This window comes from Magallana gigas, chromosome 6, assembly GCF_963853765.1.
Source record: "Magallana gigas chromosome 6, xbMagGiga1.1, whole genome shotgun sequence".
Taxonomy (NCBI): domain Eukaryota; kingdom Metazoa; phylum Mollusca; class Bivalvia; order Ostreida; family Ostreidae; genus Magallana; species Magallana gigas.
The window spans coordinates 16,702,678-16,763,625 of record NC_088858.1 but is presented as its reverse complement, the minus strand read 5'-3'; the positions used below and the strand labels follow the sequence as shown (position 1 = coordinate 16,763,625).

Here is a 60,948-nt window from a genome sequence, read left to right as displayed (position 1 = left end):
GTTGGCCTCTTAATAAGCCAATTCAGTTATTTATAGGAAGTTTCTAACAAAACTACAAGATATATGATCCCTGCGAAATAATACCCCCAGTTTTCTTCCTCTGAGGCATTGAAATCCCTACAAAATTGGTAAACAGCGAAGTTAATTAGCTCCCTTGACATCACTACCAACAGTCACCAGGAGGCTTTTGTAGTTGGTTTGCCGACCTTTAAGAAAGCTACAAAGACAGGGTTTTCTCTTTAAAAAAAACGCAGGTTTTTTTCTTTCGCCTGATAAATTAATGGCTATTGGAATGGTGCACCCTTAAGCCATCAAGTAGTGAAACGATGGAAAGTTAGACAGATTGAAGAGGGGTTTTATCATCAATAGAATATATATTATCGTTTCTTTGATATTCCGTGACAGCTTGTCAAATCTCGATATTTGTTACTCGTGGTTCTGTCGGTATCGGTCAATGACCTCAATTCCAAACACATATACCTGCACCTGTCATGATATATTTGAATCGGTTTATTAGAAAAAAAAATGAAAAAAGCATAGGCCAATTTCTCTATTTTCATAACAAATTATACCAGCATACATGCAGAGAACATGCATTCTTTTTGGTATGATACCATAGCTACTGAGGATGTACGAGATTGCATGGCACAAATCATCCCTGCAATCTACCTAGTCACCGATTATCGTGTATTATATAAGTAATCGATTGTCGTGTGTCGGTCGGCAATTATCGTGGAGGTGATTGTCGATTATCGTGTATCACGTTATCGATTGTCGATCAAGCAAGAGTCATAGATGTACAATCTTCGTTGTTTTTTCCCCAGTATTATGACGACACTCTTATCTTAATAATTAATGGCCAGTGAAAGAAAACCGCAAGGCTTGGTGTAGTCTGTCCCAAGATATTTATGCAGCACATTTGGACGATTTTTAATAAAAATACACATACCTGTGAAAGAAGTGCAATTGAAATAGTTGAAAGGGATAATTTCCAAGATTTCATTGACATATTATCATCTTTCACTCGGAAAAATTCACAGGAACAAAAACAGATTCTTTACGGAGATTTATAATGCGGAATGTTTACATCTTTTCTCCATTCGGAGTACACTCGAACAATTTTTCAACGTTATCATCCGGGCTTGCTGCAATACAAAATTCCCATAGACATCACATTTTTTAGCATTGTATTGAAACCTGATAAGCTAACAGGGACGTTTCGACTGGGAAATCTTGGAAATTTTTCATACTCTTGAATGAACATCGTTTGAACCCTGAGGTATTTATAAATACCAAGCAATTAAGCAAAATGTGAATTCAGGATATCTTGGGACAGACTATAGTTTAAATCTAATTATGTTACATTAAAGTTTTAAAATTCGGATAATTTTAGACTATAACAATTTCGAAATATGTTTATTTAGAGAATAAAGGATTTGTTTTAATTTTACGGAATTATTTCTCTTTTCCATTAGCAACCAGTAGAAAGCCGAGTGGCATCATACCAAGCTATTCCCGAACTTAATCATATTCACAAACAGAGGAAATATTTGTATGAAAATTATACATGCAGCAATCATGTTTCAATCTAAACAAATCCATTTTAGTTTAATTAAACTATCCAAGCAGAGACATGAATAATAATGTTATTTTTGTCTCTGAGTCTGATCCAAGTAACTACATATATTTCAAGTAATATTATGTTGTTTTATTTTGTTTAAAGCCAAAAGAAATATAAATAAATCTAAAATATATTAAATGTTTTTGAAGTTGCGACAAATGCACAATTTCGAAAGCTTCGATGTTAAGAGCAAAATATACATGTACATGTATAACGTTGGGTTTTTGTATGACGCTCACAAACAAACGCGTTATTTTCGCGTAATAAAAACGAATCTTTTTTGTTATACTTTCATACTGAAATCTGATTGGTTAAGACGCAGTTCATAATCCTTTCTATTACCCTCAGCGTTAGCAACGCACTTAGCAACGGGTAACATTAAAAATTGTTACATGCGCGAAAATTATGCGCGTACGGTTCGCTGTAGAATTCACGTTATTCCTATATAAAAGAAGTGAAATTTTCTTAAAAATTAAGACATTCAGTATAACAAAATAAATAGTGCCTGTTTGGGAGGATAACAGTTGAAATTGACAACCCTCGAAAACCATTGTCAACCTCCGCTTCGCGTCGGTTGACAATGGTTTTCTCGGGATGTCAATTTCAACTGTTACCCTCCCAAACAGGCACTATTTATATAGTGTTATAGTGTTTAAATATAATATTGAGAAACATCTTATATAAATGTAGACATGTCAAACAAGAACAATGAAGGATTCTTTTCTATAACTTTTTATCAGTGTCGAACTACTTATATAATGACATGATGCTTTAATAAGCAAAATACGCATTAATTCAAACTCGAAATTAGTAACGCATATGAGCGTAAAAGTTTGAGGTTACTTATAAGATGAATAATATGCGCGTTTCTTTAGTAATTTTAGCCTTTATTCGCGAAAACTTTGTATTAATGCTACAAACAAGAGCTCATAGGGCCTCCGTTAATATCATGATTTAATAAATAACCTATAATAATTTCTGCTCTTGAAATACTAGTAGTCAAATACAATTTTACAATAAAAAAAACGAAAATAAAATTGCAGTTTATATTACATGTACTTTGAATGACAAATGCACGATTTTTTTTCTGTTATGGAGGCTGATAATGAGTCAATTGAATATAAGAAATAATATATGAGGGTTAAATTAGTACTTTTCGCCAGGAGTACTGAAAACTATATAAAGAGTAAATATAAAAAAAAGTAAGCGCTTGCAAATGCTCTGTCTCTCAATTAACACAATCGGTACTCGAGTTATAATCTAGACACAAAATGCTAGCTAGCATGTTAAGAGGTTTTAAAAACCTTCAAATGCTAGCATGAAGCTGAATTTGGATGAGTCCTCCAAAACCATATTATAACCAAAAACTAAGATATAATTGCGCATGCTCACTTGCCACTTCCTTGTTCCCACAAGTACTGACCATCAAGATGTTCCTTGGCTCTGCTCATTTAAATACCATAAGAATAAGTCATAATTGGGGTAAATGCGTTCGATTGATGACTCTTTTATGTTCCCAGAGATTTTATTTCTATTTCTGACAAATGGGAAAAGAAACCGGAAGTAGCCAATGAGGTGATTATCAATCAGTTTGGTTCCCGTGTCGCCAGCTACCCACATAAAACTCGTGACGTAACGCCCGAGTGCTGAGACCTCACCCTTTTATGGTTTTGTCGACTCTAAATAGGGACAGCCTGTGTCATCTTTATACTGTGAATACCATGAAAGTGTTTGGCAAATGGAACCGCTTTAGCACTGCTACGTAGAGTATTTATGACATTTTGTGTCATTTTGATTTTAAGTGCAGAAAAGTTCTCTCTATCAGTTATGTTATGTAATAAGGGTACTATTGACGATCGAAATGTTTTAAAATAAACCGCAAATGATTTTATGGCGTAAATGACTGCACTTTCTATAAATGTTGATATACATGTATCAAAGGTTGTAAAACCGTTACTTTCTACCTCATATTCAGATGTGTTGAAACCTCTTTACCTTTTTAGCGAAGAGACCTCACTATGTACAAACCATCTTCGCTAGCCAAGGGTGACGATCCACTCTGCTACTCTTTTCACCCTTGCTTGAGTGGATCGTCACCCTTGGCTAGCGAAGATGTGTACAAACGTAATATGAAGAATTTCTATATGGTAAATTTTTGTCCACATACATAGAAACGTCAAATACCGTGTATAATTTTTAGTGTGTGTGTGTGTATTGCTATTAATTCACATGTATGTAAGATTAACATGTAAACCCCCGAAGGTAATTTTTTTTTTAATCTAGCACCAAAAAATCTTCTTTAGAAAATAAATGTTTGAATGAGAAATAAGAGATATTTTTAGAATATACGATCTATCATAACTCCTCACAGGTATTTTGTACCACCTTAAAGGTTCATTTTTTATAATTTATCAAGCAGTCCAGAAATTTTATATCGTCAAAATCCACGACTTTTCTAGTAATTTCCGTGAGTGCATTGTAACGGAAACTCGATTTTTCTTGATCGTAAAGCATAAACATTGCTGCAATTATGATATACGATATAGATGATACCGATAATACAATATAAAACAGCGGATCAGCTAACAAGCAAAACAGAGTCGGGTTCATCTATAGTTTATTATGGGAATCCTAATATCCAGGTATCAACAGGGATGTAAGCCGCTGATATGCAGTCGGCTACATATACCAATTAATAGTGATACATGTATTTTCTTTTTTCAAATCGTTTCCAGTTTCATACTATTCATGATGTATCTCTCCTTCATTTACATGTAATTTTAAGTAATTCCAAATTCAAATACAAATTTTTGTCTGTTATTGTAATTTATGAATATTGAGTATTTTGTAAAAGAAATACATACGATTCAATTAGTATGGTTTAAAATACGGTCGGGTGATCAAATGCGATACGACTCGAAGGGCTTTAAGGTATTCCACTCCTCAATGTTCTTGTATCGAGAATTTCTTTAGAAGTATACCATTGAAATCAATAGACAAAACATATGTAAAAAATACAAAGATAATGGGGGCTTAGAGTTCATCCCTCTGAGTTATGTCTACTCTTATTTGACCTTTTTGCACCTAAAGTGCAATTTCAGCCTGATTAGGATTTGATGTCAGTATTTTTGATTAAGCAAAATTATTTCTTGAAATATTTTTTTTAATTATGCAAAATGGTCACACTGAATAGAAGAATTATAAAAAAAAATGTGTACGAAACTGCATAAATTTTTATGTGACCCTTTTGCACTTAAAAGAGACAATTTCTATAATAGTTACAATTTGATTTGAAAGAAAACCTTTTTGAATAGCAAGAATTTTAAAAGATTAATCCAGTTTGCCTAGATATGTATTCAGTATCATTTTGACATAATAAGAAAATGGGGGTCAGTGATGTCAAATTTTAGATATTTGGCTTCAAAGGTAAAATTATCGCAAAATTTGGCTTTACAAAATTCAGACATTTTCTATATATTTGCATGATTTTATGCTAAACGTCTATCACTCTCCCAAATTTAACTTTGTATATGTCACACAGAACCTATAGAATAAGTTGCAAGAAAGAGAATAATGAATAAAGTAAAATAAAAAGAAAAGTTTGAAAATTCATATTTGCGTATTCCTGTCATTTTCGTCTAAAAAAAAACCTTTCGCACGAAAAAATAGTTCCCCCTAAAACTTGTTTGTTTCTTGAATTAAAATAGATTTTCTTTATGAATGTTGTGAAATTATGAAATAATAATCTTTCTATGGTGATTTAATAAATAAAATCATACTCATTTAGAACATAATGATTATCTGCGCAATTAAATCAAAACGTGAGGAGTGAGATACATTAAGATAGACTAATATTGGTGAAATCCCATAATGTATTGTATAATATCTTCATTTCATATTATTTGGACTTGTAACATGTAATTTTTTCATGGGTTTTTTAAGCTTTATATCAACAAAACAGTGTGTGTGTGTGTGTGTGTGTGTGTGTGTGTGTGTGTATATATATATATATATATATATATATATATATATATATATATATATATATATATATATATATATATATATATATCTCTATATATATATCTATATATATATCTATATATATATATGATCTTTCGTATCCTTAGTGAGTTGAAGACGACTGGTCGCTATAAATGGTACATGCTACAACGTTAACAGTTATCTTTGTACATTTGCTCTTTGTATTTCGGCTATGCTATTCTATCTTTAGGATAATATTCATAAAATTACATATAACACAATTTAAGGAAAACAGCAGTTCTTGTATCTCTTTCTAGATATGAAACTCTTCTAAAATGAGGATGCTTGCACACTTTAATCATAAATTGTAGCATTAAAGTTCTTAAGAAGATATTTGTTAACATTTTCGCAAATACATGTATATTTCTATATTGTACTCTGAAACCCTCCTGGGACCTTAGGGTTGACCAGGGAGATATTGTTTGTATGATTTAGAATCTACACCATTTGATAATGCTTGTACAGAAACATCACAAATTTTATCATCGTAATTCTTGAGAATATTTTTAACATTAATTCTATATATATCTATGATGAAATTTGAACCCCTCCTGGGACCCACGTATTGATACGGGGGTCAGTTTTAATATAATACATGCGTCTTAACTATACATAGGAGATTTGATGTACATATTGGTATATTTTGTGCTGTGGTTCTAAAGAAGATTTTTAAAGACACACATCCTATATTTACTGTTTCCTGAAAAGGTTTAGCCTTTTTAACAGCTTAGAGGATGCTTTATATCAAGTTTGGCTAAGCTTGGCCAAGCGGTTCTAGAAAACCCTGAAAATTTACAATTTTAACATTTGTTTAATTTAAATCTAGATTTGTTTTCTTTCAGTTCATCCTTTTCAGGAATCAACTTCGTTTGATCAGTTTCGTTTACCAGTTCTGAGGATATTCAATTCATTTATAGTTCAAATCGTAGTTACTGTGTATGAGGGAGTGCACTTCAACGACGTTTACGTGGTGATTTCTCAGGATGATGGTGGAGTCTTCCCATAATGTGATAAAGAGTAGGAAATTTTTCATTGAGACATTTACTAACCAAGACCAATTTACATATCCCCCTATCGTTTAGGCTTTATAGGCTAACTGTAATTTGATGCAAAAAGCTGTCCACCATTCACAAACAATAATTAACTTAACATCTTCGAGACCAAGTGAAAGAAAATAGTTTTTAAAGAGCATAATATTGCTCTCTAATTGGTAAATAAACCAGTGTAAACGTCATCTTTTTTGTGTCGTCTGCTTTCGTCAAGATTGGGTCAACGGGAATGTCGTAGTTCGGAGATTAACTTTGGATTTATTTAACGACAGTGTGTACTATTGTCATGTTGCGCGCTTCATTGGCAAAATATTGTCTATTAAAACTATAAAACAGTTTCCTACCTCAGAAAATGGCAATAACCCGCCATTGTAAGCTGTAAAATTCGTCTCTCGGATACATAAAATATGATCAATGCTCGTTTCAGATTAGGATCATATTTGAAGTGCATATTCAGAATTTCCAGAATGACAGCATTATTAGGACCATTTATAAAACTAACTCACGTTCGCGTTAATTATAACCGGTATTTCCCTACTTTTAAAACTCGAGAAATATCTCTAGAATAAAATTCTCACAAAAATATCACGACCGTTTTTCATCTAGTCGATTTTTTTTCTTTCTTTGTCAACACTTTATTCCGATATTTTAATCTAACATTGTTCTAATCTACTTTGCGGCGCAAAGATTTCATTTAAACATTTTGTACTCTTCACCGAAAAGGGGGACGGTAACAAATTAGTTACTACGGTTTAATTTTAAAACATAAACGTTCTGAACAAAAATAACCCTATCTGATCTGTTTCTCCCGTTTTTGTGTCTGGACCATTAACTTTGTCGTAATGGGAACAAATGAAAGTTAGGTGTACTCTTCATCCATGTTCATGTCTCTGGTGATATAGTTATGATCTCATAAAAATTGCGTTTGATTCCAGTTACACGCCTGAAACCCACGGCCATCTTTTTTTCAAACCAAAACGGTCATATGCTAATTAGGTACCCGTTTGGTGTGCCAATGAAAATATTTGAAAACGTTCTTTACCACATTATTGTACATTTGACATTATAAGACACCTTTCCTACAGCCTGCATTTGAGATAATAAAGCTCCTTGTTTTTTAGTTTTCCGTGTCAGTTCATGGAACTTTGTGTATTCTGTAGTAGGCTAAAAAAAACATCATGTAGAATATAACATGGAACCAACTTAGGACAAAAATGTACGGTTTTCTTCAGAACACATTCTAACCACAGCAAAAAGCTCATACATTGGAAAATGAAATAACCCGATCAAACTGGAGGCATACAATTGGTAATGTCCCGTGTATACGTATATACGTAACAAAGTATCTGTTTGAAACAGTCGAATCAGGGCAGATAATTTATGGGTTTAACAAAAGTCCCATAGGCCACATCGCTCACAGGTACAACGCTGTCCATCTTAATTTGGTCCATGTGGCGAACTAGCTTAACTATACCAATGAAAATGGTATTTCATTGCTCAAACAAACGTGGAGCTTTTGTGTATTAGTTTGCTTCCATATCAATTTGCACATATTATTCTTATGTTCTTAGGAAGATAATCTCTATCATTACGACCCCTTCTTGACCCCTACAGATCATGGTAAGAAAGAACTTGAAAGATCTGTCTAAAGGTTTTTTCCTAAATCATATTCTCTATAATCATCAAAAGACTGTAAAATAGGGCCTTGCACATGAACTCTCTCTGGCACAAAAGATTAAGGTGGTATATAGGACACTTTCATATTTTGATGCACTTCTTATCAAAATAAACAATAATATCAAGTATAATTTTTAAAGTTTTCTTTCCAAATATAGTCACCGAACAGAGTAGCGCAGTGGGTTTGACTGTTAACTACAATGAACTGTAAGTCACGAGTTCGAATCTTTCTTTGGCTTTTATTTTGTTTTACCTTCTACAAATTGTTTAAATGCACTTGGTCAAATGTTGTAAAAATTTTAAATTCGAAATTGGTTAAGGTATTTTGATTATAATGTACATTTATCCACATTAATATCGACAGTTGTCCCATATCACCTTGACGTATGATTGAATTCACAAATACATAAAGTTCCCATTTTCCTCTGAAGATCTTTTTTCTCAATTTGTCAAGCTGTAAGTTTTGACACTCCTACCTATTTTGCAATTCCTCTCTGGCTATAAATGGTTGTGGTATGGATCAATTAAAACACCCATCAAATATAAGCATGCTTCCATTTAAATTTCACAAATTATAGCCTTTTTTTCTTCAAATAATATATCTTATCTAAAATTGGACACCCTCTCCAGCTGTGATCCCTTTCTGCCCCCCCCCCCTCCCACACGCTGTGATGTTACACTGTGTTTTTTTATTCTAGCATAATTGGATTCTCCTCTCTCTCTCTCATTGCAACAAGGTGAACTAAAATTATGTAGTTATTATGGGCATACCTGCTTTTGATAGTTTTGACCATATGCATATATTTGATTGGTTAAAGTAATGGATATAATGTATACAAATAGAGTTTACAACAAATTTTTCCAACTAAAATTTTTTCATATAACATCTAAAGAACAGTCCTTGGTAATTACAGTGATAATTTCAGTGAGGTCAATGACTAGTAAAGTCTGAATACAAAGTACTCTTGTCTTAATGAGAGCTTTAGGAGATTATACCAGTATTTGTAGATAAACAAGCCAAAAAGATAAACTTCAAAATCTCTGATTTATTTACAGGCATGATGCACATATGAATAATGATGTTTTATATGCATGATTTGACAAAATTATGATGATGATATTAAAATCAAACATTTTCAATACCATGTATCTTTGCTCATTTGGTCTTTTAGAACAATACTTATTTTACAGAAATAAACTCCAAGGTGCATCAGAAGATTTTCTATACATACTAAATATTCTGAACCTTCAACTCGTTTCTAAACATATTGTTAGAAAATTTTTGAACTTATTACACCTTATATAATTTTTTTTTTGGATTTTTTTTAAAGTTAGGTCTATGTTTATGGTGCAAGAAAGAAAAAAACAAAATCCAAAGAATAAAATATGGCTTCCAACGAAAAATGTTATTGCACCATTTTGACAGAATCCTCCAGGAGTTCTTTTTCAATAGAGCTCCTTCAATCTTCATCAGAGCTGCTGGCCGACCCGAAGATCTCCTCCTCGTCCTTCTTCCCTCGGTCACTGTCACTGCCGTGTTCGCTCTCACTTCTTGCTGGTGAAGGACTCCGGCTTCCACTGGCACTTCTGCTGCGACTACGAGATGATCGACTGCTGCTTCTGCTGCGACTCCTGCTTCTACTGCGCGATGGACTGCGACTACCGCTACGTGACCTTGACCGGCTGTGACGACTTCCAGCCGATTTGACACTTCCTGCTTCACTACCACTGCGGAATTCTTCATCTGAACATTACATGTAAAATTTACTTAAAATGTTTGCATTATGGTCAAACACTGACTAAATTAACTTACATTGTTGATTTCATCATTTTTTAAATAGATACAGGTATATGAAAATCTTATTTAAATAGATATATGAAAATTTAATTGATAAATTATTTTTAAAAAAAAATGACCTGATCCAGCCAGCTGCTCCTCTTGTGCTTCTTCTTCTTCCTCCTCCTCTTGTTGGGGCTCCAACATCATCAATCGGGCATTCTGCAGCAAAATATTTTAACTAGTATCAACATTTATTGAGTGCATATCAGACATTTCACATATGACAAAGGTACTTCTAGAGTGTTTTCACATGACTGAGAGTGAAATGTTTACCTGTGCTGCTACCTCTCTCTCGTTCACTTCTCGGTGTTTGACGATAAGTCGAGATTTGGCCATCTGTGCTCCTCCTGTCTTTCTCCTCTTGCTCAATCTCACCCTAAAACAACAACACTCATAAAAATTACTAAATTATACAGTAATAAAAAACAATTTTTATTATACAACAGAAAACCTGCCCCTTAGCTAACAGAAGAAAGCTATCATTTATTTCAACCGAAAAATCAAGAGTTGTTCACACAGAACTAGTTTCCTCCACAAGGCCTTTATCAATAAATGCTGTGATTGTTGATGATAAAGTGACCTTGAGTCAAAGTCAAGTCATATCCGCATGTCATAAGCAACTTTTGTTCAAAATATGAGCTTCTGATGTTTCTTTCAAGTACCAAACATGAAAGTTAGATAGACAGAGGGAGAGACAAACAGACAGATGAACATGAGGATTCCTTTATATTCCCTTAAACGTTGTTGGCGAATGTAAAATGCACAAAACATGCCCAGAAAAAAGCATCAACTGACCTGGTTTCCAGCTCGTTGTAAAACATTCCGTCCTCTCTGAACACAAAGAAATATGTCTCCTCGTAACCTCTGGAGAGTTTGTTCTTGACATTCCAGTTGTATTCTCTGGCTAGTGTGTAATCATACCTGGGAAAGATTACAAGTCCTCATGAGTGTAGTCTCTTTGGTTTCAAATAGATATTGATTTACAGGAAATAATGTATGTTTTGTTGCCAACATTTTCTTAATGAAAAAAAATATGATGTTTTCAGAAAACATTCATGTATGTTCCAAAAAATGTAAGTAAATATTGTATGCATTTGAACATAACAGTGAAAACTTTATGGTTATACCAATTTATACTTGGCATACCCATGCTAGTAAAATCAAAAGAGATTTCTCATACATAAATGTAATACATGTACATATTTTTATAATGTCATGTTATTGTTTTTCGATTTATGGCTTCACTCTCAGTGATGAGACCTGTCAGTATGTACATACTCATCCTCAGCATTATAATCCACCCCCTCCTCCGAATCTCGCTTTCTCTTTGTTAGCGTTTCCTCGGTTGGCAGGAAGTATGCAACAAACTGCTCATTGTTTTCATCAACAGCACCTCTGTAAATCAAACAAAACATGCTTATAAGAAGCTTCAATTCATTGTCATCATCATCAAAAAACTAAATTCACTTGTATCTAATTTACCCCTAATTTTGATGGAAATATAAAAACTGTAAATCAGAAATAATCTTTCATTTAAACTTGTTGATAAAAACAAAATACAAAATCAATCAAATTTTCAATGCAAACCACTTAATTTGGTTTGTTTGACAACCTTTTCTAATTAAGTGATGAATAATTAGCATTTTGTCTATCTTCGAAGTTGTAGTTATGAGCTGCATGCTTTGACCAACATAAATTCACTATTTGGAATTCAAGTTCGAAGCAGCCATCACATTATTTTCTTGACATCTTTTACAGAAGACCTAAAATTTTGCTATACTGATGACATCATATCACCAAAAGAAGAATGAAATAAACTGTTTAAATCTATCATTCTTTTTTCTGTAGTGTTCACTGTTCAACATGGAATAAACAATGTTCAATTTTAATCTCAGAGCCAAAAAAAAGATTACTATTGTACATTGTCCATAAAACATTTCTAGAATTCCATTTCCTCATATTTACATCTATATAAAAATGCCCCTTGAGGCATCTTGAAAACAGTGAATCAGTTCAAAAAGCAGATCATCCCCTGTGGAATGCTCTAGCTGATCCGACAAAACACCTCATTTCACACACACCTGATCATGGCCTGAGACATCTCTTCCATCTGAGCCGGCTGGGGCCGACCCTTGGGAGCAGGGTCAGAGTCAAAAATGACTTGGGCAAATGGATGTTTCCATAGCTACAAAGCAAATTGCTTTACAAAAGACTGTATCAACTATGCAGATAAGATATGCAAAAAATCAATTTTGATCCTTAACAATTCATAATGCAGATAAATATCAGTCATTAACAATGCTAAATTTTGATCAATGACTAGCGATTTTTCATTCCAAAGGTCATATTGCAAGTATTTCTCAATGTAAAAAATTGCAATTTGCTTTGATTTTCAAGCTACTATCATTTGAAGTTTGAAATCTTACATCAAAGTCTGGAAACACTGGCAGTACTTCAACAGGTGTCACACCAGGCTTACTGTAATGTTTGGTGATCTAACAGAAAACAATTTATCCAAAATTATTTTTCAGTAGGGATTAGCAGTTACTACAGTAATACACAGAGTTTTTCTCTAAATCACAATTGTCAGAATTCAGAAAATAATCTTAGATATGTGATATATTAGTTGGTGATCTAACAGGAAACAATTTATCCAAAATTATTTTTCATTAGAGATTAGCAGTTACTATGTACACAAAGTTTTTCTCTAAATCACAATTGTCAGAATTCAGAAAATAATCTTAGATATGTGATATGTTAGTTGGTGATCTAACAGGAAACAATTTATCCAAAATCTTTTTTCAATAGGGATTAGCAATTAACATACACAGAGTTCTTCTATGAATCACAATTGTCAGCATTCAGAAAATGATTATAGTTTATATGTGATAATCTGGAATTATGTCAAGAACCATAACTTTAACAAATTCAGATACCTTTTCCTTGGCTTGTTCAAATGTCTTATCTATGGCCTGTATCTGGCTCGCTCTGTCTTTGTATATGTCTTCATCTTTCATGATCTGTTTTATCTTAAATCCAACTCTGTTAACAAAGTAATAAACTTCTTTTATGAAAAATTTTGTCTTAATATCCAGTGAACATCACCTATGTTATTGATTTTTGACATTGCACTTTTAATCCCTACCCTGCATGACACCATGCAAGATGAATTCCACTGTTTCCTTTTCAAGCCAATATTCAGGCATAGAAACACATAATGAAAATTCAATCTCATGGATCACAAATAATGAGAAGGCCTACACACTGTATCTTATAACAATTGTTCTACGTTATCACAAAAATATTTTATGTTTTTATGTTGATAACATGGTCTAGCCTTTGTAAGTAGATACACATATTAAAAGTGTGCATCATTCAAAAGCAGCAATACCAGTCTCCCTGGCACTGATAAAGAAATAACCTTCCCACACAAGCCTCTACCTGTAACAAATTACCAGTAAATGTTTTTACAGCACTTACTTTCTCTCAGAGTTATCTGATTTCTGTGTGAATCTGTTGTACTCTGTAGAAATGTATTCTGTTTTCCGCAACCATGATACAGTAGTATTGTGCTGTCTAGATCTGCAAAGAAATTTCAGATATGTTAATCTTTCATAGAGAAAACACCAGTGGAACAAAGCCTTAAAAAGTGAAAACTGCAAAAAATATATCATAAATGCTTCTCCGAGTCTCACCTTTTCGAATCTGTGGGTGTATTGAGGTCTTCTTCCAATAGTCTTTCATCTTCTGGATCTAGGTATGCTAAAATCAAATCAAAATAATAATTTAAAAAATCGAAGTACTGAAGAACTGACGGAGTTGATTTTGTCGATGTTTATTTATTTTAAAATCAATAATATGTTATTTTGCATGACAAGTACATGTAGTTTCTAATTTGTATTTGAATTACACACATTTTCATATGAATTTTTGGACAAGAATGTCTAGAAACCCCCATATGAATCATGTCAAATAATATTTAAAGATAAAATTAATTCAATCAAACTATGTTTCAGTAATAGAAATATTTCTCGAAAATTGTATGGATCCAAGCAATATTGAACTCTAGTCTCGTTCAACTAAATGCATCGCTGACACCGTAAATCTCCGACAAGCAAGAGAGACTCTCTGCTTGTCGAATATTTACGGAGACAGCCGAGTGTCGAGTTGAACGAGACAATATTGAACTCTGGCGTAGGAATACATACGACTACAAAAATATCTAAATTGTTCGTAGTGACGTACCATTTAAAATCTTACTATTTTCAAGGTATTAATAAATAAGTTTCCTTGAAAAACAATGTTTTAGCATACATTACATTGAATTTATCAATTATTTTCAAGAACTAAGTCTTGTCAGCAGCGATGATTTGTGCTGAGGTCCAAACACTGTTTCACTTTCGGTTTGTCTAAGTAACTGCATAGAAGAGTTGATTAAAATCAACTCCCAATCATTTTTTTTATTAAATAAGTACATACATACTTAAAAAAAGCTAGTATATGCATTTAAACTTGCAGACACCACAGAGGAATGATATGTACTCAAAATGTCTATTAAGATTTAAGGTGGTATGGGACATCTGTCCATATCAATGAGGATTAAAGTACATTATCATTGAAATACTTTCACCAGTTAAAAATTTTCATATTTTACAATATTTAACCAAAATATAGCTTTTAGAAATATTTTGGAGAGGTAAAAATTGTAATATCCCCAGCGGGATTCAAACTCATGACAAACAAATTCGCAGTAAACCCTCTAACCCACTGCGCTACACTATTGGGAAAGAAACTACTTATATTATTATACTTGGTTTTATTGTTTATTTCGATAAACAATACGCCACAACATGGAAGTGTCCCATAGCACCTTAACACTATAAGTTTACCTCCTGGCTCTATCCGGTATGTATCTGGATTTATGAGGTCAATTGTCACACCAAGATCATGTTCTGTTAGAAGGTCATATTTATAGCTCCGCTCTAATGATGTGGGTTTATACTCTACAAATCTGTAAAAAAAAAAAAATTATAAATCAGTATAGAAAATGGTCAGATGGAAAAACAAGAATTCAAATCTATTTAAATTTAATTGAAGCCTAAAAACATAGGTAATCAAAGATTACAGAGCTCAGCGAGATGAGGCATCATCTTTATAAAATCATTTTATCCATATTTACCGGTATATGAAAATCATAGTTATTAACCTTTATTAACATGTAGTTATTATATTTATGTGTGGTTTATCACAATATTGTATCATATCACACAATATTGACATATCATATTATACGATATTGTATAATACAATATTAAATGTATCAAATGGAATGATACAATATTGTACCACATACAATATTGTACCATATAATATGATATTTTATTATATATATTGTATCATATGATATTGTATAATATAATTCAATATTATATCATACAACATTGCATCATATCATATTATATCTTACCTCCTGCTAAATTGTAACAAAATCATTGGCTAACAGCAGTCACATTGAGACCATGTATATTCCATACATTGTCAGTACAAAATATTCCTCCCTTTGAGCATTATGATTTCATTTTTAGAGTATCATGATGTCAGTTTTTTTTGTTACCCATATTGAAACTATAAAACCTAACTTTAATTGTAATTATTCACTATAAGTATTTTCCATTTATACAAAGGCAGTCCTAAGATATTATTGTTACATGGTTTGTAGTTGACCTATAGTATAGTTTATTCATGGTCAGTAAATTCCATATGGAGCTAGAGCTCCACTTCCCCCCTAGATGGAATAAACCATATTAGGTCAACTACTGTACAAATCATGTAACTAATAAAAGAATGCTATATAATATAATTTTATAAAATAATAAACATGTGATTTAATACCAAAGGAATAGAAATCATGATGTAATATATATCAACAATCACATCTATCTAGCAAGTTTGAGTGAGGTAGGATAAGGTTTTATCTATTCAAAACACTTAACACTTGCTCCATCAATTAAATAATCAAATTTTGTATCTAAATGCATTGCAAATCAATGACAATGAAATACCCAAATGAGAACATTGAAAAACTGTGCAAGGTGTTCAAAGTATTTCTGAATGGCGAAGAGATGTAAACATTTCCCATTACATATAGGACTATGTTTTGTTCTAATTAATTTCTCACTATTAATAGTATGACCCTGATAAAAGATACCTGTTTGTTTCAAAAGGGTAAGTGATGAATTTGGGGTCAAAAGGTATATCTGGTAAAGTGTTGTTGTATTTCACTCTGCACACTAACTCAGATCTGAAAAATTAAAACATTGATTCAGAATAACGTTGAAAAGAAACCAATTATAAATATAAAATTCAGAAAAACAAGCTAAAATAAAGTTCAGTGTAAACCAAAACCCAGGTGTGCTGCATATGAATACAGAATACAGTAGAACCATAATCAAGAAAATTCGAAACATAACTTTAAATGCAAAAAATTAAATGAAAGAGCATTGATTTTAGTCTTCTAACATAATACTACCTTCTTTCTCCTGGTCTTTTTCGGTCTCTATCATCTCGTGGACCTGACTGTACTGTTGGTGGCATTTTATTTGGTTTTCGATTTTCCACTTCTTTTTTCAAGTCTAAATAGTATGATTACACTAATGACCCAAAAAGTGTTTTCAAATAAAAAAGAGAGTTTCAAGAAAATATGCGTATTCTATTTATTAATGTATTATTATTATTTTATATATCATTATATTTTACATATATTTCTAAAACTAAAAAACATTAATATCATTTAAGCTAAAGAAAATTTACAATTTTAAACAAAATCATTGTTTTAGATCGGGTTTGGTATCAAATATAATCAAAGATGGCGTCCTCAGTTGAGCATATGAGACAAGGGGGAGCTCAACCTAATGTACAGCAAAGCGCAGGCGCCCAACCTGTAAACCAAGCAGAGAATGACCCAATATATAGATTTAAGTTACTTTTACCAAGATTAAAAGAGTCGTTGGTTGTAAGTATAGCACTAAACGTTACCTTTACTAGACCTGACACAGAGAGCTAAATAATACTATTAAACAGGTTGGGACCACTCTCCCAAATGGGATATAATAGCCCGTTTGGGATATAATAGCCCAAATGGGATATACATTTTAAGTGCAAAAAAATATTTTTAAATTTTTGAAATAATTCCGCATTAATGTAAATAAAACACAACAACTTTTGGTTAAGAAGTTTTTCTATATGTCTATAGTTTGTAAGATTGATCCCCAAGAAGTTTTGGATAAACTGAGGGATCAATCTCAGTAATAGTACAGCTACAGAAAAAGTTGTTTACCAAAAGTTGTTGTATTTCATCTATTCTAATGCGGATTTATATCAAAAATTTCAAAATCAATTTTTTTTTTATTTTTTGCACTTAAAATTTATATCCCATTTGGGCTATTATATCCCAAACCGGCTATTATATCCCAATTGGGAGAGTGGTCCCAACCTGTTAAATTTCTATATGTTATTATGTCTCTAAATAGATGTAGATGATCAGAGTCGTTTAATCAAATTATTATTAGGACTTAAGTGTGATTAACTGATGATACCTTTAATCTATTTCGTTTTTATTCCCCAGAATTTAATGAAAATTGCAGGAACCTGTCTGCATCACAACTCACAACAGCTGGAGGATAGCACGTATGTATCTCATGCTTTAAAGGCCGAACATTTTACAAACGCCCCCTTTTTTACCTGTACAAACTTCAAAAAGATGCCGCTTGTCAATCAAGTTTGAAACAATAGCACCCAGTTTGATTGACGTTATCGTCCGAGCGTAATCTTGCCAGGTCCGCGGATTTCTGTTTACTAGCAATTAACAACATTACCTTTGATATTTTCCGTCATGTATTAAAAGGGGGATTAAAAATTGAATTTTTTACATTACCAGTATTAACATTGTTTATGAAAAATAATTATTCAGTAATTGAAAATACGTAATTTATATTTCAATCATGTTGTCTAATGAATGCATGTGATCTAATAAATTCTACGAAGATGCATGAGCAGCTCCAAGGCACATACACTCTTGTGAACTACTAAAGCTGTATTTACTGGTAATACACTCGACTGGAACTTGTTGCAGGAAAAGACCACTCCATGAAAAACGAACTCCATTAATTCTCACCGTGTAATGGCTACCTTTACATTCCACATTCCAAATGATCGTATGGTTTTCTTATACAATTATATTTATTAAAATTACCTTCCTAAAAAATGTCAAGGGCTAAACACAATGTACCAACTTATATTTTTAAAGCAGAATTAATTTACTGAATTTTTTTCAATTGTACTTTACACACGTGTGCTTAGAGAAAATTCGGACGACGCAAAACAGTTCTGTATAAAATCGCTTCATATGGTCATTAGAACAATAACATATTCAAACTAAGACCAATTCTGACTAATTATTTATTTCCTGTGTATTAATTTGCTTCCTGTGTATAGTGATTAGCAGCGTTCACGACCGCAGGTAGACTGCAAGCCCCGGAGGCTTTCACACCTCTAGAAATTAAGCCCCGCCCTCACCTGAAATTTACCACCCGGTAAAAATGTTCGGCCTTTAACAGATAATGTATGTAGGGAAATATTCTCCCCCGTTTCCTTTCGCCCTCATTGTCAGTGGGCGAATTTAAGAATGGGCAAACTTCAATATCTCAAATTATGTTTCTTTAAACAAAACTATGCCAGGGCATATTCAAGACGGGCCGAAACTGTTTACAAGTGTAGAAGGGTGAAAATTACAAGAGGAGAAATTAATACTGTATTAAGTATTTTATTGAAGTTTTTTACTTTTGGGTTAACTAAGGCAGAGGAAGCTAATTGCAAAAACATTTCAATAATTACAGTACTGTACCAATCAGACCCAACCTAACAGAAAGTAAACCCCAACTAAACCCTGGATTTACTTTCTGGGTTTACTCTGGGTTTACTTGAGTGGACCCAGAGTAAACTCCAAGTAAACCCAGAATGGACACAGAGAGTAAACCCGTATCAGAAGTATACCCTGTCTGAAAGCAGATGTTACATGTGTATTCAGAATATACAAGGGGCAGGAATCACAGACAGTAGGATGATAAGATAAAATACAAGTAGTAATCCCAAAGTAAACCCCAAGTGGACCCAAATTTTCAAAAAGTAAACCCAAAGTAAACTCAGAAAGTAAACCCCAGGGTTTAGTTGGGGTTTACTCTGGTGTTAGGTTGGGTCTGATCAGTACTGTAAGTTCAATTGTCTTCACAATTGTCTTTCATGTATTTTATATGTCTTTTTGATTTTCTTAAAACAGTTCCAGTGTTGATATTCAACTGCAAAAATTTGAGAAATCATTGGAAGAATTTTATTCCATGTGTGATCAAGTAGAAATTAGTTTGGTAAGTATGAATATATCTACAGAAAGGTGTAATATGGTACATTTAGTAAATATAAAAGTTCTTTGTACTTAATATGGTTGTGCACCAGAATAACTAGTCAGATCAATAATGCACTGATAAGTAAAAGCTTATTTGTTCTGTAAAATGTAGGTCAGAAAGCTTTTGCTAAAAAAAAAATTTGAATATATAGATGATTTTCATACCCCAGATGAGTTTGTTCAGCTCTGTAGAACGATATGTTAGCTTATTTGATATTTGTTGTTTCTTCATCATATCTGGTCACTTTGTTAAAATGTCAAAACCATTAGAATGTCACATCTCAAAGAAATTTGATAATTAACCTAGGGCTTGTTTAAAAAAGGTATTTGCTATTTTAAGTATACTCTGTCCCGAGTTTTTGCTTCCACCACTTTTTGCTCGATATTTCAATAATAGTAAATACCGGTACCGTACCTTTGTCCTCAAACTACGTTCATCCACTAATATGAAAAATGTCCAGATTATCTGTTTTGAAACGCCCCTCTACCGCTTCAGGTTTCAATACACATCCCAAAATTGAAAGCCTACAGAGATTTTGCATTGCATCAGCCATTAATAAGCCCGGATGGTAACGTTTAAAAATTGCGCGAGGTATCCCGAGTACTTCCGAATGGAGAAAAGATGTAAACATTTACGATTATAAATCTCTGTAAGAAAATTGTTTTTGTTCCTGTGAAAAGGGATAATTGTTCACTGAAGATATCTTGTATATATCCCTTTCATCGATTTCAATTGTATTTTTATTAAAAATCATCAAAAATTGATGGAAGCAATAACTTGCGACAGACTATAGTAAAGTTTTGCCATTACTAGTGGAAATAAAGGTATATAAGTTCTGAAAAAGTTTGATGCACATTGGTATCTTTTATTGTAAATTGTTAATATAATTTTTTGGGGTCATTATTTTTAATACAGAGGCTTGCCTTGGAGAACAGTCAGTTGAATGCTGATACTGTGAAGTATATCCCTGCATGTGTTAATGTTCCTAATGAAAAAGGGGAGTTACCATCGACCCAGAGGATCATGCAGTACCCACAGTACCAGGCCATCATCAGGCAGCAAATACACAGTGCTAAAGAAATGCATGACTTGCTATTGCAGTTTTCTCAGAAAATAACGGCAAAGACATGAATGAGAGAGAGAGAGAGAGAGAGAGAGAGATTATTAAAGACTAAAATGTTGATCATCTTTTGAGTTTTTTATATTAAAATAAATCATATTATCATATTATGTTGGACACATAATATACAAGGAGTATTTTTTTTACCCACACACATGCCAAAAAAGAAGTCAATTTTTTTTCTTTTTATTGTTGCAGAGCCTTTATAATTTTTAGAAAACAAGTTTTCATGTTTTGTTATGTAATGTCACAATTAGACTGAATTTGAATTCATTTTAGATTTATCAATGCAAATTTATCATGTGCATTTTGACATAACTTTCTAACCAATTGCAAATAACATATCTTTAAAGTAAATTTTTAGAGCCTGTATTTTTTAAAATTATTTATCCTTTTAATTGAGATAGCTCAAATGTCTTTTTTTTTTTAATAGAAATAAATACACTGATATCACATCTCAAAAATTGATGTTTGGAAATTAACTAAACTAAAGAAACAAAAACAAAAAAGAAATCTGCATTTATCAATATTTATCTTTCAAATTCCATCAGAAATGGATCATAAAATTGAGCTATAAAAAATAAAAAAAGAATTATAAATAGAATATTCTATTTAAAATAGAATATTATTTACATACTTTTGGCACCTGAGTCTGAATAACTTTTGGTCATCTGTAAATTATGAAGTTCATATGAGACATGTCTTCAAATTACAAGTCTTCAATTTTATTTTAAAGAGTATTTTGATTAGTTTTTATAAAACATTCCTTTACATTGATGGGCAAACTGTTCTTCAATAATAAAAAGAGGAACCTGTTAATATTAGGGTATATAACGATAATTTACTTTGTTTTCTCTACTGATTGTATTAAAGCTATAAAAACGCCTTTTCCTGCAATTAGTAAACCTAAAATTGTTATGATTAAGTCGTTCTTTGACTGTTATTTTTGCTGCAGTGTCGATAAGTTAGATCTATATGTTATATAGATCATACAGATATTCGAATTGTAAGTATATCAAAATAGAATACAGATAATGAGAAAAAATTATTCTGTTTTGTCCGCATTATTGAACAATATTATACGAATATTGTAAGCCTCGACTTATCATACACCTGTTATCCCCATACTTTATCACGTTTAACTTTTTTGTCGAAAAATTGTTGAAATGGATTTGTACGGCCAAGATTCGGAAACTGTAGATGGTGAACAAGATTTATTTAAACCAGAGTACAAAAAATACAAACGAAAGGACATTAAGCTCGATCTTGGTGATGTCATCGACTTTACAAAGCAAAACAATATGGACAGTGTAAGTTTCTTGCATTTGTGCATTGCGATGTCTCATTCAGTTTCAATCTTTAAATGATGTAATTATGTAATCTAAGGTGTTTGTTTTTAACTTCAGGTCCAAGAAATTGTACTGCAAGAGTCTCAGCATCCTGCAGTGAGAGGCCTAAAACCAGTAAAAGAATGGAAGAGTTACGCTATCAAAGGATTTCCAGGTAAATGCTTAATGGGGAAAAAAAATTACCCCTCAACTGAGCTGAAGATCCCATATAATGAGATGTTTTAATTTTTATGAAAATATGTCTGGGAGGTTTTCATTGTTCAGTGTCCAAGCTTGGGCTTGGTGAAATGAATAATGCAATAGCGTACTCAGGCTCTCTTTTAATCTCAGCAAGATTCATAGAGACAACAAAATTTGTATTGATGTCTTTTCTGGGGTATCAGGAGAAAACGTACCCAAGAGAAAACGTACCCAGGAGAAAACGTACCCAATTTATAGGGTACGTTTTCTCCAGGAGAAAACGTACCCGGGTACGTTTTCCCTATGCAAATCATAATTATACTACTTAATAGTTTTAAATACTTTAAAATACTATTTTCATAATAAATATCTAGAAATGTAAGAGTTTTATAGATATATGACTTTAATACTTTATAATTTTAAAGGGGTTGGACATATTAAATAATTTTCAAATGCTACTGTTATGCATATTTCAATGCATAGATGTATAGAAATATATTTATTTTATGAATAATATCTTTATAATAATTGTAGCAACTTTTATTTTAGTACGAAATAATTACCTGTCATAAAGTGTTATCAGTCTACTTCTTCTAATTATCCATTTATCGGTAGCCTTACCAATTTTAGTTTCTCTATGCGAGATCCCCTGATTTTAATTTGAGTGATAATCAATTAGATACCTGAGCAGTTAATTTATTATTATGTAATATTATGTACTGCCTCCCTGCGCAGGAGGTAGAAATATTCACTCTCCACACATTATACATGTCAGTGGCGTTGGAAACAAATTGACTGTTCAATGTTACATTTCGTAGTAGTTTCCATATATATGAATCAAACAAATATTTAAAAGACTTCAGTAGACTTGGTTTTATTAAGCAACTTTGTTCTATAGATAAATTTCAAAAAAAATGCTAAAAATAACGCGATATCGACTTCTTGACATACTCATCATTTAGTTCTCCAAATGAGATTGCAATAAAAACTTATCATTTAACGGTTTCGTTTATGGTGTATTATTGTCGACTAATTAAACTGCTCAGGCCATGTTCATGTATGTGTATGTTACAAGTTATTGTCTTAATAATTTAAGTATGTGATTATGCATTTAAAAACAACAACAACAAATGATACAAATGTTCATTGTATATTTTATTTTGTTTCATTTAAGAATATCTATGAAAACCATTATTTATTATTTTCATAGGGTACGTTTTCTCCTGGAGAAAACGTACCCTATAAATTGGGTACGTTTTCTCCTGGGTACATTTTCTCCTGGGTACGTTTTCTCCAGCATTCTTTTCTGGAAGAGACATCATTACAAAAGTTTCATTTTGATGATTTTACTGAGACTATTTCTCTTTCTTTGTGTCGATTGAAAAATGCAATTAAAAAAAAACACCCGTACTGAAATATGTAATATGTTTATATTAGAAAATAACAAAATGAATCATTTCTTTTCCAATAACTTTTTGTTGTTGTTACATTATTACATGTACTGACTTTGTGGCAGGAGCTGACCGAGAAAAGGGATTTATTACATTGAGAGAAGGACCTCTGTTTGTTTTTTGATCAGGTGTCCATTTTGCTATAACATGACAAATGGTTGTTCAGTAATGTGTGTTTTGTCTGTTATGAAAAGATAATTCACCATGTATATAAGCATTCCATTTAGCATTTGTATTTTGTGATGATTTAACATACTTGATATATTTTTCCCTTTTATTCAGGGTTCATCTTCATCAGGAATCCCTTTGTGGATGGCCACCAGAGGTACTGGATTGAAAGGTGTGTCCTGGACTACCCTAACAAACCCAGCAAGACAATTCTGGACAATTTGGTGGACATGAGTAATGTCAGTGATGTTTGGCTCACCAGTCAAAAAGAGTCAGGGTAGGTGAATATAAATAGTCGAAAGCCACAGTCATAAGTTACTCATAACTCATTCCTACTTGTGGCTGCCCAAACACATAAAGTGTAGTAAAGCTGAATATTCGTGTGTCATCTGTTACGTCACATTTTAGCATATTATAATTCTACATGCAGTGCAGTGTTACTGCATCAGCAGTAAACACCATTTTTTAAAGTAATCTATGATTGGATGATAAAAAGTCTCATCAAAAGTTAACCCCGACTGTGCTACTTGCATTAGTCAGTATTTTAATGAACCATGAGATATTCTTGTCTCATGCAATCATGGCCTAATGGGAGGGGATCGTTCATATTGGCGATGGTTTAGCAATTGTTTGTGCAAACAAATTTTCATAACGTGCATTACTCAATTTGTATGCACACCCTACTGCAGTTATAAGACTGTTTCACTCAAAAAGTAATGATTCTATGCTTGAATATTATTATTCATAGATTAGAAACTCTAACCTTATAAAATCTTTTTTTTTTTTTGCAGGTCAAATATTACAAATAAGGACAGTCTAATTATGAAACTAAGGTGGGCAACAATGGGCTATAACTATGAATGGAATTCAAGGGTAAGCTGTTGAGAAGAATGTTATCAAAGTTATTACAAGGTTTTTAAACTCTAGCAGTCATACAAGACTAAGTAATGAAACAGAAGTGAACATTTCAGATCAATGATTTAAATTGGTTAGACTTAATCATAATTTGGTTTTATCAGTATTTGTATGAACATAGTGGATTTCTTAAGAAATAGTGGAGAAAATTCTTTGTACATGTATACCAGTATAAATGGTTATTGTTTCTTTGAAGAACATAATCATTTATTATACACTGGAACACACTCATACCTACAGGTACTTGTGTGTGTATAAATGCAAGTGAAATGTACTGATATCATGTTTAATAACATAAAAAGAAGCAATCAAGTTTAATCTCTAGAGAAATATGCTATTTACAGGCCTACTATGATGAAATGAAGTCACAGTTTCCCTCTGATTTATACGAGCTCTGTCGATACATTGCTTTCACTATAGGCTATCACAACTTCTCAGCAGAGACGGCCATTGTGAACTATTATCACATGTCTGGAGACATGGGACCCCACAAAGACATCTCAGAAATTGACCATGATGCTCCACTTCTTTCATTCAGGTATTTAACATGCTATTTACCAGTATTCTATTTATACATTTATGAATGATTCTATCTTTATGGTAAAATAAATAAAAAGAAAACTGAACTTCATTTAATTTACAACGATTAATAAAATAAAATATAAAGTAGTTTTAAGTAATATCAGTTTAATTAAATTAATAACAAAACGTGGTATTTTAGGTTCAATAGAAAAAAATAAAGGTGAAAGATTATACATGTATTTTGTAATTAGAATTGATGAATGGCCCATGTAGGTAAGACTTTAACATTTATGTATAGTGAAGTCCAACTTTACTTTCTGTAGTTTTGGTCAGGATGCTTTGTTCCAGCTCGGTGGATTGACAAAGGCCACAAAACCAGTTTGTCTGAGTCTCCACAGCGGCGACGTGTGCATTATGTACGGGGACTGTCGTCTGGTGTACCACGCCGTGCCCCGAATTCTGCCAGCTGACCAAGATAATCTTAAACACTGCTACAACTTTAATGAAGATTCACCTTATCATGGAAACAAAACATCGGAGGAAAATGACCCCAAATCTCCAGATGTGTCAGAGGGATTAGCAGCTAGACGACAGGAAGTCGAGTGGGGCTTGTTTAGTCAGTATGTCCAGTGTACCAGGATTAACATGAATGTGAGACAGGTCCTACCCCCTGGGGGCACAAACATTGCAGATTACCCCCAGCCTGTCTGTCCATCAGTGAACTGTAAAACAGGAAAGACATCATCTGTACATAATGAGACTGAGCAAACAAAGAGCTGAGGATTGTATTGGGAATATCTTAATGTACTATTATTCTGATGCTGTGATAATTGACATGGAGAACAGTTTTTGCATGAGTATTTTGTGAAAAAATATACTGTCATTCAGCAATAAATCTTAAAAATTTCAATAAGGCGTTTGTTTCCAGGAAATCTAGAGGGATTCCAAAGCACCTATGGACTCCTATTTGTAACTCTAGATCTCTGTTTGAAATACCAATTTATTAACTAAGTATATATACTAAGGAAGTAGGTCTCTGATTTAACCTTAGAATATAAAGACATGTAGATTTATGTTTGGGAGAGCAGCTATACGTATGGGACGCCCGTGACACATAATTAATCTTTCCCCAGCTATGCGGCCATTCAGCCCTCTGGATACCAGATTAAACGAAATCCTTCTATAAAAGCTCCAAACGCCCAAGTCACTATTAATCCCTTAGTTAATCCGTGGATTCCACTTCCCGAAAACATGTAGATCAGTCCAAAAAAATTATTCGTTGTACTAATCCTAAACTTTAAATTTAGACGCGAATCATGGTATTTTTGTTTGTTTGATGGTACGTGTATATTACTAAAAAAATTAAAGCGCACCTAATTTTGAGGTTGATTGTAAGTTACTTTCTTATGATTGCGCTCTCAGTTTTGATAGTTAAATGAGAGGGGTGAGAAATGTCGAAGTGTGCACATTTGCACATTTACACGCAGATTATATACGTAATTTTTAGCAATCTTCCTGAAGTAACATAGTTACTTGGACGTGGTCTCTTTGCCGTGATATTTCGTGATGATTCTGGAGGTACAATTATAATATTTTTGTGTACGGTTTACATTGTTGTACGTATATTACACTAACGTAGCAAATTAACAAAGCGACGAACACAGCACAAACGTAGTGCAACTACATTAACATGTAGTACTACTAGATTTGTGTTATGTTATATATGTCAGGTTATCAGCAGCTCGGGTAGCAAATAAGCCTGTTGCTCTTTGTAGTATGGACAGAACCGTTTATGAATATTGGTTGATGGATATATGTGAGTCAAGCTAATCCCGGATGAAATTCATAGTATTGTTATTTGCACTGTGGTGGTCTGGACTTCGGTCGCTTGCCGTGCATGGTTGATATCGGGATATCCGTGTGTCTCGTCTGCTTCAATTTTGCAGCGTTGAAAATGTACGTTGTGAGAGAATACCGTTTATTTCGTAAATAATCCCTCCCCTCCCCCTTATTAAAAATAAAAATATTGCAGTAATGCATTAGATCTAATTGTCTGAATTGAAAATGTTTCTTCTAGAGTATCATAATGTGCATGAGATCATTATAATTAGATCAGAAAATGTGTTCATTCAGTTTGCACGTATAATGTAAAATACATTGTCAACTATTCGTGATTCGCATTTGTAAAATATAGAATATACTGACAGGACAAGTTGCAAAGGGAACTTGGAACTCCCTAAGTATACAATAGAATATAATTCATAAGAAAAAAAATAAGCTGATCAACATACTAGTAACTATTTAAAAAATGTAAGATCTATATAACTGAGTAACTGCTGTCATGTTGAAAAAAGTGGGGTAACAAGAATTATCCTATCAGTATTTAAAGATATGTAAATCGAATCAAACGGAACAATTTGACAAGTACATATGTATATAATTTGGCTTTAAAAGTTGATTAATTAATAACGATTGCTCATAAAGATTTTTTAACTGAAAGTCCGAAAACTGTTTTTTTTTTCAGAAGTATAGAATAACACATTGACATGTAAAATACATAACCAAATTAAAGAATTAAGAAAAATATTTGTGTTTTTCAGTTGTTATAAAATGAACAAAAACTTTTGGCTGAAGATTAAAACAAATCTGGGCAAAATTATGTACTTGTAATCTATATATAAAGTATCACTATTATTTTACAAACTGTAAATGTGCCTGCACAAAACAACTGATATTGTAAGATGATCAGTTTTATTACTGAATGATGTGCGACATTGAATTTATTTTTGCAGATGGGCCTAAGGCCTATAGCTATTTTAACTTTTTCTAGTTTTTCTGTTATTTTTTTTTAACTGGCAGTCCTATCTTGTATACGTATGGTGTCGTCTCTCAGCACAGGAATGTTAACGAGCGCGCTTTGCACATGCCAAAAGCAGAGCTGAACATGCGGTGATAATAATGATGAACACAGCGGGAGTAGCTTTCCCGCCTCAGACAAGAAAATATATCAAATTGCATGTCACGTCATAATTTTATGTCCCATCAGTAAGTCCTAATATTTGTACACCAACCTTTGGTTAAAATAAATTGTATTTTTAATAACCCAAGAATAAAACACCATATTTTTTTTTTAATTTTATCAAGAAGGCTAGTGTAAACCCTTCGAGAACCCCGTTCAGAGTTCAGACGATTCCAATGGCGGGTGATATTAAGAGTTTATATAAATTTTCGTATGATAAATAACATTAAAATATTAATCACAAATTTAAGTTTGGTCATATCAAAACAATTTATAATAACAGTGGGTATTTTTTCATCAATCATCAAAAGCAAAGACAGTGTATTGGGACGGGTTTTTGTGCTGTCACCACCTATTAACATAGAATAGTCCATCCGGTTGCATCAGGTTTGAACACAATTGACAAGTAGACTAGTTGCGTGGCTACTATTGATCAAGGTACAGGACAAGAACTACACCTTGAAAATGGCAGACGTCGAGGAAAAAACACCATTACACGAAGAATCAGTGGTTGAACCAGATTCTAAAGCCCAATTTGTGAACGGGGGTAAAGAACCACATGTCGCTATAGAATGCGGCTCGGGTGACGACGTGAGTTTCACAGGGCTGGGCAAGGAAGAGCTGATGCAATATGCCGACGACCCTTTCTGGAAAAAAGTGAGGCTGATACTCCTGATCGTGTTTTGGGTAGGATGGCTCGGTATGCTGGTGGCTGCTATTGTCATCATTGTCCTGGCACCAAAATGTCCTTACCGACCTGACCAAAAATGGTTTGACAAGGACACTGTGTACGAAATCCTCCCCGAATCTTTCCAAGACTCCAACCCCAAAGCTGAAAAGGCGGACACCAAGACAGGAGATGGAGTGGGAGACATTACTGGTATTTATGATTGATTTTATATTTAAATCAAAATTATGTAATTGATATATATATATCGATCTCTCAGAGAGTCTTTTTTACAATTTTTTTTTAACTTTGAATAATTGCGACTCAGATTAGAGTCGGATTATGTGCATGGTTGTACATGAAACCCGTCCTCTATGTAGAGCAACCTCTTGTTAGATTAATTAGGTTGACACAAGTCTCCATTTGATCTGCTTCTAGTGCATAGAATTCAAATGCGCAGAGTCATGTGTTAAGTTGTTGTCTTGATCATTAACACTAATTAATGTATTTTTTACAGGAATTCAAGCTCGTTTAGATTACCTGAAAGATGTTGTGGGAAGCAAGGCTCTTTACATCAACTCACTGTATGAAAGTGATGATGATGATCGCATGGCCATTGTCGATCATCAAAAAATTGACCCTGTATTTGGAACTATGGCAGATTTTAATGCACTTCGCAAAGCCACTAAGAAAATGGAAAGTATGTCAAACATGCATTTGTTTCAACATGAATAAAAAAAATAATGATATTTATCAGTTAACTGTCTTCATTACTTAGGCAACTATTCAGTCCAATCTGCAATCACTGTTAGGTTTATTTATTCAAATGTGTATAATTATGTATATATACTGAATGTTGATATAACAGGAAAGTAATTATTATTAAGAAAAATATGATGACTTTTTATATTTTAAATCAAGTGCGGCTGATCATGGACTTCATCCCTAATCACTGTGGAAAGATGAACGAGTGGTTCAAGAAGAGTCAGATGAAAGAAGGAGTATACACCAACTACTACATCTGGGCCAGCTGTGATCCAAACACCAACACCTATCCCAACAACTGGGTAAAGCTCATTTATAAGAAAGATGGAAATAATACATTTTTTGATAATGACTTTGTTGCACAAAATTAATTTGTCTGAAACAATGAAATTCAGCATCTTTTTATTGTATTAATGATAGATGAGTGTCAAAGGAGGACGAGCGTGGACGTATGACGACACCAGAAAGGAGTGCTACTTCCATCAGTTAGAAAGCGATAAGCCAGACCTGAACCTCAGGAGCGCTGACGTCAGACAGGAACTTGAGGTGTGTTTGATAAACTATGCTATGTAGAAAATTTTAAAATGAGATTTGAGTTTCAAGTATTATAATGTGTTGGTTCTTTTTTTTATAGAGCATCTTGCGTTTCTGGTTGGATCGAGGAGTGGATGGTTTCCATGTCCAGAATGCTCAGTATCTATACGAGGACGAAAATCTGGGGGATGAAACTCTGATTACTGGAAAAACAGGCGATGTAAGATTTCTTCCATAAAAATTTATGACAAAGAAAATTTAAATGGCAAGGCTTTAAATATGATGTATTGGTTCTTAGGCTTGCTGTGTTTGGATTGAATACTTCAATGATGGTTAATTTCATTGCCAATTTGAAAAGGGGAATAACTCAATGACCCAATTTTAAATAAAATTGAGTCAATCTTTAAGTCCAAAATGATAAAAATGTTCTATGATTAAACTTTTCTTTATACTTAGAATTACGCTGATTTTGAGCACAACCAGACCATGAACCATCCAGAAAATTTGAAGATTCTGCAAGGCTGGCAGAATGTGTTGGAGTCGTACAATACCAAGCCAGGCAGAGAAAAGGCTCTTATTGTGACGGCTAAAGATGATCTGAACACAACCATGGAGTACTTTGATGCCGGAGTCACCATTGTACGAGTCACACCATTGTCTGATAGTGGCGCTTCATTTGCTGAACGCATAGAGACCAAACTCAAAGATGCCAATTCCAAGAGAATCGGATGGATGGTGAGCTTGTGCTATTTTGTTACTTTAAAGATCAAAATATAAAAAAGTATCATTCAATATTTTTTTCAAGTGATAGTCACATTTACTATATTACCAGTTGATATCTACATATTGGCCCCTTTGCTGTTAATCAAAGATTCGATATGTCTTTGAAATATCATAACCTTTTGATTTCAATTTCAGTATGGAGACAAATATTCCAACCGTTTGGCCGACAGGTTAGTTAACCCTGAACAAATTAAAGCTTTGTTGACTTTACAAGCCACTCTGCCCGGAGTCCCATTTAACTACTACGGGAATGAGATCGGAATGACTGACCACCCCACATTGTCTCCACCTAACAAGTACAGGACACCAATGCAATGGAACTCTAAAGGAACAGGATTCTCCCAGAATACTCCATGGGTGGATCGAAATGCTAACTACATTACAGTCAATGTTGAGGTAAAAGGCCGTTTCATTATTAGTTTGTTAAAAGGTTTAATATATTATTTTGTAATTTTAATGTGATTTTGGTATTTACTAAGGTTTTGTGTTGTTTATTATTTACAGACTGAAAAGGCCATTGGAGATGAATACACCACACTTAAGGTGTACAAAAGGCTTCAGGAACTGAGAGAGAACGAGTCCTTCCAGTGGGGAACAATGAGTGTGTATAGAGATGGAGACCTCCTGATGTACACCAGAAAGGCCGATGGATTCCCGGGATACCTGGTGGCCATTAACCTCGGAACCAGTAAGGTGACCGAATCTTTCCATGCAGCCACTGGAATTCCCAAGGAAGTCAAGGTGGTCTTCCATACTCACAAGGACGACAACAGCGCCATCAGTTTGTCAGATACTTCCTACATACTGGATCCAAGTCATGCAGTTGTTTTGGAATATCAATAATGTTTTGTAATTTTGGAAAAAATGTTTTAAAAGATCAAGAAAACAAACTAACTTTGAATCCCATATTGTCTTTAAAAGCAATTAAGAACACAAGCTTAATTTAGAAATAAAAGAATTTGGATTGCTTAATAAAATTGAAGTCAAAATTGATTTGTGTTTCTTATTTTACCAAGGTTTACAGGGTACTGAACACTTTGGTCTTCCTGTAAATTTTTACAATTTTCTACTTTGTAAATCTTTCAACTTCAGAACCACTCGATGAAGAGGCATTCTCATTTTCTTTAGTAAACTCTTTTTTCAACATTAATTTTTTTAAAGAATAAAGGCATAAACAAATCTGCTTAATTGAATAAATAGCAAGTTCGCAACCTAATTTCTGTACAGGATGACAATAACAAAATATTGCTTCTGTGGTTTCTAAATAGCTTTTATCATCAAAACTAAACAGAAGTTTGTTTACCATAATTGTTTGTCAATTAAATGGTAAATTGTATTTTTTTTTTTCATTAAAAAAAAAATAGTACCGTACATGAAAATGAAGTATCGATGACAATGCGACGGTGTCGGAGTAAGTGGTGAACCTTCCTATCACAGGCACCTACATTATGAATGTATAGAGTATAATTATATTTCATTATTATGAGAAAATATATAACGAAATGTGCTTTTTTAAAATCTACAGGTTTTTAATAAGATTAAAAACTCAAAATGTTAATAGAGATCAATTAAAAAAAAATTTTAATATAGGGGTATATGCAGAAAGTAAGCTGGTGCGTCTGGCAAGTTTTCGAGAAACTATTAAGTCGAAAAATTTAAATAAAATCAGATTAAAATATGACAACTGTTCATTTATTATTTTGTCATAAAAATGCCCCGACTTCTCAAAATTAAGCACAGGCACCTGACGTTATTTATTTTTCTCATAATAGAAATATATACCCTCTACATATTAAGTCAATTTCACAAGGTCGAGGGGATATATGTTTAATTATTAGAAAAATGTACAACGTCAGGTACGTGAAGTTAATCTTTTCGATTTGCCTGAAGAGTAACGTTTACGGCCAGTATTTGTTGAGCATATTATTTTATCAGCGACTCCGACAGGCTTATATTAATTAAGGGACATTAATTACATGTATATGTATACCACGATAAAGGGGGGGGGGGGGGGGGGTATGTCAGTTTTTAAAAAATAGAGACATTAATTTGAGTTTTGTTCTAGTACACTATTAAACAAATAACCTATTAAAAATGCTGACCGCAAAGATATTAATCTGTTATTGATGACCTTTAAAGTCAATTCTAGGTCGTCTTCTTAGTTTTATTTACATAGTTTAATAAATGGATATCAAGTTTTCAGTCTTAAATAATTATAATCTGACAAATCAACCTTAAACAAAGCCACGCCCGTACTGTATATGTATCGGGTAGTATGTAAGAATTAAACAATTAAAACTGAAACTTTAGTGTTATGTACTATTAAACGGTGTTGAGCAAGTTCTGGTTCAGATGGACTGAAGTTGTAGTCAATTTTCAACAGGGTCAATTTTCAACGTGTCGAGGTCATCAGAGTTTAGAAAAATCTTTTTCAAGCTGTTGAAAAATGACCCCGGGTATTAATTTCACTACTTTTGGTCTCAACTTTCAACGTTGAAAAATGACCCCAGGCAAAATTCAACGTTGAAAAATGGCCCCCTAGTCAATCTTCAACTTGGGTCAATATCCTCGTTCTACTGGAATGTTCTCAAAACCAAAGTCTGAGAAGCAATTCATGCTAGATCGTTGAAGTAATAACAAAGCTCCGAGAAGTAGACGCTAACTTGGACACACACATTACCATTGACAACGTAAATGCTGCAAGATGCATTCGTTATTTTCCAAAAGAGAAATATTTGAGTTATTATTTCCCCCGCAAACAAAGTTTAGGGCAATACTGTATACAGGGTTATTTTCGCCCTTTTTAACTTGCGAACGGTTTCGCCCCGTCTTGAATTTGCCCATACAAAGTTTTGAATAAAGAATATCGTTTGAAACATAGGAATTCGCCCAGTCTTAAAAGCGCCCGCTGTCAACGAGGGCGAAAATAAAACGAGGCGGATATTTCCCTGTACATGTATATAGGAATCACCTTGTCCGTCCGTCTGTCTGTACAATCGTGTCTGGTCCATATCTTTCGCATTGAGAAGCATATTAAGTTCTTTTTATTATTACGGAAACGCACATCTAGTATTCGGTCTATATTTATTTTTTGAGTTTTCACACATCTTTGGGCGATTTATTATTACATTTAGTTATATTCAGTAGTATATTCTCACTATATAACTCTTTATTACATACTTATCTTTAATTGTTTTTGTTGAATTGTTTTTCCTTATTGAATGGCTGCTGTAGCTGCAGCATGGTTATAATGCCTAACAATGGAGTAAACTTTTCATATTGTTGGTTTCATCATTAATTCTGGGTGATGCACTTGCAAACCTAGTAGTTTGTAGTAGAGGAAAATCGACAATATAAGTATAATTCATAAATATGTTGTCACTCGTTATAATGAGATATACACGTGTAAATGTAACAACAATACCCCTATACAATACGTCAGTATCTTTTTATAACGGAAGGATTTTTATTTTCTTAGATATACCCCGTCTTAATTTTTGTTACTTTCTGTAAACCACAGTAAAAATTACAATATTGTAAACTCTATTACACAAATAATAAAAAATCATACTGAAAAAACTTTAATCTACAGGGGTCACTTTTCTTCATGTAGAGTGTGCTCATTTTTATGAAATGACACTTATTCTTCAGGCAAAAAGGTCATTTTTCTACGTAGAATAATGACCGGGGGTCATTTTTCTGTGTAGAATAATGACCGGGGGGGGGGGGGGGTGTCATTATTCTACGTCGAAAAATGGCCCCCGGTCATTAGTCTACGGAGGTCATTATTCTAGGTTAAACCGGCAATAAAGTGAACAAACGTATAATGCAGCAACTCCAAAAAGATTACTTAGTTATTGCATGTTAGTCCTGTGATTTTAAAAGGACTTTGGCACGATTTGAGCTTATTTTATCCCAATATTAGTATATTGAATGATAAACTTGAGCATTCCAATTTTCCAGTTGACTTTATAGTTTATGATATTTCTTGCAATATAGGTTATATAAATTACATTTCATGCATTTCCCCCTTTGCAATGCCAAGGTTGAAGGAGAGTTATTGTAGTTGTTAATTTACCAACAACATTCGGTAGGTTTTAAAAAATCGCCATAAAATAAACTATCTGGGCCAATTTCTACCATTTCTAAAAATTATCTTGACATTTACATTTTCCGTTCTGTTTTCCGTTCCGCTTTCCGTTCCGTTTTCCGTTCCGCGTTTTAGCAACACCCGTGTTGGCGTAGTAGATACCCAATACAACTGCATTGGTTAGCTAAGATACACTATGGATGAGTGCATAATACAGAATATCGTCCATAGTGTATCTCAGCATAACCAATGGAACTGTATTGGGTAAATCACCTGTACCATAATTAGCTTTCTGCTATTTTCTTATTGTATTCTGGTGAATGAACTCGCAGGTGTTTATAATTGTACTTTTAATTTGATGGTTAACATCGAATGGTACTTTTTAGACGGGGTCACCTCACGCGTAGAACACATGATTTAAGTCTACGCGTAAGAAAATAGTTTTCATGCATTTCAGTAAATATGTATTATAAAACACGCATTAAATCTTTTTAAGTCCTTTGTGTATAAACAAAATTCTATTTAGAAAATAAACAAATAGTTTTATTGATCAAAATATTCTTGCTCGGGTTCAAATGTGGAATGAGTTACGTAACTGAATGCACTTGCAGCGCCGTTGATGATTCATGCAGTTGGTGTACAAGCTCATTAATCAATATAATAGGGTTGATGGTGGAATCGAAATTAAAGTTCCCAAACGCAATGTGCCATTTTTGAAAAGTTGTGAATTTTATTTTGACAATCTTTCACCTTAATACTACCAAACTTCATGCGCAAGCCGAAGTTAAAATCGGGACGGGTTATACACAGATGTTTTACAAATTAAATAGGTGTTTCATTGGCTTCCAGTCTACTTGCGGTATGACTGCTATTCGTCTCTAAAGGAATTTTGTACAAAGAAAATAAAAACAAGTCTGAATTTGCCTTCTCGTTCGTTGGCTCTTTAGTTGATTAAACTGAAATTAAATTTTAAACAATGCATTGTAAGCAAAATCTATAATAGATTATACATTTTGGAAGACTTATACATCATTTAATATATACAATCTTATCGATTGAAGAACCAAGTTAAATGTTATAATGTTCATGTTTTCCGGCTTAGTTGGAATCAGGCTTGGAGTGAATTACATTGTAAAATAATGCATTACATTACCATTACTTCATGAATTAGGGCATTAAATTACCATTACCATTACTTAATTTTCTTGAAGTAATGCATTACATTACCATTACATGAGTAAAGAAATGCATTACCATTACTTTGTGAAAAGTCAATAAGTTTTAAAAAAGTAATTTAAAAACTAAATAAAGAGTTTTTGTAAATATTTATAAATAAAACATGCTTAAAATATTTACAGGTTCATGTTCATGTTTACTATCAGGTTCAAATTTAATGACTTATACAAGATTGCTGTTGCACTTGTAGTTCTCAAAGTAAGGTTGGTCCCGTAACATTTACACGCTAATGGCGGAGTTGACAATCTCTGTTATTTAATTATGTCTCTGATTTTCGGAGTATGATTTTTAATGAAAGGAACTGTTGTTTCGTAATTCGTGTAGGTGATGCACGAGTTTACACAAAAAAGTAGCAAGTGGCGAACGGATTTATTTTTACCTATTAATTTTGCATTAATCGCAAATGAAGAAAATCGTGTCAGATTAGTCGGTCTTAAAAATCTTGGAATCTTATTGTAAAAAAAACATTTCTAACGTCAGGTGCCTGTGTTTGATATCGGTATACAAATGTTCACTTTGTTTGTTAATTCAGCAGTTTTAGAGTTTTCGGGGTTTTCATAAAACTTTTATTACAGATACCGTCCGACTTGTGGATTATCCCTTGGATCACAAAATTGAATAAATCTAATGATTAAAATTATCTACTTTGATATAGTTGATTTTCCCGGTTAGTAGTTATTTTTAAAATTTTACCTTGGGGTCTTATTTTACATAATATACCGTTGTGTCAATTTTCTACAATTATGAATGCCGGGTGAAGTAAAATTTAGATAAAGTATCAGACAATTGCAAAAAAGCCGAATTGTAACAAATAGTTCAAACTCATAAATTTTGGAAGCATATTCGAGGAAATCGAGGACAATTACAAATTCAAACTTTCAAGTCCCCGTCTTTCAGTGCTGTCAGTACTTTGATTATAATTGTACTTTCAATTTGATGAAAGGATTTCTTGCATAAAGTTGTATTGAACTGAATTTTTTTTTTAAATAAATAGATTTCATCATGCAGTCATTTCTACATTATGGCGTGGTGTATGTAGCTATGGTGTATCTATATGGCTTCAGTTTGAATAGAACAGGGCTGCGTTCAAGATCGTAGCGGCTAGGTAGGGCTACGTTGTTGAACGGTATGCTAGTGTGGTAGTGTTGATTTTGCGTGTGTTTGTTTATTAAATAAAAAGATCAATATGTGTGTTTAAATAAAATAAAATATGTGTTCATGTTCATGTTGTTTTCATCAAATCATCATTTCATTCTATATTCATCTTCTTCTTTTGCATGTTACTATTAATAACTAAACGACCTGATCGACGAGACAGTTGTATGTAAAAATATCAACGCATTTGATTGGCCTAGCCACTTTGGCGGGTCGTGCATTTTATAAAAACCAGTTAACAGGTTCTGAGAGTGACCAGACCAGTTACGACTCAGGGCGTAGACAGAGCATATTCTAGCCACTTACGTACATATAAATAGTTACATACAGAACGCACAGTAAGTAGTTTTTATATCCTACTAATATTTCCTCTTTTGAATGAGTGAATGAATGAATATTTTTACAGTCTGCCAGACGTATATATTAATTTAGTATTCTGATAATTTTACTTTATAAATAATGAAAACATAAGGTTGAAGTTTACTTGTAACGCTGTATTCTATCCTCTAATATTTCATGTACTTTTTAATTGAAATACGGCACTGTTCCAGGTATATGTGACAGCTACATTGCCCAGATATAGTTAGATTAGATTCAGCTCGATTCCATAAATCGGTACGATATCCTTAGATATGCACATTATTACATTTATATTATATGTAATTCTAGAGTACTATTTTATAGCCAATTATAGCAAGTAACTGAGTATAAAGTTGCTGATATCCATTTTAAATTATCAAGTTCAATAACATAAACGTAATTATTTTATTACCAATGTTAGAGGCTGTGGGACTGTGTGTTTTACTTATATAACAAATACATGTTAGCGTGCAAATGAAATTATTGTTTGTCATATTGTATATTAATATTTATGTTGATTATTGTAGGGCTGATCCCATATATAATATAGTCCTGGGGTCAGGCAATAAAGTGAGATAACCCACAACCGGACTTGTTTTCCTTTATAAAACACCGGCTACAAATGGCGCCCAACGTGATTGACCACGGACTATGAGGACCATCCACTCGACCCACTACTAGCTTGTGAAGGCCGTGAATGGTGGACTTTCCTTGCCATAGGAGGACAAGACGGATTCGTTCTTCGGATCAGCAGCGGGACCCGAACGTGTGACGATCCGGACTTTCTCTCATCACGGACACATTTCAACTTATATTGCACGCATTCTTGTGATTCATTGTTTTATTGAATATGTGAAATTCCACAGTCCCACCGAGTAAGGTCTGTAATTTTTTTTACAGTGTTTACTATTGTATTCATCGTTACGCTAGAGTAATCATTTTATTTGAGTCACAGAGAATCAGCTGATTGATATATATTGTAGTCTCACCTAGGCTGATATCGTAGCATATTTTTATTTCGAATAATTGTTACTTGTCAAGTAGTGAAAGAGGGTGATAGCGAAAATACTATACTTTCTATTAATATCCTTCATCCCATAGCACTTAAACCACATTACATCAAGTCCACTGCCCTTTGTATAGCGACAGAGCGAATAGATAGGAAGCGTCTGATTTAAAGTTTATCTGTTGTCAATACATAGAGTATACCTGTGACGAAACTTACAATTTCCTTCTAATTGCATGTTTTAAATCATTCCATTGTTTCATTCACTTTGCATACTTGTAGTCCATATCAGTATTGCTTAAGGTGTAATATCCCTCTGCTATTAATTTTGTCATATATTTTTCCAAAATGTTCATATTGATTTTCATCAAAGTCAATATCAATCGATTCATATGAAACAAAAATGAAGTGATGAAGCGCTGCTAAATTTTTCAAAAATTGATAATGTGTCTAATCATGATATGAAGAAAACTAGTTTCCGACCTTCGGTTCCGACTGAGTGCACTTCGCGTGATCGGCGTTTTGACAGTGAAGACAGCTGCGCTATTTTAATTTCTAAAAGGTACTTGGGTTGTTCATATTGAGTTATTTTTTTCCAAGATTTTTGTAGATTAGATAGTTTTGTGTCATATTTGATTTAGATTTTTTTTTTGGTGATTTTTTTTTTAATACTGACCGGTCAAATATTTTTTCTGCTTGTGTGTATTGAATCTGAATTTTGAAAACAATTTTTTGTAACACAGAATTTTGTTCTTTAGTGATTAAGGCCAAATTATTTTAAGGTATTGTTTGGATAGAGATAGTTGATTTTTTGCTTAACTTGTGTTTATTATCTTTTCTTTGATTTTTTTTCTGAAAATATTTTACCTGTGTACCCTTGAGTCATTGCAAAATTTTGGATTACCTCCCTTTGATCAGTTAACTTCAATTTTGTTAGGCACATTTTAAATTTACTCAGTAAATTATTTTGAATTTTTTTTTCCTGAAAAAAAACTTATCCATTATTTTCTCAGTTATTGATATTTTTGGAAATTTATTCCTTTATTTAGAAAAAAGTTGATTTTTTTTCCTTCATAGATTGAAATTAATTTTTAATCAACTCAGAGCCCAAACCAATTGTTTGATAGCAGGATTAATTTTGTTTAATTTTTTTGAACTGGATTCAGGTGTGTTTTTGATGTTTGAAACCTGATTATTTCTATTGTCACATTGTTGATTTTGTTTGTTGGGTTAGATTGAGAAATATTGTACTTAATTAAGAATGCCACTGACAGATGCGTTCAAGGATGAGGAACTTAAGACCATGGCGGAAGGGTTTACAGAGATGGGAGTCAAACCTAACCTGCAATCTAAAGAAAAATTTCAAAAGTGGTTACTTGATTTCTCCACAGGAGCAAAGCCAAAATCTGATGGGGCAACTGCCAGCGCATCCACACAGGACAAATCTCCAAATACATACCAAACTCCAAGACTTCCTAACTTTTCTGGAGATAAAAAAGGAGATGCCACCTTTGATCTGTGGAAGTATGAAGTTGAATGTTTATGCAAGGACAAGTACTCAGATGCCACAATAACACAAGCAATTCGTAGATCTGTTCGAGGAGAGGCCGCCAGAGTCATTATGAGACTAGGAGCAGATGCAAAAGTTGATGACATTTTGTACAATCTGGAAAGCATCTTTGGAACAATTGACACAAAGTCAAGCATCCTTTCAGAATTTTTTAGTGCAAAACAAAAAGATGATGAAGATGTAGCAAGCTGGGGATGCAGACTAGAAGATCTGATTAATAAGGCCATACATTTAAAACAAGTCAAACCATCAGAGGCAAATGAAATGCTCCGGAATATGTTCTATGAGGGAATGGAGTCAACATTGCAGGATACTACAGGTTACATCTTTGAGAAAATAAGAGACTTTGATGAACTCAGAAAAACTGTAAGAAGGAAAGAGGAAGAAATGAACAAGAGGAAAACATTCACATCTGGTCAAGTAAAACAAGTTACAACAACAGAGTCTCAATCTAACATAGATCAACTAAAAGACATGGTTCAGAAACTATCACTGGATGTGACAGACATGAAAAAAAATATAAATGAAGGGAAACAAAGTACACAGGACAGTTGTACTCAAATACAACAGATAAATGATGGATACAGAGGATATTACAGAGGAGGGTGGAATAGACCCTACAACAGGGGATACCAGAAGTGGAGGCCTAGAGGAGGATATATCCAGGATAGGGATCCTCAGCAAAGCATGATGGGAAATCAGCAAAGCATGGGAAATACAGAAGATAACCAAGAACCTACCTGTCATAGATGCAATCAGAAGGGACATATAGCTATTGGTTGTAGAGTCAGACTGGACCACTCAAAAAGAGATTTAAACTTCAGACGACCTTTGTCAAGGCGCGGACGATAGGTCGCATACAGCAGATGCGTCAAGTCAGCAGAGAAAATTTAGTTGGAGAAGCATGTGAAGTAGATTTGATTATTGAAAACAAAATGACAAGAGCATTGTTAGACACCGGTTCGACAGTATCAACACTAGCGCTATCATTTTACAAAGAAAATTTTCCACAGACGGAAATAAGAAGTTTTGATGGAATCTTCGAATTACAGGGTGTGGATGGAAAGTCTCTGCCGTATGAAGGATACCTAGAAGCAGAGATCATAGTTCCCAGATTGCAGAATGACAGAGTTTATCCTTGTTTGTTCCTGATAGTACAAGACACTAATTATCACCAATCAGTACCAATACTATTGGGAACAAATATTCTAAAAACTTTGCTAGAAGATACAAAAGAAATTCACGAAGAAAGGTATTTACAGAAAGCCAATCTTCACACACCCTGGTTTTTAGCCTTTCAATGTCTGTCCAAGAGAGAGAAAGAGCTGAGAAGGAATGGCTACAAGCTTGGAATTGTAAAATCTGCAGAGGAAGCAAAGATCACTATTCCACCAAACAGCCAGAAAACTGTCATGGGATATGTTGATAAACAAATGCGGTATCAGGAATCCTGTGCAATGCTACAAGCATCAGATGAATGATCAGAATCTCGTATACCCAAAGACTTGGACATAGTTCCTACTATCATCAACTACAAATATGGGAGAAAGGATGCTGTACCTGTTCACATTTGTAATATAACAACTTCAACAGTAACCATTTCACCCAGAGAAATACTGTGCGAATTACAAGCAGTGAACATAGAGGATTTATCTATTGGAAATAGTGAAATCAATCCTAGAGTAGACAGCTTTAATATTGACATAGAAAATGTAACAGCTAATCAGTATAAAGAATCAAAAGAGTTTCTCACTAGGAATCTGGATTTATTTTCATGGAACAGTACAGATATTGGACAAGTCACTTCAGTAGAACACAGCATTGAACTGGAAAATGACACACCATTTAAGCAGAGGTCGAGACGCATTCCTCCTTCTATGTACCAAGAAGTGAGGGACCATCTTCAACAACTTCTAAATGCTGGAATCATCAGAAAGAGTAAATCTCCATTCACCAGCAATGTCGTGCTATGCAGGAAGAAAAATAATGAACTGCGGATGTGTGTTGACTATAGGCAATTAAACAGCAGAACAAAGAAGGACGCCTATGCACTCCCTATAGTTGAAGAAATTTTGCACAACCTGAGTGGAAATTCTTTCTTCACTGTCTTAGATGCAAAGTCAGGCTACCACCAGGTCAACATCAAAGAGGAGCACAAAGAGCGCACTGCATTTACAGTCGGCCCTCTGGGGTTTTACGAATATAACAGGATGCCCTTTGACTTGTCAAATAGTCCTGCGACGTATCAGAGGCTAATGGAAGAGATCCTTGGCGATTTACACCTTAACACCTGCATGATTTTTCTGGACGACATAATCATTTTTGCGAAATCGTATGAGGAACACATGAAGAGATTAGAAGAAGTGTTCAACAGATTAAGAACAGCAGGTCTTAAACTATCACCTAAGAAGTGCAGTTTTTTGATGCAGCGTGTCAAATATGTAGGACACATTGTTTCTAAGAAAGGAATAGAGACAGATCCAGAGAAGACAGAAAGAGTGAGAAATTGGCCAACACCAAAGACACCTGAGGATGTGAGGAGGTTTTTAGGCTTCATTGGCTATTATCGTCGATTCATTAAAAATTTTAGCAAGATAGCCAAACCATTAACAGCGCTCATGCCAATACCAAATGACAAAAAGAAGGGGAAGCAATCAGCGCAACAGAAATGGAAATGAGGTAACACAGAAGAGGAAGCTTTTAAGAGACTGAAAGACTGCTTAGCATCACCGCCAATCCTGGGTTTTCCAGACTACTCTCAACCGTTCGAGGTATACACTGACGCAAGTTTACAAGGACTCGGTGCTGTTTTATACCAAAACCAAAACGGAACAAAACGAGTGATAAGCTATGCCAGTCGGAGTCTCTCCAGAGCGGAAAGGAATTACCCTGCCCACAAAATGGAATTTCTTGCGCTCAAATGGGCCATAACGGAAAAATTTAAAGATTATTTGTATGGAAATTCCTTTACTGTATATACGGATAATAATCCGCTGACGTACGTGTTAACTTCCGCCAAGCTGGATGCCACAGGACATCGGTGGCTTGCAGAACTATCCAACTTTAATTTTAACATAGTATACAGACCAGGCAAGAAAAATCAGGATGCAGATGGACTTAGCAGAATGACCCATGATACAGAGGTTATAAGTAATGATTCTGTCAAAGCCATATGCCACTCTATGTATTTTGAAGGATTGATTTGTAGCATATCCTTAAATACAAAGACCCTTGAAAGTGATACAAGCAGCTCAGCAGTAGCAACTGTAATAGACTGGAAAGAAAAACAGGATACTGACCCTATACTTATGGAATGGAAGCATCATGTTCAGTTGGGGAAGAAACCTAAGATGCACCAGTTGTCATTTGGCCAGGATTCATACGCCTTAATCAAGAACTTCAAAAGACTGTACATCGAAGATGGTGTGTTGTACAGGAAAACAACAGTCCACGGAAATGAGAAAAGACAACTTGTTCTTCCAAAGTGTTATGTCAATACTGTATTAGAACAATTGCATAATAGGTTTGGACATGGAGGGAGAGAGAGAACAATGTCCTTGATTAGAGATCGTTTCTACTGGAACAGGATGTTTAGCGATACGGAAGACTGGATACGAAATTGTCAGAGATGCGTCTGTAGGAAAACATCAACTAATCAGCGAGCCCCACTTATTGGAATCAAAACATACTACCCGTTAGAACTTGTCTGTATGGACTTTTTGACGCTTGAGAAATCTAAAGGAAGTTTCCAACACATATTAGTAGTCACAGACCACTTTACTAGGTTAGCACATGCAATACCTACACGCAACATGACTGCAAAGACAACAGCAGAAGCTTTGTATAACAATTTTATAACATATTACGGAATACCATCTAGAATACATAGCGACCAAGGGGCCAACTTTGAGAGCAAGATCATAAAAGAGTTATGTAACATCACGGGGATGGTGAAATCAAGGACAACACCCTACTATGCCATGGGGAACGGCATGACTGAGAGATTTAACCGTACTCTCTTGGATATGTTGGGAACCCTTGAACCACATCAGAAAATCAATTGGAAGTCCCATGTTGCATCGCTGGTTCACGCTTACAACTGTACTCGTCATGAGAGAACAAACGAATCGCCGTATTGTCTAATGTTCGGCCGTGAACCCAGACTCCCGATTGATTTGGCATTTGGAATCAATGTGCAAGAACAAAAGACACTGACAAAATACATGGAGGATCTTAGGGGGAGGATGAAGAAGGCATATGAGCTTGCATCAAAAGCAGCAGCACAAGCACGTGATAAGCAAAAGGATTATTATGATTTGAAAGCAAGGGAATGCAACATCAGAGAAGGAGATCGGGTGCTTGTAAAAATTGTAAGTTTCGAGGGTAAACATAAAATAGCAGATAGGTGGGAAGAAGATGTTTACATTGTCCAGAAGCAGCCCAACCCGACAATTCCTGTTTACACGGTATTCAAGGAAAATGGGGAAGGAATGAAAAGGACACTCCACCGAAATCTACTTCTTCCCATTGGTCATTTGGATGGATTTCGGCAAAGACAGTCGAAATATACTACCAAAGAAATACCACCTGCTATAACACCGAAAAATGTCCAGCATCAAATCGTAGATGATGAATCAGAACTTAGTGACGAATCCAGTGAAAGTGAATCAGAAATAGATGTACCGGTACAATACGCAGTAACAGAGGAGTACACACCACATGATGTACATGTACAAGATGTTACTGGAGAAGATCAGCAAAGGGAGAACGTTAGGGACGTACGCCCAACAAGCTGATGACACAGAAAACCGGGGGAGTATGTGGTAGTGTTGATTTTGCGTGTGTTTCATTTCATTCTATATTCATCTTCTTCTTTTGCATGTTACTATTAATAACTAAACGACCTGATCGACGAGACAGTTGTATGTAAAAATATCAACGCATTTGATTGGCCTAGCCACTTTGGCGGGTCGTGCATTTTATAAAATCCAGTTAACAGGTTCTGAGAGTGACCAGACCAGTTACGACTCAGGGCGTAGACAGCATATTCTAGCCACTTACGTACATATAAATAGTTACATACAGAACGCACAGTAAGTAGTTTTTATATCCTACTAATATTTCCTCTTTTGAATGAGTGAATGAATGAATATTTTTACAGTCTGCCAGACGTATATATTAATTTAGTATTCTGATAATTTTACTTTATAAATAATGAAAACATAAGGTTGAAGTTTACTTGTAACGCTGTATTCTATCCTCTAATATTTCATGTACTTTTTAATTGAAATACGGCACTGTTCCAGGTATATGTGACAGCTACATTGCCCAGATATAGTTAGATTAGATTCAGCTCGATTCCATAAATCGGTACGATATCCTTAGATATGCACATTATTACATTTATATTATATGTAATTCTAGAGTACTATTTTATAGCCAATTATAGCAAGTAACTGAGTATAAAGTTGCTGATATCCATTTTAAATTATCAAGTTCAATAACATAAACGTAATTATTTTATTACCAATTTTAGAGGCTGTGGGACTGTGTGTTTTACTTATATAACAAATACATGTTAGCGTGCAAATGAAATTATTGTTTGTCATATTGTATATTAATATTTATGTTGATTATTGTAGGGCTGATCCCATATATAATATAGTCCTGGGGTCAGGCAATAAAGTGAGATAACCCACAACCGGACTTGTTTTCCTTTATAAAACACCGGCTATTCACTAGCCTAGCGGCTAGGTAGATATTCGTAGCCTAAATATTTTATGCTAAGTATCGAATTCAAGATGGCCATCTTAGTTACCACTTTGTAACAAACACGAAATCTATTTATATAGTGATATTTTATTCATCCTTTAAGTTATAATGAATCTAAACATATATATTTCCGCTTGAAATTAACAAATTATGTAAATGTAATAAGTCTTCAGTTGAATATTTCCAACTTCAAATCTGAGACCTCGCGGTCCGTTCAATAGACCTAGATATCTACGACCTAGCGGCTAGGCTAGCAGCTACGATCTTGAACGCAGCCCATAACACACTTTACGTTCTTTAACCCCTTTAAATATTTCCTAACAGAGTTTGTCATAAATGCGTAACTCGTATTCCCGGGGTTTAAAAAAAAATTAAACCCCCTTAATATTGGACTGATCCATATACTATGTATTCTGATAGATCGAATGTTTAAAATTTAAACATTCGATATATCAGAATATGCATTAGCATATGGACCAATCCAATATTAAGGGGGTTTAATTTCTTTTAAAACCCCGGGAATACGAGTTACGCATTTATGACAAACTCTGTTAGGAAATATTTACCCAATTAAGATGAATTGGAAAAGACTAAATTTATCAATGGGAGAGAAAAGCAACACGTTTACCTAGATTTAAGCAGATCAGTTGACGAAACGAGTTCCACGGGTCTCGGTAAGGAAGGATGGAGGATGAAGTTAAAGCAGATCCTCCTGGTCGTCTTTTTATGGGATTTTCTTTCTTGATTGTTGCCATAATGATTGTCATTATCGTCCTGGCTCCAAAACGTCCTTTTCGACCCGAACTAACATGGTATGACAGGGGTACAGTGTATGAAATCCTGCCCGAATCTTTCCAGGATTCAAGTTTTAAAAATGATTACACTAGTAAAGGAGATGGAGTTGGAGACCTCAAAGGTAAAATTTACATTTTTCTATTCAGTATATTGCTTTTATTTTCATATTGGGCGCACTTTCGCCTAAAACGATATATAAAATCCATATACAGCATGAAACAGTGTAAAAACATATTGATAACGAAACGATAATGTATGATCAGAATGCTACCCGTAAATTTGGTAAAACAGCGTCAAATCATTGCTCACCGATTGTTAAGGTCTTCCGTTTCCAACGTCTTATTTTTTTTTTGCCTTTTTTTGTCCACAAGATTTCTCAGAGATGGCCTCATAGATTTTCTTGAAATTTTAAGGACTGATAGAGAATGGTAATATCTCCAGGCACTTTTTTCATTTATTCAAAATTCATTTCCGGTCGTCCGTTTCCTGTCCCGCGGCAAAAAGCTATGGACAATGAGATCTCAGAAACGATAAAGACTTGAACCTCAAAACTTTGAGGGATGATAGACCTATAGTTGTAGATGTGTTTAAACTATTTTGTTTTGTTCGTCGTAACTTCCGGTCGTCACCGGAAGCACTTCAAAAATTATGTTTTTATGCATTTTATTTATTTAACACAGAATTGAAATATAAGTATAAACGCTTTCTAATGTCATCTATCCGATGATTAAGAAACAAAAAAAAATACTTCCGGTGAGATATCTCAAATATCTCAGGTAGTCTTTTCAAAACAAATATTATTACAGTTTGATCTCATAAACTGTAAGTGACCAAGACACAAAACTTACATGGATTATAGACATTTGATAGAAGATGTGTTTAACCGCTCTCATTTTGTTAACCGTCACTTCCGGTCCACACCGGAAGAGTTCAAACAATTCAAGTTGCTTCAGAGTTTAACTGTTTTTGTTTGACAATGTAAGATAAATTGATAGCCAATAAAGTCCTGTTGTGTAATGTTTAAGAAATACCAACTTTCATTTTCATCGAACACTTCTGTTTGTCCGTTTTCTGTCCCGAGACAAAAAACCTTGATTCCTAGAGATCTCTAAAACGGTGACGACTTGAACAATCAAACTTTGTGGGATGATAGACCTGTGTATGTACATGTGTTTACACTATTTTGTTTTGTTCGGCGTAACTTCCGGTCGTCACCGGAAGCACTTCAAAAATTTGTTTTTTTCATATTTAATTCATTTTACATAAAATGAAAATATCAGTAAACAATCTTACATATGTCATCTATATAATGTTTAATTAGCAAATAAATTTTTCTTCCGGTGAGATATCTCAAATATCTCTATGTAGCTTTCCTTTTTACAAATTTGATGTCCGCGAAATTTTTGTCACTGTAAGTGATTGAGACACGAAGCTTTCATAATTGATAGAAAATTGATTGGGAATGTGTTTAACAGGTTTAATTTTGTCAACTGTCACTTCCGGTTCTTACCGGAAGTGTTCAAACAAATCATGTTTTAACAAGTTTAATTGACTTTCTTGGGTGTTTCATCTTGCCTGATAGACAGTGATGTACGTTAAGCAAATGTACGAGAAATACCAGCTTTTGTTTTGTTTTTATTAATCACTTCCGTTTGTCCGTTTCCGGTCTTGAGACAAAAAATATTGTTTCAAAGAGATTAAGATTTGGCAGACACGTGACTAACCAAACTTTGAGGAAGGATTGACTTATGATTGTACAAATTTGTTTTACATGTAAGTAACGTCTGGATATATCATTCACAATAATTATCATATCCACTTTTTTTTCTATGTGAGAGAAGCAATGTCTTACAGTTAAATTGATACATGTATATCAAAACGGAAGACCTTTTTGTTGCTTTTGCAACAAGATTCTAGTTAGTTTATATTTTTTTCGTTGTGGATCTCCTATATCTTTTGAGAAGTGGACAGGCATAGCCTAGCTACTATGCCTGTCCACTTTTCAAAAGAGAATATGGATCTCCCACTTATCAATTTCCTCGAGGTTTTATATAAATAACAAGAAAGTAGGTAAGAATTAACAATGAGCATTGTGCTTCTTGTTTATTAGAACCATTTTAAGAAGACCGTGGACTTTCAATAGGATGAAACGACCCATTTCTTGCGTCAAAACAAGTTAAAATGACGCTGGTTTCAAGCGAAATATACACCGATTGCATAGCCTTCGCTCAAAAGCCAGACAAATCTTGCTGATTTCAAAGAGCCATTACTGAGTGGCCAGCAATGAAATAGACAGGCCTTCGTCACATTGCCGATTGACACAACTGCCCAAATTCCAAGCTCTTGTTAAAATGGTTCTCTATCATTATAGGAATTTTGAATCGTTTGGATTACCTGAAGGATATTGGTAGCAAAGTCCTTTACATCAACTCAATATATGAAAGCAATGACGAGGATCATAGAGCAATTGTCAATCATACAAAAATTGATGAAATATATGGCTCTATGGAAGACTTTGTAGAACTTCGTAAGGTCACTAAAGAGAGGAAAAGTATGTACATATATTTACATTTTCCTGTGTCTTTGCCTGTGATAACACTTTACGTATCGATTTTGTACTATATAACTCATAAAGCCAAATTGAAGCGCCAGCGGGGTTTGCTTTTTTATATTTAAATATTCAATCGTAAGATGGTTTAAAATTATATAAATATAAGTAATAAGGAATCATTCTTTAAATATTATGAGGTGATATTTTCGGTCGGGTGTGATCAAATCTATCATAAAGCCCTTCGGGCTTTATTGGATTTGATCACGCCCCGACCAAAATTATCACCTCATAATACTCAAAGAATGATTCCTTTTTCCTTATATAATGCAGGATAATTATCATTTGTTCTCTCTGTGTTACACGTCGCAAACTTTCATAGTCAGGTAATCTAGATGCATAGCTCAAAGCTTTTCTCATGTGTATCGTGTTTTTTCTTATATATTCAATCAAGTGCGACTGATCATGGACTTCATCCCAAACCACACAGGAAAACAAAGCCAGTGGTTCTCAAAGAGTCAAAAGAAAGAAGGAAAATATACTGACTATTACATCTGGACCACCTGTGATCCACAGACATATCGCCATGACTTAGTTATACATGTATTTTTACAATTGATAAAAACATTCCTTTATCATGTTTATGAAGGTTTCAATTTAAATTTCTTCTTTGACTTTCGGTGTTTTTTACCTAGATGGTTATAGGAAGAGGAGCGTGGACGTATGACGACACCAGAAAGGAGTGCTACTTCCATCAGTTGGAGAGTGATAAGCCAGACCTGAACCTCAGGAGTGCAGACGTCAGACAGGAACTTGAGGTGTGTATGAATAACTATATGATTTGGAAAATGTGAAACAAGATTTCCATTAAAAATCTTATATACAAGTTTGTTCTTTCTATTTAAGAGCATCTTGCGTTTCTGGTTAGACAAAGGGGTGGATGGTTTTCATGTTCAGGATTTTCAGCATCTGTACGAGGACGAAGTCCTGGGAAATGGCACTCTTGTTAATAGGAAGACAGACAGTGTAAGTTTCTGCCTGAATACCTAGAGAATTCTCATTTTTTAAAATGAATTTATGCTAGTCTTTTAAAAAGTGCATTGACCATAAGTATTATCTGTTTAAGGAGCACAAAGACTTAAATCGCATTCGGACCAGCGATAATCTGAATTATCCCAAGTTGCTTAAAGCCTGGAAGACTGTGTTGGAGTCGTACAATACCAAGCCAGGCAGAGAAAAGGCTCTTATTGTGACGGCTAAAGATGATCTGAACACAACCATGGAGTACTTTGATGCAGGAGTCACCATTGTACGAGTCACACCATTGTCTGACAGTGGTGCTTCATTTGCTGAACGCATAGAGACCAAACTAAAAGATGCCAATTCCAAGAGAATCGGATGGATGGTGAGCTTGTGCTATTTTGTTACTTTAAAGATCAAAAAATAAATTTCTATTTTTTATCCTTTACACTGTCTTCACAAATACATAATGTCATCGAAATATTAAAACACTTTTTTTAATTTCAGTATGGTGACAAATATTCCAGTCGATTAACCAACAGTTTGGTTGGCCCAGTACAAATTAAAGCTTTGTTGACCCTACAAGCCACTTTGCCTGGAGCCCCATTTAACTACTACGGGAATGAGATCGGAATGACTGACCACCCCACACTGTCTGCACCTAACAAGTACAGGACACCAATGCAGTGAAACTGTAAAGGAACAGGATTCTCCCAGAATACTCCATGGGTGGTTCGAAATCCTGACTACATTACAGTCAATGTTGAGGTAAATTAAATGCTGTTGCATTATTAGGTTGTTTCAAGATTTAATATATTATTTTTTAATTTTAATGTGATTTTGGTATTAAATGAGGCTTTGTGTTGTTTAATATTTACAGACTGAAAATGCCATTGGAGATGAATACACCACACTTAAGGTGTACAAAAGGCTTCAGGAGCTGAGAGAGAATGAGTCCTTCCAGTGGGGAACGATGAGTGTGTATAGAGATGGGGACCTCCTGATGTACACCAGAAAGGCCGATGGATTCCCGGGATACCTGGTGGCCATTAACCTCGGAACCAGTAAGGTGACCGAATCTTTCCATGCAGCCACCGGAATTTCCAAGGAAGTCAAGGTGGTCTTCCATACTCACAAGGACGACAACAGCGCCATCAGTTTGTCAGATACTCCCTACATACTGGATCCAAGTCATGCAGTTGTTTTGGAATATCAATAAACTTTTATGATTTAGGAAAACTGTTTTAAAAATCAAGAAAATAATTTCAATTTGAATTCCATTTTTTCCAAAAAGGCAAGTAAAACACAAGCTTATTTTGGAACGAATTTTGAATGGTTGATAAAATTGAAGTTAATTTAATTATCATATTGGTAAAGAAATATATTTTTCAAAGGTCAAGAAAAGACATAAAGTTATGTTTTGAAATGTTAATGTCCTACTTACAAACTTACTACAATATTGAAATGAAACTATTTATTACTGAAGACTTTAAAAAGAGATGGTCACCATGGAGTTGTCTCCTCACTGTATAGATATTGATTAACACAATGATGATGTAGCTGTGAATCTTCTCTTTTTCTTGAGATAATTTGTACTGTGTGTATCTATATATGTAGGTGTATAACAATACATTGTACCAACTTGCTGTGTGTGAGAGTCTGTTAGAAAGTGGTGTTCTGTCTGTATACTATAAAAATAAAAAATTGAAGTCAGAATTGATAGTTGGGTTTCTTGTGTTACCAAGGTTTACAGAGTAGTAGTACTGAACACATTGGTCTTCCTGTAAATTTTTATATTTTTCTTTTTCAAAACCATTACTGGACCAAAACTATCTATCATAGCTCAAATCATCACTAAATGAAAAGATTCAAATTTGTTCTCAGGAAGGAACTGATCCTTTCATATGGAGTAATAATCAAGAAATAACTGAGGAAGTATTTACTTTTGGGCCTTGGGGCCGGATGTGGCCAATGCGCCTCTTTTTACAAGCATGTCGTGTTTTATCAATGAAGGAAATCAAAACTAAATGTAAAATTGTAATGTTTAAAACAAATTAGGTTTTCAAATCAAAATAAAAGTTATTTAATGTTAAGTTTTGGTCAGATTCGTTGAGGTCACTCAGGCATCCCGGTACTCTGAGGTTCTAGGTATCTATATACTGATCATGAGGTGTACAGGGGATTTGTAGGTGAATTGACTACTTTGTTGTATCAAAGTCCTATTGCTCGACGGTAACAACTGGTCAATCTTATGACAAATTCTTCGTGAAAAAGTCGCCTTAGTTATTTCCTGATGCATGTATATTTAAAAAAAAGGGAAAATGAAATCAAATGAAGAATTCTAATCGATTATAAGAAACGGGGATTAATTTCGTAGGTTTATTATTGACTGTGACTATTCAAGTTATTAAAATATCGAGATGCTGTGGTAGCATAAGCAAGTGTGAAACATAAAATTTATAGACGAACTGTCGTTGTTGTCTTATAGTTAAGCAAGTAGACCCAGTGTAATTGTGTTATGTCATAAACGACAAAAAATTCAAAATTGACTGCAATGTGTAGAAAGATAACAACCAACGGTGTAAAAAAGGTATTTTATTTTTATGTGAAAATGACAAAATTATGACAGATCGACGTAATAACAGCGGCTTGTCATGACGAGAAAGATCATATCGGAAACTTTTCGTGGATTTTAAAATTATCATATTACATTGAACTTGAGATCAGTGTTGTCACCGCACTTAAAGATTATCATATTTTGTTTAGAATCTGCAAACGATTGTTTCACAAAGTTATTCAAACATTTAGAAGGAGTATCAGTAGTAATGAACTTCTTTTCATACATGTTTATCTTCAATTAAAATTCTTTAGACCTATACAGTTTTTATACTATCCTATCTCGTGTTTCTCTTTCTCAACTGACCCAACTGATAAACGCAACTTTATAAATAAAAGGGAAAAGAAAGGAATACCTTATAGGCTCGTTAACAGCATGCGGTTATTGGCTTGGTCCGAGGACAGCAACTGTTTGTTTGGCCCGATAAGAAAATTATAATTTCTAGTATACTTAACCAGAAAAGTTTGGAAGTGGGACAGTAGGCTACAAATTAAGGTCAAGCTCCTCCCTCACCCTCACCCCCCCACCCACCCCAGCGGTTGCTACGTGCCTGTTTTTGAAAAAACAAAACTAATTTGTATTGTACAGCGTCACTTAACTATAATCACAATGTTCCTTGCTCAACCCCTGACCGGAGGAAGGACATTTCTTCGTTAAGGATAATCTTACACTGGAATCCAACAACAACAAATGGTCAAACGTTTTTTGTTCTCGGCGGCGGTACATGCCACAAAACAGCTTTAAAAGGCATGGCAAAATACAGTTCTAAACAAAACTATCGATACCCACAGTATTCCAAGGACTATATGTATTAATGCTCACATAAACCTTGCTCTATTTTCTGATAAAATCATACATACCAAGAAAACATGCATAACATTAATTTCAACTCAGAATTAGAGTTTCTGATTTCATTATCGTACAGCAATTTACCCTGAGCATTTCCCGAGAAAAAAAATCACTATACAGCAAGGCACTTTGCATAATGTAGTAAACGAAAAAGTTTTCGTATTTAAAGGGAAATTCTCGTCATTTAAACAATAAAATGATTTCTTTGGTGATTCACACGGGATATGAAGATAGCGACATTGCAGAAAAAAATAAACACCCGCGTTGCTGCAATGATCTCCACTATTCTCTTTTGAGAAGTGGACATGCATAGACATGGATGTATGCTAAGCTTGTCCACTTCTCAAAAGAAAATATGATCGCTACCTTCATAACTTGTATGAATCATCAAAGAAAGCATTTTTGTCCCCCGCCGCAACGCGGAGCGGGGACATAGAAATGCCGGGCGTCCGTCCGTGTGTCCGTGGGTCCGTGCGTCCGTCCATCACACTTTTTTGTAAGCGCTCTCATGCCTACAAATTTTGACGGATTTTCATTAAATTTATACAAAATGTTTATACCACTATTACCTTGGTCAAGTTCGAAAAGCAGCATTGGTCAATACTTTTTGTTGGAGTTATGGGACTTTGACCACAATAATGACTCTTTTTAATCCCAAAATTCACCTTGTAAGCACTCTCATGCCTACAAATTTTGACCGGCGGATTTTCATTAAATTTATACCAAATGTTTATACCACTATTACCTTGGTCAAGTTCGAAAATCAGCATTGGTCGATACTTTTTGTTGGAGTTATGGGACTTTGACCACAATAATGACTCTTTTTAATCCCAAAATTCACCTTGTAAGCGCTCTCATGCCTACAAATTTTGACGGATTTTCATTAAATTTATACAAAATGTTTATACCACTATTACCTTGGTCAAGTTCGAAAATCAGCATTGGTCAATACTTTTTGTTGGAGGTATGGGACTTTGACCACAATAATGACTCTTTTTAATCCCAAAATTCACCTTGTAAGCGCTCTCATGCCTACAAATTTTGACGGATTTTCATTAAATTTATACAAAATGTTTATACCACTATTACCTTGGTCAAGTTCGAAAAGCAGCATTGGTCAATACTTTTTGTTGGAGTTATGGGACTTTGACCACAATAATGACTCTTTTTAATCCCAAAATTCACCTTGTAAGCACTCTCATGCCTACAAATTTTGACGGATTTTCATTAAATTTATACCAAATGTTTATACCACTAATACATTGGTCAAGTTCGAAAATCAGCATTGGTCGATACTTTATGTTGGAGGTATGGGACTTTGACCACAATAATGACTCCGTTTTATCCAAAAATTGACATTGTAAGCGCTCTCATGCCTACAAATTTTGACCGGCGGATTTTCATTAAATTTATACCAAATGTTTATACCACTAATACCTTGGTCAAGTTTCTAAATCAGCCTTTGTCAATAGACTCGATACTAGTATACTGCTTGACCGGCGGGGCCCCTAGGAATTTTATTCTTGTATTGTTTGAATTTTAAAGTCTGTGATTTTCTTAGGTCGCTGTAGGTTTCAACCAATCGATAAATTAAATCCTATCAGTTTCCTGTCAGCTTCAACCGCTGTAGATTTCGTCCAATCGATAAACGGGCGTGTAGATTTCAGTCTGGTTTTTTCTTTAGAGCTGTGAATTTACTGTAAGTTTCCGTTAGAAATAGAGGGAATCCTACTCGGTAGAGTAGTATTCAGTATCAGTATGTGCTTGAATGCTCTTTGCAGAACATGATTTTTTGGCCATTCTTTTGTCTACACAATAATTCAAGAAGAAATAATCATTAAAACACAATTGATAATCCACATGACATATCGTCATAGTATCAGGCGACGACAAATATTTGATTTGGCTGGACAAGTGTACAAGGAAGAGCAGGGTCCGCCGCCATAAAACATTCATTTATGGCGGCGGACCCAGTCTTTCATTATACACCCTCTCCGTTCTTCAGTGGAAGGAATGGTAGAGGTATATTTAATGCCTGGATATTTAGTTTAAAAAGTAAAACAGCATACAACATTGTTTCTTGCATTGGCTGAACGCATAGACACTAACTCGAAAGATGCCATTTCAAACAGAATTGGATGGACGGTGAGCTATTTAGCTAGTAATATGAATTTTAAGTAGTACATTATGTGATTCAATACTATAGGATAATTAAGCATCAGAGCCCCTCCCCCGAATAATGATATTACCAGGTACAGGCTGATGAAAGCCCGGAAGGCTCATTCAAGATTCGAGATTAAAAATACGAAAGTTAGCATCTTTTGATTAAATCTCAGCCAATGAAGCACCACTTTCAGACAAGTGGGGTGACTATTCTTTATCCGACACAAATATAAGGGCTTTTTGCTTACTGGTACAATTTTATATTATCGGCACTATCGAAAGGATGTACAAAATACTATATTCACATTCAGTGTATATTTCCCTTATGTTTGCATTTCATTTAGACTGTTGTGCCAAATGCTCAAGAAATTGAATTGACATTGTAATCTACTGTTTTATACCATAAGACATAAAAATGGAAAGAGAGAAAAATTATATATCAAGTTATAGTAATTTGCCCAGGTCTATTTGAGTAAATGAAAAAATTAAAACGATTTTTTGGAGTTGATTTTAATCAATTCTCCTATGCACTTACTCGGACAAAACGAAAGTGAGACAGTGTTTGGACCTAAGCACAAGCACAAATCAATTATACCGCTGACAACACTTAGTTCTTGAAAATAATAGATAAATTCGATGCTATGTATTCTGAAGCATTGTTTTTCAAGAAAACTTACTTATAAATACCACGAAAATAGTAAGAATTGTACAGTTTAGATATTTTCTAAAGTCGTATGTATTCCTATGCTAGAGTTCAATGTAGTCTCGTTCAACCAAACGCTTGGCTGTCTCCGTTAATATCCGACAAAACAGAGTCTCTCTTGCTTGTCGGAGATAAACGGAGACAGTCGAGCGTTTGGTTGAACAACACAAGAGTTCAATTTTGCCTGGATCCATACAATTTCTCAGAAATATTTCGATTACTGATACTACTTGCCATGCAAAATCACATATCGTTGATGTTGAATAAATGATAATCGATAAAATCAACTCCCGTCAGTACTTCAGTACTTTGATTGATAAATTTTTTGTCCGGGAGTTATGGTCAATGAAAATGGTTTTCTAAATGGTATGATATCGCGGTTGAGTGAATAAATTATGGACACTTGAAGTGTGCATATGTGAATCAAATGGAGATTTTGTCGTAACACAAAACACCACCTCATTTCAAAGCTAAAATACCTAATATTAAGAAACACAAAGACCCTGAGTTGTCGCTTGGGCGTTGGATGTGGCCCGTTGGCCTATTTTAGAATGATTCTCGTGTTTAATCAATGATTTAACTTTAAAGGAAAGGAAGTGCGTTAGTACAAAAGCCCATTGAGCTCATTTTCGTAGGTTAAAAAAAATCCATTTTTTTCGCAAATAAACGCGAAACTTTCGCGTGATAACGCGTTAGTTTCGCGAATAATTGCAAACCTTTCGTAAATAGACCCGTAACTTTCGTGAATAAACGCAAAACTTTCCTGATATAATGCGTTAGTTTTGCGAGTAAACACGTTAGTTTGCGAATAAACGCGTAACTTTTGCGAAGAAACGCGTAACTTTCGCGAATGAACGCGAAACCATTGTATAAATATTGTTATTTCATACAATACCCTTATTTCGAAAGCCCATTGAGCTCATTTTCGTAGGTAAAAAAAGTATTTTTTTTCGCGAATAAACGCGTTAGTTTTGCGAATAAACGCGTAACTTTAGCGAAGAAACGCGTAACTTTCGCGATTAAACGCGAAACTTAATTATAAATATTGTTAGTTCATACAAAAACCCCTATGAAGAATAATTACTGAAAACAAATATATTAATTTAAATAAAATAAAATAATATTAAATAAAGATGTAAATGAATTAGATTAAACTTATACAATTAACATAAATTCAAACGTAGGAAATCTTTAAAATCTTAGTACTGATTTTCAAAGGACATAATGCATCGCGCTTCTCACATTCTAATGGGCGCTGTATTATTGAAAATGAGGCATCAACATATTTTAATTATAACAATTTTAATTCGAATTAAACGATTTTTTAAGTATCATTTTAGAATTTATAGGATACCATTGTTTGAAAAATTATATTATATGTTATATTGCTGCGACATAACTTGACGTCTAGTTTAATATCAGAAAGATAAGTCAAGCTGTGAATTGAAATTTTCAAGCTTTTGTTCAAATCTAGATGACGTAAATTCGTCCTCCATATTTATCACATGTCATTTGAAGATTTTAAAGGTTTCCGACGGTTGAATTTACCGGTATATCAATTTTATAAGAAAAAGATCACCAATGAATGTCTGTTTGAACACAGGGTCGGCGAAAAACTGAAAATCGTAACATGATGCTCAAACTTATTATCTTCTTTAGACATGTAACATATAAAAATGTTTTATCAGATTTATTAATATCTATATGCAAAAAAAGATAATTTTCTCTTCATAAATCAACGTACATGTAACACGGATATTAACATAATAATGATTAATAAGTATTTTTTGATATAAAACTTAAAATGTGTTTGTTTTCAATCGTTTTTCTTCATAATGGCTCTGTATGAAATGACAATATTTATATATGGTTTCGCGTTAATTCGCGAAAGTTACGCGTTTATTCGCGAAACTAACGCTTTATATTACGAAAGTTTCGCGTTTATTCGCGAAAGTTACGCGTTATATCGCGAAAGTTACGCGTTTATTTGCGAAAGTTACGCGTTTATTCGCGAATTTTTTTTTTACCTACGAGATGAGCCCAATGGGCTTTCGTAACTGGCAAAAAAAACTACTGTACCGTAAAATTTTGACACTGGCAAGGGCTAATTTCTTCACTTATGATCGTTAATGTGCAAAAGCTGGGATTCCGTGATTTGATCATAGTCCCTTCTGATGTCAACATTGACTGGGGAAATTAGTAAAGTTGGAACTTCTATTGGCAAAACGCCATTGGTAGTGTGTTTATAAGATGTGGACCATAACAATTGAGATTATAAATCTAATGGTTTCAAGAAGGGAGCTTCATTTCATAAAACGTTTCCATACAAGGTGGAAGGATTTTAGTCGCATTTATCGCAAACATTGATATGAAACATTTATTCAACGAAGATGAATTGGAAAAGACTAAATTTATCAATGGAAGAGAACAGCAAGATTTCAGCATATCAGTTGACGAAACGAGACTGGGTAAGAAAGGATGGAAGAAGTTGAGGCTGATCCTCCTCCTCGTCGGATTTTTGGTGGGATGGACTTTGTTGATTACTGCTGTAGTCATTATAGTCCTGGCTCCAAAACATCCTTACCGACCCGACCTAAAATGGTACGACAAGAATATTGTGTACGAAATCCTGCCTGAATCTTTCAAAGATTCAAGTTTTAAAAATGTTTACACTAAAAAGGGAGATGGAGTTGGGGACCTCAAAGGTATTTACTTTATTCTACTATATAATCCTTAATTTCATGTTGGGCACACTTTCGCTGAAAACGATTTAAATCCTTATTCTGTGTGAGTGTTAAAAGTTATTGATTTTTTAGCGAAACGATATTATGTAAGATCAGATTGCTATCCGTAAAACAGCGTCAAATCCTTGCTCGCCGATTGATATTTATAAGTATACATGTTTTCATGAATATATATATATATATATATATATATATATATATATATATATATATATATATATATATATATATATATATATATATATATATATATATATATATATATATATATATATATATATTTCGTATTGAATCTCCCACCTTTCCTTTTCCTCCATGAGTTCGAGGTTTTATAAAAAGAATAATAAAGGTGTGTTAGAATTAACTATGAGCATTGTGATTAATGTGCTTCTTGTTTATTATCATCATCATAGGAATTTTGGCTTGTTTGGATTACCTGAAGGATATTGGTAGCAAAGTCCTATACATCAACTCAATATATGAAAGCAATGACGAGGATCATAAAGCAATTGTCAATCATACAAAAATTGATGAAATATATGGCTCTATGGAAGACTTTGTAGAACTTCGTAAAGTCACTAAAGAGATGAAAAGTATGTAAATATATTGCAATGTGCCTCTTTATAAACTCATATCCTGCTTTTATTTTTATTTGTTCTTACTGAGTAACGTGTCCCAAAATTTCATAGTCAGGTAATCAAAGCTTTTCCATGTGTATACATGTAATCGTCTTTTTTCTAATATTTAATCAAGTGCGACTGATCATGGACTTCATCCCAAACCACACAGGAAAACAAAGCCAGTGGTTCTTAAAGAGTCAAAAGAAAGAAGGAAAATATACTGACTATTTCATCTGGACCACCTGTGATCCACAGACGTACCGCCATGACTTAGTAATACATGTGTTTTTACAAATAATAAACAAGCATTCCTTTATCATGTTTATAAAGGTTTCAATTTAGATTTCTTTGACTTTCGGTGTTTCTTTACCTAGATGGTTATAGGTGGAGGAGCGTGGACGTATGACGACACCAGAAAGGAGTGCTACTTCCATCAGTTGGAGAGCGACAAGCCAGATCTAAACCTCAGGAGCGCAGACGTCAGACAGGAACTTGAGGTGTGTACGAATAACTATAAATTATGATTTGGAAAATGTGA

General features: G+C 34.0%; 6 protein-coding genes and 1 long non-coding RNA gene across 8 annotated transcripts in view; 6 read left to right on the top strand and 1 right to left on the bottom strand.

Moving 5' to 3' along the window:
* Window positions 1–9,422: 9,422 nt before the first annotated feature.
* LOC105332131 (RNA polymerase II-associated factor 1 homolog) lies at window positions 9,423–16,908 on the bottom strand. Its single transcript, XM_034468353.2, has 13 exons — window positions 16,761–16,908; window positions 16,440–16,532; window positions 15,121–15,242; window positions 13,927–13,993; window positions 13,712–13,813; window positions 13,168–13,273; window positions 12,658–12,726; window positions 12,313–12,416; window positions 11,510–11,626; window positions 11,027–11,152; window positions 10,505–10,607; window positions 10,309–10,390; window positions 9,423–10,135 (listed from the first exon to the last, which is right to left on the bottom strand). Exons 1-13 carry the CDS (start codon window positions 16,823–16,825, stop codon window positions 9,852–9,854), a joined length of 1,440 nt encoding a protein of 479 aa, XP_034324244.1. The 5' UTR covers window positions 16,826–16,908; the 3' UTR covers window positions 9,423–9,851.
* Window positions 16,909–17,072: 164 nt separating this feature from the next.
* LOC105332132 (mediator of RNA polymerase II transcription subunit 29) lies at window positions 17,073–20,834 on the top strand. Its single transcript, XM_011434584.4, has 4 exons — window positions 17,073–17,243; window positions 17,856–17,917; window positions 19,566–19,650; window positions 20,605–20,834. The coding sequence occupies exons 1-4, from the start codon at window positions 17,097–17,099 to the stop codon at window positions 20,818–20,820; spliced, it is 510 nt and encodes a 169-aa protein (XP_011432886.1). The 5' UTR covers window positions 17,073–17,096; the 3' UTR covers window positions 20,821–20,834.
* Window positions 20,835–21,872: 1,038 nt separating this feature from the next.
* Window positions 21,873–26,298, top strand: LOC105332133 (nucleic acid dioxygenase ALKBH1). Its single transcript, XM_011434585.4, has 6 exons — window positions 21,873–22,119; window positions 22,216–22,312; window positions 24,072–24,234; window positions 24,749–24,830; window positions 25,217–25,410; window positions 25,718–26,298. The coding sequence occupies exons 1-6, from the start codon at window positions 21,976–21,978 to the stop codon at window positions 26,172–26,174; spliced, it is 1,137 nt and encodes a 378-aa protein (XP_011432887.3). The 5' UTR covers window positions 21,873–21,975; the 3' UTR covers window positions 26,175–26,298.
* A 2,497-nt stretch (window positions 26,299–28,795) lies between these two features.
* Window positions 28,796–32,155, top strand: LOC105332134 (amino acid transporter heavy chain SLC3A1). Its single transcript, XM_011434586.4, has 8 exons — window positions 28,796–29,293; window positions 29,598–29,780; window positions 30,002–30,147; window positions 30,266–30,391; window positions 30,480–30,599; window positions 30,836–31,114; window positions 31,298–31,558; window positions 31,667–32,155. The coding sequence occupies exons 1-8, from the start codon at window positions 28,879–28,881 to the stop codon at window positions 32,003–32,005; spliced, it is 1,869 nt and encodes a 622-aa protein (XP_011432888.3). The 5' UTR covers window positions 28,796–28,878; the 3' UTR covers window positions 32,006–32,155.
* Window positions 32,156–37,989: 5,834 nt separating this feature from the next.
* Window positions 37,990–46,381, top strand: LOC136276660 (uncharacterized). Its single transcript, XR_010715216.1, has 3 exons — window positions 37,990–38,883; window positions 45,886–45,949; window positions 46,222–46,381. It is a non-coding gene; the product is annotated as an uncharacterized lncRNA (long non-coding RNA).
* A 3,159-nt stretch (window positions 46,382–49,540) lies between these two features.
* LOC136269571 (amino acid transporter heavy chain SLC3A1-like) lies at window positions 49,541–52,430 on the top strand. 2 transcript variants are annotated; one of them, XM_066086663.1, is made up of 7 exons: window positions 49,541–49,697; window positions 50,149–50,288; window positions 50,390–50,512; window positions 50,601–50,720; window positions 50,821–51,099; window positions 51,222–51,482; window positions 51,595–52,430. In XM_066086663.1, the coding sequence occupies exons 1-6, from the start codon at window positions 49,652–49,654 to the stop codon at window positions 51,402–51,404; spliced, it is 891 nt and encodes a 296-aa protein (XP_065942735.1). In that variant the 5' UTR covers window positions 49,541–49,651; the 3' UTR covers window positions 51,405–51,482; window positions 51,595–52,430. The 2 variants fall into 2 exon arrangements, with proteins under 2 accessions (XP_065942735.1, XP_065942734.1); XM_066086662.1 differs by having other exon boundaries at window positions 50,149–50,297.
* Window positions 52,431–59,399: 6,969 nt separating this feature from the next.
* The window catches only part of LOC136276514 (amino acid transporter heavy chain SLC3A1-like), a 4,655-nt gene continuing 3,106 nt past the window's right edge, over window positions 59,400–60,948 (top strand). The window contains exons 1-4 of the mRNA XM_066088712.1: window positions 59,400–59,751; window positions 60,204–60,383; window positions 60,544–60,683; window positions 60,785–60,907. Of these exons, the coding sequence (XP_065944784.1) occupies window positions 59,415–59,751; window positions 60,204–60,383; window positions 60,544–60,683; window positions 60,785–60,907 (780 nt within the window). The 5' untranslated portion in view covers window positions 59,400–59,414. The remainder of the gene's footprint in view (window positions 59,752–60,203; window positions 60,384–60,543; window positions 60,684–60,784; window positions 60,908–60,948) is intronic.

What these genes read in the sequence shown, in the direction of transcription:
- LOC105332131 (XM_034468353.2), bottom strand. Translation starts at nt 16,825, where the DNA reads ATGCCACCAACAGTACAGTCAGGTCCACGAGATGATAGAGACCGAAAA. An exon ending in ATACCGGATAGAGCCAGGAG is followed by an intron (nt 13,994 to 15,120) that starts GTAAACTTATAG and finishes ATTTGATTTTAG; the next exon opens with CATACCTAGATCCAGAAGAT. An exon ending in ACACCCACAGATTCGAAAAG is followed by an intron (nt 13,814 to 13,926) that starts GTGAGACTCGGA and finishes ATTTCTTTGCAG; the next exon opens with ATCTAGACAGCACAATACTA.
- LOC105332132 (XM_011434584.4), top strand. Translation starts at nt 17,097, where the DNA reads ATGGCGTCCTCAGTTGAGCATATGAGACAAGGGGGAGCTCAACCTAAT. An exon ending in CAACAGCTGGAGGATAGCAC is followed by an intron (nt 17,918 to 19,565) that starts GTATGTATCTCA and finishes TTCTTAAAACAG; the next exon opens with TTCCAGTGTTGATATTCAAC. An exon ending in ATCAAGTAGAAATTAGTTTG is followed by an intron (nt 19,651 to 20,604) that starts GTAAGTATGAAT and finishes TTTTTAATACAG; the next exon opens with AGGCTTGCCTTGGAGAACAG.
- LOC105332133 (XM_011434585.4), top strand. Translation starts at nt 21,976, where the DNA reads ATGGATTTGTACGGCCAAGATTCGGAAACTGTAGATGGTGAACAAGAT. An exon ending in AGCAAAACAATATGGACAGT is followed by an intron (nt 22,120 to 22,215) that starts GTAAGTTTCTTG and finishes TTTTAACTTCAG; the next exon opens with GTCCAAGAAATTGTACTGCA. An exon ending in ACCAGTCAAAAAGAGTCAGG is followed by an intron (nt 24,235 to 24,748) that starts GTAGGTGAATAT and finishes TTTTTTTTGCAG; the next exon opens with GTCAAATATTACAAATAAGG.
- LOC105332134 (XM_011434586.4), top strand. Translation starts at nt 28,879, where the DNA reads ATGGCAGACGTCGAGGAAAAAACACCATTACACGAAGAATCAGTGGTT. An exon ending in TGGAGTGGGAGACATTACTG is followed by an intron (nt 29,294 to 29,597) that starts GTATTTATGATT and finishes TATTTTTTACAG; the next exon opens with GAATTCAAGCTCGTTTAGAT. An exon ending in ACGTCAGACAGGAACTTGAG is followed by an intron (nt 30,392 to 30,479) that starts GTGTGTTTGATA and finishes TTTTTTTTATAG; the next exon opens with AGCATCTTGCGTTTCTGGTT.
- LOC136269571 (XM_066086662.1), top strand. Translation starts at nt 49,652, where the DNA reads ATGGAAGACTTTGTAGAACTTCGTAAGGTCACTAAAGAGAGGAAAA. An exon ending in GGTCACTAAAGAGAGGAAAA is followed by an intron (nt 49,698 to 50,148) that starts GTATGTACATAT and finishes TATTCAATCAAG; the next exon opens with TGCGACTGATCATGGACTTC. An exon ending in CCAAGAGAATCGGATGGATG is followed by an intron (nt 51,100 to 51,221) that starts GTGAGCTTGTGC and finishes TTTTAATTTCAG; the next exon opens with TATGGTGACAAATATTCCAG.